The 60,948-nt window shown below is 34.1% G+C and overlaps 5 long non-coding RNA genes and 2 pseudogenes across 5 annotated transcripts; all 7 read right to left on the bottom strand.

The window, feature by feature from the left end:
* Positions 1-1,729: 1,729 nt before the first annotated feature.
* On the bottom strand, positions 1,730-2,878 carry LOC127151440 (uncharacterized). Its single transcript, XR_007824388.1, has 2 exons — positions 2,628-2,878; positions 1,730-1,995 (listed from the first exon to the last, which is right to left on the bottom strand). It is a non-coding gene; the product is annotated as an uncharacterized LOC127151440 (long non-coding RNA).
* Positions 2,879-8,412: 5,534 nt separating this feature from the next.
* Positions 8,413-28,329, bottom strand: LOC127151446 (uncharacterized). The gene is made up of 2 exons (XR_007824395.1): positions 27,623-28,329; positions 8,413-9,289 (listed from the first exon to the last, which is right to left on the bottom strand). It is a non-coding gene; the product is annotated as an uncharacterized LOC127151446 (long non-coding RNA).
* On the bottom strand, positions 10,792-14,094 carry LOC127151437 (NADPH-dependent aldo-keto reductase, chloroplastic-like; annotated as a pseudogene).
* On the bottom strand, positions 20,060-21,201 carry LOC127151444 (uncharacterized). Its single transcript, XR_007824392.1, has 2 exons — positions 20,959-21,201; positions 20,060-20,325 (listed from the first exon to the last, which is right to left on the bottom strand). It is a non-coding gene; the product is annotated as an uncharacterized LOC127151444 (long non-coding RNA).
* A 794-nt stretch (positions 28,330-29,123) lies between the features above and the next one.
* Positions 29,124-32,425, bottom strand: LOC103500796 (NADPH-dependent aldo-keto reductase, chloroplastic-like; annotated as a pseudogene).
* A 5,968-nt stretch (positions 32,426-38,393) lies between these two features.
* On the bottom strand, positions 38,394-39,542 carry LOC127151441 (uncharacterized). The gene is made up of 2 exons (XR_007824389.1): positions 39,292-39,542; positions 38,394-38,659 (listed from the first exon to the last, which is right to left on the bottom strand). It is a non-coding gene; the product is annotated as an uncharacterized LOC127151441 (long non-coding RNA).
* A 13,663-nt stretch (positions 39,543-53,205) lies between these two features.
* LOC127151434 (uncharacterized) lies at positions 53,206-54,382 on the bottom strand. The gene is made up of 2 exons (XR_007824378.1): positions 54,158-54,382; positions 53,206-53,531 (listed from the first exon to the last, which is right to left on the bottom strand). It is a non-coding gene; the product is annotated as an uncharacterized LOC127151434 (long non-coding RNA).
* Between the last annotated feature and the right edge of the window lie 6,566 nt (positions 54,383-60,948).

Here is a 60,948-nt window from a genome sequence, read left to right as displayed (position 1 = left end):
AAAGTTGGGTCGTTACATTAATGGATTTAAATCTCTAAGGTATGGATATTGGGTACAAAAGCGTATCTACATCAAAGAGCCGTTGAATTTGAACTAAGTTGGTGCTCTTGGGGTTAAATATCTAGATTTCAAGTCCAAGGGTTTGTAGATGAAAGGCTTAGTCTAATCCTAAGTGCTATTTGAGGACCTTAGAAACATAAAATGAATTTAGGTGGCCTCATGAAGTGTAAGGTTAGCTGATTCATGTTGATTTAGTGGAACTAAATCTAAAATTAGTCATCGATAGTTGAAATAAATGTGTATTGAAACGAAATACTCAATGAGTTTGACTTTAGTTTGGACATCCATTTTACTAAGGATATAAAATTGAGGTTTAAAGGTTTGGAAGTGGATTTTTGTAAACACGTATAATCCTGGGAGATCGAGATATTGATAGTGAGTGGTTCATTTTTCAAACTTTCTTTGTACATATACATATTATTTGATGATATAGTTGGAAATTACCATGACTACGCTTTCTTTTATGTTTAAATAATGTGTTTACGTATCGTAATTTTGAGAATGTTTACGACTTAGATTTTATGAAAGCGGTTTTCAAGTTCCTGTTTCCATTTATACTTAAATGATGTGTTTATTCATCACGATTTTGAGAATGCATATAGCATGAACTCTTGTATTTCGATACTTTGATTGAACCCAAACTTACCAAGAAATTTTTAGATGACAACTTGTTTCTAAGCACTCATTGATTTATAACTAGACTTGAAGGAGTTCTTAAAGTATGTATTGATGGCAAAGAATCGAAAACGATTTGAAAACGTGTTTCTAACCATGTTTGGTTTTTAAACTTGAAATATGTGATTTTTGTGAATGTTGGCGATTACCTTTAAGGCTACGAGAATGTGTTTCCGTTGCGCCACCTATGGTCGTCGGGGTTTTCGGGACTGAAAGAGGTCGTTCTTTTTGTATGTGTACTAAGTAAAGGACCAAACATTGGTTGAGCTTTCCCGTTATTGATTGTAGATTCTCATTCTTTTTGTATGTGTATACTTAAGTTTTGTATTGCATCATTAGGTCATTAGAAGAAGCTAGAGTCACAATGAGGATTTAAGTTTTGAGAGGTTTCTTATTATACAATATATTTTTTTTTAACTAATTTGTAGTTTGAATATAAACTTTGATTGAGACTCTGGATTATTTTGGATGAATGTGTGGTGAGAACACTTGATGTTATTTGATTGGGACTCGGTTAGAAGTGTTATAAAGATTTAGGATGATTTGAAATCTCTCACGAGCTTTTGGACTAGTAGATCGAAGCTCTTTTAAAATTATTACGCTAGTTCTATCGCTTTGAATATCAATGCTTTTGTATAATTTTATCATTGGGTTTATCTCTAGCCCTACTCTACTTGTTTCCTGTATTATTTTTTCTCCATCTTGATGAAGCGGGAGTGATGAGACGGTGCTATGGGGTGTCCACCTAGTGGAGATGTCTGGGTGCACCAAACTGACTCATCCTAACTTTTTCAACGATAACACTTATTCAAATTAAGATTAATTTCAACAATTGTAAGATGGATCAAGACTAAATCATCAACCTTCAAAAAGATAATCGGTGCCTTAGAAATATTTTCAAATCGACGAAATAAAATTTTGTTTGTGAGATTATTAACCTTTGATCACCAAATCCACCACAAACACACACACAGAATTTATAGTAAGGCAAAAATTCTTGCAAAACACTTAATTCTCGTATAGCATAAAAAGAGAAAAAGTGTTGTTTTTTACATATGCTTAAATATAAAATAATAAGCTTTCAAACCAATGGTTTGAATTTTCACCAATTAATTTTTGTTTATTCATATATATTATATCTTTAAAAGCCAATCCATGTTCCTTTCTCCTTTCGGTATACTTTATCTTCTTTTCTTTAGTATCAGTACTTCATGCACGTTTGATCACACCCGTTCCAACAACTTTGTACTTTGTCTACATCTGCCAAGTTAATAAAGAAAAAATAAACGACTTAAAAAAAAAAAAAAGAAGACAATCATCCATCAAAACTAGAGAAAATTATTAAAGAAAGGGACCAAATTTTAGTATGAATACTACTACTAATCTCTCGTTGATTGTGAGTTCGAGATGAATTTTCTTTTATTTGAATACTACTCTATTTGAATGTTAGTCATGACAAGGTTAACCTCTAATGACATTCTATGCTCAATGCATGTTAGCAAACAATGTCTTCCTTTACGAATTATTTCCATTACAAAAATGTTTGCCAGCACTAGAACTAGTACTAGTGCTTAAAATATAGAAGGAATATCAAAACACCAATTTACCTAGTGCTTAAAATATAAAATATATGAATCAGTATGTGGACCAGAATATCTCAACTGAATGTGACATTCATAGATATATATAATCAAAAGAGCCATGTGAAAGTGACAATATTATAGAAGCCCGTAGAGAAAAAAACCAAACCAAAGATTACTTATATATAATAGCATTTAGATTGAGACGTTAGAAGTCCAAAAGACTTAAACGATTAAAATAGTCATATTAACTTGATCCAACAATGTAAAAGAATAAAATAGGCACTACAAGAGTACTAGAAATTAGCTCACTTAGGTTTTCTGGGGTGGAAATATTGGTGCAGAGAGAAACAGCACAACCAATTGTACAAAATTTACGAACATCAACCGCATGGTTGGAATCCATAGGGGAATCCTTAAATGCAGATGTGGATCCTGCACCAAATAAGCTAAGAATAATAAAAAAAAATACAACCGATTTCATTTTTTCTTAATTTCAATTTTTTTGTGGTTCGAAATTATGTATTGTTAAGCACTTGGTTTTATAGAAAATAAGATTGAAAAAACTCTCTATATATATTGAAGAAAAAAAAAAGGAACTCCTAATTTAAGCCACGACCCTGAAAATCGGAGTGAGGATGAAACGGTATTCATGACGATATTTTTGCAAAACGAACGACTTACAATGACACACTGCCACGCATCCCTTCACCTCACGTTTTGGACAAATGTAATTTCCTCTTGTGGCTGAAAGCACCTTTCACCTTAAAAACCCTAGAAATGTGGAAGACCCATCTGAGTTTACAAAAAATTGCCATTTTGAAAATTTACTTAAACATACCTTTAAATTATGTTTGACATTTTCAACGAATTTTTTTAGTTGTAAATAAAACAAATAGACAACACATATATAGTTCTACATTAATGATAGACCTAGACCACATCAATTAATAGGATCGGAGTATATTTTGTTATATGTGTAATTATTTTTCTTCAAAATACTACTACACACTTAAGTTATCAAACCTAGAAGTGATCTCTAATACAATTATTTATTTAATTATTTTTCAGGATCATAACATAATCCTTCACCTAATTAGTTGAGTTATCATTCGACATAAAGAATTTTATTAGTATAAAACACATAACTCAACTGACATCTGATATGCGTTAACGATCATGAGGTTCTTTTTTTTTTTTTTTTTTCCTTTTCTCTTCGGGTGAAGAAGGCCACCCAACAACCTAATAACTAATTGAAAGATATGTTTTTCTTTCAAGTCTGTGAAGATTTGAATGAATACAAATAATTTAAAAATATATGGTTTTCTTATCAATAGAAAACACGGAAAAAAAAAAACATAAAATAATTGCTCCCTTGATCCCTTTCTCTTTAGCTTTTTCTCATTTACATACAATTATTCATTCACCGTAGTGTCTGTTAAGTCTTCTAGTTGAAACATGTTGCATTCAAGAGATGTTAAATAACTTTTCTTATGTTGAAAGACAAACTATTCGTGTTACCTTGAGACCACAGAAGAAACATAAAATTGTCTTAACGAAATAACCCGTGAATGTTTTTGGATTAAAATGAATTATTTCTATCGTTCCCTTGTTGTCTAATAATTCACATTAATTTCCTTGTTCATCTATAATACTTTCTTTAAAAAATTGAAATTAAAATAGTTTCATTCTTTTTAAGAATAAATGGGGTGGAGGAATTGGAACTCAAATTTTCAAATTGATAATAGAAATAAACACTATGTGATCAATTGGCAAGTCAAACTTTAGAGGTTTCATTTTGATTGATATATAGGCGTGGGAAGTTTTTTAGGGCATTTTTAAAGAAAAATTAGTGAATGAATATATAACAAAAATCCAACATAAAATGCATGCATATGGATATGGATCATATAATAAGATATACCAAACCCTAGTATTTTACATTATTAGGGTAGCAACTTTTGAATTACATGCCATAACTTAATTTTGAACTCAATTTTGGAATTAGGTTATAGCCAAATTTTAATTAATTGGGAATATTGGTATTTATTTATGTTCATATAATATCATAAAGTCGATCCCACAACTCTTCCCGTAAGCTCTTCTTTTTTACTTACTCTAATGTTTCTTAAATGATGTGAATTAAAGTTGTAGCACATTTAACGCCGTTTAGAGATTTAGAGATTTAATTATTTTAATAAGAAAGTTTGGAAAAAATTTAGTTTGGTTCAAGGCTTGGCGATTTTTTTAAGTGTTGAGAAGAAGGAAATTAAAGACAAAAAGTAAGTTTATTTTGAAGTAAAGGGCCAATATAGCCATTTCTATGTTACTGGTATTTTTTTTCTAATTAAATAAAAGAGATAAGAGAGGGAAACCTATAGCCTTCTCCTTTCTCCTCCTTTTCCACGCACACAACTCCTCTTTCACGTTGAAACTTGTCTTTCCGTTCGCCCAGCCACCATCGACCCTTATGTTTTCGTCGTCGAAAGTCTTCGTGCATCACCTCCGCCACGCTCGTCTGCGGGTTTGATTGGCTGCGCCACTGCAGCTGCGTTTTCCCCAATCATCGGAGTTCGTGTTCGTTTTTTGCATCGAAATTAGAGCTTCACCGCAAGTGTGCCGCTCAACTATCCTTTCAGCTCACGCGCACAGTGGATCTCGAAGTCAACATTTGGTGTGAAGTTCAAGGATGTATCCATAGTCGAGGAGTTTTGAGCAGCAGTCACTGAGCATAAAGGTAAAGATTCTTCTACAGTTCTGAAAACACCTGAGAATTCTCCTTAAGAACTCGATGATCTGAAAGTTATACTTGGTGAAGAAAAGGTGTATATTTTTTGATCTGTAGTGGGAGTATCTATCACGAAAGACAGCTCGAGCAAGTAGTTTCTTTTCTTTTTTTTTTTTTTTCGATTCGACATTCCATACGCCATTATGTAGCAAAGTCATAGAATCGTACTCATTTTGTTGTAGCTTTATTTGTCATAATAGACTCCTCTTCTGCTCATATATTTTGGATGGAACATATCTTGAGGCTTGAATATGCTCCCAAACCATCAATTGGCAAAATCTCATAATTGTTCCTTTAACTTTGCGATATGAACCAGCTTTCGTGTCCGGTAAGATTGTATATTTTCTTCACATATCATAAAGGCAAAAAGGAATGAAATGAAAAAACGTTACTTCTGTTTGTTTGGATATTGGATCATGATGATATCACAAACAAGTATACTGCCCTTTGAAAGTTGAGATGCTAAAAACTGCATTCTTGGTTTTCATCTTTAGTATTGAAGTGTTCGTTGAATCTTCAATTTTGTATTTAATAAATTTAAAATTTAAAAAACAGATACATAGTTGATGTATCAAATATATAAATATAAATTTTGAGCATCGTAACTCAACTAATAAAAAAGATACATAATTGATGTATCAAATATATAAATATAAATTTTGAGCATCGTAACTCAACTAATATATTTTTGTTAAATCATAATTTTTTGTACATTGTAACTCTAACTAGTATTTATTTGATAAATCATAATTTTGACCCTTCAATGATTAAATAGACTGAACATTAAATTTAGGGACTAAATTTGTAGTTTAAAGGTTTTTTTTATTATTACTATTGTTAAATCATAATTTTGAGAATTAAATGGAATGACCATTAAATTTAGGGACTAAATTTGTAGTTTAAGTTTTTTTTTTTTTTTTTTTTTTTTTTGTTGAATCATAATTTTGAGAATTAGATAGAATGATCATTAAATTTAGGGCCTAAATTTGTAGTTTAAGGTTTTTTTTTTTTTTTTTTTGGTTGAAGTACCATCTTGTTCATGTAGTATTTGAGTCGGGTTTATTTTCAATCATGTTAATTTCAAATGTTTAAATTTAGTCCCCGTGTTTTCAATAAATTTTAAGATCAGATATTTGAAGTCGATTTTCATAAAAACTACTAGTATAATTTTCATGTAATGGAAACACTAATGACCCATGAAGCACAAATATTAAACTAAACTTAAGTACTATTATTTGGACATCATATTTTATATTCTTATGCGTTACTAATTTTGAACAAAATGGCTTCTTCTAAGGGTTACATTCTCAAATGATAAGCAGCCATGGGTTTTCTATTTCTTAAAAAAAAAATATTTTCTTGTTATTTGTTTATTTATTTTATTTTATGGAAAGTTCTTTGCTGATTTTAGATACCTAAGAATAGGAATGCCAAACTTTATGCCATTACATTAGTTTTAACCCTAAAGTTTTTCTCAATCAATGGCAAACCAAAAACCAAATTTTCCCATGCTTGATGATGATTTTTTCTCTATTTCTTTTTTGGGTGAGGTACTATCATATCATAAAAATAATAAAACTTGAAATATAAACTTTTCTGTAAAGAAGTTTTTTAGTGAAAAAAGTAGAATAAAACTTGGGTTTTAAATTCAAACAATAATTCATCGTTAAAAAGTTTATTATGTAATAATTTATTTTAAAAAAAATTGAAATATAATTTTTGTTTATTAGGTATAAAAAATGGGAGGATTAAGTGCAACCTTAGTTGCCTAATATATATATAATGATTATGATTGTACATATAGACAACACTTATTCAAATTAAGATTAATTTTAGTAAAATTTGTTCCTACCACAAGAATAAAATACATGTTACAAGGTTTAAGTCAACTGTAAATTTTTTTATTATTGTTGAAATTGAATTAAATTAAATAACTATAGATGTTATTCAATTAAATTGTAGAGTAAAAATTGGAAATTTAGTAATTATATGTACGAGGAAAAGGAAAAGATAATTATTTTCTTGAAATATAATTATTTATGGAACAAGGGTTAAAATAAGTGTTACCGATCATGAGTTGAATCACTTTACCCTATTGTATTAAAATAAATATTATCGTATATAACGCAATGTTTTCAACTATAAATTAATATGAGAAAATTTTGAAGAAAAAAATAGTTTGACCTTGATTGGGACAATGAATTTTTAAAATTTTGAACAATGTATATACATGAGAGAGGGGAGATATAGATCTAAAGGTATAGGCATGCACATCTCAACTACTTGACAAACCCAAATAGGTTTTATATAATACTTTAGTAAAAAAATTAACGTTGTCTTAAGAAACGACTATATTTTATGTTTTTGGTCTATGCGATCAAAGATGACTGATTTTTTAGATTTACTAATCTTATATGTCAGATTAATTCTTTTAAGATTTTAACAAAGTATATGAGATTATTAGTTATATATCTCTTAATACCAACACCACCTCAAACACATACTTCAATATGTAATTATTGAATAGACATAGGTAAAATACTTTTAGCAACACACCATTCTCATATAATCATAGAAGAAGCAGCACTGTTTTACTTTTCATATTAAGCATAATTAACTACTTGGCGACACTTGAAACTAAATATATATATATATGCTTAAAACCAATGGTTTTATGAACCATTGATTTCTGCTTATTTATTGAAGTTGATTTTCCAGCTCCTCAGATCCTCAGCTCCTCCTTTCCTTACTGGCTTCTTAAACTTTTACGCATATTTCACCGCACGTGTTCACACAACTTCCTGTCAAGTTCATAGAAAACAATCCAATGTGACTAAAAACATCCATCAAAACTCTAAAAATAATGACATAAAAATTCAATATAAATACTACTAATCTTGTTATCGACTGTTATTCACGACAAGATTAACTCTAAAAATTTAAAGAAAAATGACGTGTTATGTCAAAGAATCAATGGACAGAAAATCTAAATAACAAAATACATATAGATGTATAATAATTAAAATAAGTAATAACGGAAGCATTAGAAAGTTTCTGACCGGGGTCTTCCTTGGTGGTGAGTTTGGTGCAACGAGAGGTGACGCAGCCAACCTTACAAAAGTAACTACTCGAATCCAAAGGGGAAGAAGTGGGAAAGCAGTCAACCATGCATCTTGGAGCACAAGCGCCAACAACGATGGGGATAGGTATGATAGCACATTTTGCCATGCACTTCACATAGCACTTTGCTGTATCTATTACAGCAATGGATCTTCCAGCAATCAAGCAGAAAATGAAAATTAGAATAACCGATTTCATTTTTGCTAAAGTTTGAATGTAGAGTTATCAATATGTATGGTTTTGAGGTTGTGAGTTCTTACAAGCACTTTGGTATCTTATTTTATAAACCCTAAATCAAACACATATAGTAGTTAGTTAAGATTTGTATATTTAGTATTGTTAGTTCATTAGTAGTATTGTTAGGTCATTAGTATTGTTAGGTCCCATTTTTCCTATAAGGGCTTAACAACCCACATTTTCTATAATTTGTCATGTGTGGTGTTGAAACCAATTTACAAGTTGATTTACCAATAATTACAATGATATTAGTTTAAAGAATAATGATCAAGTATAAAGCAACTACTTTTTAGAGAAGATAATTCATTGTTTCAAACATCCAAAATAGATAGACTTAACATTAAATATATTTAAATCTTAAAAAATTAATTTAACTATCATATATTTATTATTTTTATAGTTCAAAATAAACCTTTAATTAAAAAGAAATGATCAAAAAAATTGGATAGTACAAATCAATTAGATATATTAACTTAACCTCTCCTTTTTATGTCGAGAAATTAACTCACATAAATAGTTTTTATACTAAAAACATGCAAGGATAAAACAACAACATAACACATGATTTAATGAAAAATCAAGAAGTTCCTCATGTGGGAGCTATTATTCTTTGTGTACTCCTATTCAATCTTACTCCTTGTATTACCACATTCCTTGCACATATATACTTTTTAATTATAAATTAACTTAGTTTAGATTAGCTAAAGTGCATCTTTATCATTGAGTAAGCTTTACCTTTGCTTAACAATGAGTTTTGACAAAATGTTGCTATGTATATCCTATAATATAGTTTTAATCAAATGAGTATTTAAAAATTTTACTTTACATACTTTTTTTTTTTTCAAACTTATGAAGGATAAAGTCAAAATTATACAATATATTTATTAAAAAATTATAAACTCAACCATGTGACACTTGCCATGTCTAATTTTTAATTTTTAACTATTTATATAGATTCAACCATCATGCCCTTTTTGAAAGCAAATATGTTGTTTTACCATATTTTTAAAAGCTAAACTATAATTTAAAGAGAGAAGAAAATATTTTATTTATTTATTTAATTTTATGAAAAATTCAATTCATTTGTTTGGTAGAAGAAGAAATAGCAACAAATTATTGGGTGTTTATAGAAAATCATTAACTTATATTCTTTTGATATAATATTGTAATGCCAACACAAGGTACCAATTTCAACCCTAGAAATAAATTGAATCTACTTCACCCAACTATTAGTTCATGATATATCTCAATTATTCCCCCCGAAAGTATATCTTTAAAGTCATCTAAACTAATATCAAGAAGTTTAACCACTTCTAACCGGTATATGAAACTATATTTCTTGTTTCAATATATATTGCTTCAATAATTTGCAATTTTTCCTAGTCCTAACCACTACAACAGAGTAATATGCAATATAATTTGCCAATGTTTATCCTTCTTACTTCAACAAAATCAAAGTTAAAAGTAATTGGCAGTGAAAGAATCAGTTTAGAGAAGAAATTTTATGCTTAACACCGAGAAAGCCCAAGTATAGAAGACTTACTTTTTATAAAGCTGAAATCTCTTCAAAGGTTCCAGAGATAATGCACCTGTACCACGTGAGGTTAAACACTAATGAAAATTCATACCAGATAAATATTGTAATGCCCTAAAAACTGGAATTCAATAAATTACATGACTACAGGCTAAATATTTATTATAATAGAAACTTCTGCGACATGCATCGATTAACAAAAAGCCTTCACACTCAACCAAAAGAAAGTGGGTTCAAAACCAATTTTGACCTAATGCTGGTAAATATTCCACAAGTCTTCGACTGCCAAGTACTGAATAGAAACCCACCCGAATGTAATCGTACGACTAAAATACATACAGAATTCTCAAAGCAGTTCCCAATCAACTCAAATTGTTGGTCTAAGAAAGGACAGTATCGTCTTAAAACAGATCTGAAAGGTTTTATAACGAATCTCAATTATGATGCGGTTTTAGAATGAATAGCTTTCGAAATGAAACTGAGTCATCTCTGACACAAATAAAGTTAGGTGTTCGTTCTTAGCCTAAAAGAATAAACACAATTTCACTCTTTGAAGCAAGTAACTACTTCAAATCAATTAAACCCAAAAATATCTTTTCTTTGATAAAAAAAATTCAAATTCTACCTTAGCAAGAGAAGTTCAGAAATTCTACCTGAACTACATATGACATACCACGAAAATTATGCACATTAAAGGATATAAAAACTAAAAATCACAGCAAGGGAATGAATGTCCTCAAAACTAAAGTAACAGCCATGCATCAAACTTGGAACTCAATAACCTTGGATCCACAATCTGAACCAAAATACACTAAGATAAGTTAAAAATTGGTTCACATAGCAAAATTTATTAAAGTGGATGATCTTGGCTTCGAATCTACCTCAACAAATTATTAGTTCATAATATATCTCAATATATCCCCCAAATACATTAACTTTGAAGTCATTTCAACCAATATCATTAAAAACTCATAAGAGTAACATTAAACATAACAATAACTTGTAAGAACACCCTCATAATTGTCGTGTATGTCAATCACTTACTTGGTAGCTTCACCACTATAGTAGATTAGATACATGCAAGACCTAATAAAAACACAAAAGTTACACTTCAAATCAACACTATGAATCCGTTGTAAACTACAATAGAGAGTTTTGAACTAAAATAACATACAACAAATGTCAAAGAAAATCCACAAATTTGCATTGAGAGCTTCAAGAAATTAAAGCACATTCAATCAACACTACCAAAGAGCAATCAAACGAAGGAAATAAAATATTAACCATCATGACAATAAATTTTTGCAACAAAAAGGTGATTTTAAGACGATAATCAAAAAGTAAGATTATCAACACAATATGGTGAATATGGAAACTATGGCCAAGCAAAAATGGGACTATTTGTAACAATGGTGGGAAGTTTACAAGAAAAGGTTTTGAGAACCAAGTTTTACCTTGAGAACACATACCATGCAGATAATTCATGGTTGTATGATAGATCCTTGTAAGTGTGCATTAAATAGCAAATAATTATTAAACCTGTACATCAAACTGCCCAGTCCCTCCAGCAGCAAGAGTGACAAGAACAAACATTCCAGATTCTATTTGTGTTGCTAGTGATGAAAGACTATATAAACTAAAAACAAAGAAGGCAACATACTTCAACAACAAAAACATGGCATTGGCACATAATCTGATATTATTATACATCTACATCTACATGCCTGATGTTGCACTCCAGTCAATTGAATATCAAATTTCAAACAACTATAACGAAATTCATCCTTCACAGAATTGAATCATTGAGAACTGAACCAATCTACCACAAACAATATATTTGAATCCGAGGAAACAAACAAGATCAATAGAACTATGATTACTTACTTGATGGAACTCAGAGAACTTGGCAAACAAATCTTCAGGTATCGACCAATCGAAAATGTCGAAATTTTCTTTGATCCTCGATTCGGAAGTACTTTTCGGAAGCATACTATGACCCTTTTGAAGTCCCCAACAAAGGGCAACTTGTGCAGGAGTCTTGCCAAGTTTATCAGCAATCGCTTTAAGAATTGGATTTTGAAGAACATCACCACCCTTGAAGAGCGAAGCTGTTCCAAATGAACCCAATGGAGAGTATCCCAAAAATTGGGTCAAGTTTCGGCTATACTTGTATATTACGAAGTCATAGAGTCAAAAAAACATCCAGGTTTTTTCAACTCACACTTAGATGAACCTTTTGATTTGCAATATTCACCTAATTTGTCCTGCTGCCATGATGGGTGGCATTCCACCTGATTGACGGAGGGAGGAACGCAAGCTACCTCAAGCAGATCTCCATGTTTCTTGATGGTGAAATTGCTTACACCAATAGCTCAGGCTTTTCCAGAATCAAAGAGTGCTTCCATGGCTCTCCATATGCTCAGTATGTCTGGTGTAACGAGGTTTTCAGGAGTAAAGTCAGTTGATCCATGTTTCGTCCGAACTGGCCAATGGATCTGTTACAAAGAAGTTATTTTTGGTGTTACATTAGAGTGCACCATCAGTAAAGCATCCATTCAAAAACATACAAAATAGTTGTAAAATATCGTTAGACCGACACATTTCTAAATAAACTGCCGACTTCAGCAAGTAGAACCTCTTAATGACAATTCTCGAGTAAAGTCAGGGCAATAATACATACAAGGTAGAGATCAAGATAATCAAGCTGCAAATCTTTCAAGGTTCTGTCCAGTGCTTCAGGAACATCTTCTGGAGCATGATCACTACACCTGCAGGTCAATGAAGTCACTTAGAGTCCTCTTGTTTGTACTTTATCATTGGGAATAATTTTCTTTTACAAAATTTAGGGTCCAAGTAAGGTTAAGGAATTAAAAAGGAAATCCACTTAAGCAGGGAAAGTTAAAATTGTTGCCAGTTCCCTAATGTTTGGAAAAGAATAATATGTCACTAACAGAACTATAAATGCAGAACAAACCAGAGTTTGGAAGTGATAAACAAATCCTCACGCTTAACTACACCTTCTTCAAAAAGCTGTCTGAGAACTGAACCAATCTGCCACAAACAATAATACATTATCAAATGCCTCTCCCGTTTACTTAAATCCTAAAAGCTTAAGCTCAACCAAAACATACTATGGACAGAATCTAATGATAACAGCCTAGATTATCTTATGTATCCTCAAAACAGCAAACAAATTAATAAGAAAGCGCACACACACACAAAAGAAAGCTTCCACTGATCAACATTTAACAATTGATAATTTCAATAACAGATATGTTTCTAAACTAAAGGTATAATACAAAATGTAAACGAAAGACAAGTAAACTACTTCCAGTGAATTAGGAACAGATGTAATTACCTCTTTCTCGTTGCCATAAAATTGAGCACAATCAATATGGCGATAGCCGATCTGCAACAACAATGAACACTCAATTTACATAAACTTACTAAAAAATTCACAATCCAAAACAAAATTAACAAAACGCGTCATCTGTTTTAACAGAGAAAACAAAGTATCGAGTTCGTTTTGTTATGACTTGTAAATTTACTTCTACTTTAATTAATCTCATTACGTCAACACTAACGAAGACGACCTTCTCGAAGTATGATCTAGGTTGCAATAAAGAATCAAGAATCCTAGTAGTAGTAAAACAAATGCAGAAATCGCCATCACCGATGATTAAAAGTAAGAAGGAAAGAAAAAGAAGTTGAAGAATATATAGGAAAGAACCATGACGGCGGCAGAAGTGACGTTAGTGAGGAGACCGTCAGTTGCCTGCCAAGATCCGAGTCCGAGGGAGGGGATGTTAGCTCCAGTATTCAAGGGGAAAAAGGAGATTTGAGAAGCCATTGACGAGCAATAGAGAAGGAAATTTTGTAAAGTGCGCGGTGGAACGTCCGTGGTGCGAGATCGTTCGGTGACCGACCGTCTGGAGGGATCGATCGCGCAGTCGTGGCCGAGAAGGGGAGCGTGGGAATTGGAGAAAATCGGGGAAGAGGAAAAGATAGGGTTTGGGAGAGAAAAGATAAGGGTTTGGGAGAGAAAAGATGGGGTATTCTTTATTTTAGAAATCGGGAACAAAGGGAAATTCGGGAAGAAAAGAGAGAAAATGTTTTTTTATTAGAAATTGGGGAACAAAAGGGAAATTTGGAGTAAAAAAAAAAAAGGAAAAAAAAGGAGGTAAGAGTTTTTTCTTTAGAATACGGAGAAAATGTATATTACTTCACCTTTTAAAAATGTCAAGTATTTAATAATAAAATATAAAAATTTTGATTTTTTTTCCTATTTCTTTTTGTTATTTTTTTTTCGTTTTTTTTATATTACTTAACAATTTTTGTTAAAACTATTGTCGAGTATTTCAAAACTGCAAGCGTGAAGCTTGCTAGTACTGTCAGAGCTAAAACCCAAACAGAATCTAAACTTCAACTTCTAAAATTTTATAACATAGGAGCAAACTAACAAATAGAAATTTAGGTTGTAATACATATTTATTTATCAAATCGTACTACCAGATTTCTTCATCATCAAAAAGGGGTGGCACATATACTAGATATTTAGGTTTAATTTTATAATATAAGCATGCATAAATCCCATAATTTAGATTCTTGATTTTAGACAATATTATAGGATAGGGATTTAATAAGAATATTACAGCATCAGCAGACGTTTCGGCAAAACCCTTGAAATATTTGGTTGAACCATAAATAATTCTCCTGTATCCTTGTTCCAGAACAATTAAATGAGGTTGGTAACCATCAGCTTCACTCACAATTTCTTGGACATTTTTTAAAGAACATGAATGTGTGATGAAGGTCATCCTTGAGAGTGTCTTTGGCAACAGTCTTCTAAACTTTTTCATGTTTTAAAAAAACATGCAAGCACCTTAAAGTGCTATGTAAGAAATCATAGCAAAGTGTAGAACCAAGTATCCAAATAATTTTCCATTCATTCCAAAAGCCATTACTTGAGAAACAATCCTAAATACATCCTAAGACTAAATATTCTTTTCAATAAGAGAGAAGATTTAAATTTCTACACGGCTATAAATACATCCTAAGACTAAATATTCTTTTCAATAAGAGAGAAGATTGAAATTTCTACACTACTAGAAAAAAAACCTTACACTAAACATGTATGACTCCTAACAATTAAACTCTAAAAAAATGCTTAGAGGCCCTATACATCATCGAAGTTTAAAATCTAACAATTAATTTTTCATTCTCTCTTTCTCAGAGCTTCCTACCACAGCCATGAAATCTCCCTTGACGGTGCGTTTAGGTGGTTGGCGCTCAGTTGCAGTAGTCGTGCGACATTGGCGGTGGAGAGACTGAGAGATTCTGGCATGAGGGGAGGACGACAAGAGAGATTTAGAGAAGAGGGGCTGCTAGGGCACTTTCACGAAGAAGAAGACCTTCCCTTTCTTTTTCTTTTTTTCTTTCTTTTCATCTCGAAATAATTATTTAATATTTTATTATTTATATTTAATGACATTTAAAAATTGTTACACTTATAAACTATGGTGAATTCTTTAAATTCGAAAAATTCATTCTCACAAAAACGCGAATTTTGGCATTTATGACTGTTTTTCCTTCTCTCTTTTCAATTTCGGTTGTAGTGAACTTTCATGATATGTCATTTTTCTAGTAGTAAATTTAAATAGAGAAGAGAAAAATATTTTATTTATTTATTTAGTTTTTTGAAAAATTCAATTCATTTGTTTGGTAGAATAAGAAATAGGAACAAATTATTTGGTATTTATAAAAAAATCATTAACATATATTCTCTTGATATAATTTTTTTTTTCTTGTCCACAATATATCTAAATGTTTCAATGCTAATGGAAACGATATATTTGTAAAAAGAAAAACAAAGATATGTACTTAGTCTACACTTTTTCATGAAAGCCCAAACGTGATTTTCAAAAGTTTTTTTTTTCTTTTCAATAATTAACTTTTCCATGGAAATATCTTCAAGATGTATACATATATATATTTTTTGAATGTTTCATTTTTACAAATATGTTGGAGAAAAGGTTATTTTTCTAATAAAGTAAAAAATGTCTAAAGTGCTTGGGTGAGAAAGTAGTAATTATAATATAAGATTTTGAGTTGGTTGCTTAAATACTTTTAAGGGGGTAAAATCAAAGCGATCGATTTTAAGCATTTGGATTAATTTATTTTCTTCTCTATAATCTATGGAAAATATTTCTTATGGTTTTCATGTTTACAACTTTTTAAGGTTATGGTACCTAAAATTCGAGTCGATAATAATTTTGTTTTTTATTAAAGCTTTTAAAAATGAAGATAATATAATGCTTATAAACATTACTTCTTCGACTCATAAGTTCTATATTTTTGGTAAGATTCTAAGTTTTATGGAGTGGGTCTTGAGTTACCCATCTAATTTTTTGTGATAATATTGAATAAAAACCATGGTGTTGGATGATAGATTTTGAAGTTCGATGGTAGTTATGGTATTGAACATTGAAGTTTAGATTACTTTGTTGAGTTCTTGGAAAGTTTGGAGTAATTTCGTTGAGTTTTTCCTAGAGTTCTTGAATGCCCACTAAGTTTAAGTGTTAAAAGGGAATTACCTATGATACTTGGGTCATTGAGTTGAATGTTAAAGTTTGAAAATGGACTTTCCATTAACTTTAAAGTTTGTTTGGGTGTTACTTATATAAGCTTCGAAAACTAACAATGATTTTAGGTACTATATTAGAATTTAGTAAGCCGTTAATGTGCTTTCAAGATGATTTCGACAAGGTTTCAATAAGGTTTTAGATAATTTAGTGGGTTCTTTCATAGTTCTTAAATATCCATTTAGTTTTAGCTTAAAATTGACTTTACCAATATTGTTTTGCATGAGGAATATAAGATTTAGAGAACTTGGAAGCATTGATTAGCATGGTTAAGGTTGTTTTAAATGAGTTTGGGTAAGTTTCTAAGTTATTTTACTCGTTAGTTTGATATTGAGGTTGTGAATTGTAACGCCCCAAATTTTGAGGTAATTTTAAAACTTATCCTAAATTTCGAGGATTTTATTTTAGGTAGGGTGTTATATATTTTGGGTTGGTAAGAGAAAGGAAAAGAAAAGAAAAAGGGGATATAACTTTTGTAATAAGATAAGATAATATCATATAATATAAATATCATTATCATTATCATTATCATTATTATTATTTATTATTTTATAGTCTAGAAAGCATTACGAGTATACACTATTGACTGATCATAGGCGACATGATTGCTAGTTGTAGCTTATGCATACATATGTGAATGAGATGTTCTGTTGATGGAGTTTGGATGCCTAAACTGTTATGTGTAGTTTGTATATATGGATGAGTTGTACTGCCGATAGAGTATGAACGTCTGGATGTTCTGTGTAATGCAGTTATAGTGATGGGTCGTGCTGTTAACGGAAATAGTGACGTCGATGAAGTAGAAAATCCCGTGGTTATTTATAGTTTAACTATATTGTTGAGCTGCATATTGTTGGGTGGTGCTGTTGATGGATTAGTGATGTATGGATGTTCTGGAAAGTCTACGCCAATCGTTGAGTTGTATCGTTGATGAAATAAGGGTTCAGGATCATCGTGTGTAGGTTGTGTAAGTACTGATGGATTGTGTTGTAGACTGAATATAGCCGTTATGCATAATATAGGTTACTTGTAGTTGTGTTATTGTTTGGATTGAGACGAAGTGATTATCAAGTGTAATTACATAGTGATGGTGTGATTTGTTGATTGGATTTAGGTAGCGTGACTGTGTCATGAGGTTTGGATATATGTATAGTGACAGATGAGACTGTTGACTAAAGCTAGACTGACTGACTGACAATGATCACTAGGCTGATGTGTGTATCCTTCGGGATCACTAGACTGATTAATGTGTGCGTTCTTTGGGACCACTAGACTATTACATGTAGGGTATCCCTTAATAGGAAGCTAAGTGTTATTACCCTAGCGGGTCTAGTAGTGGGTCCCTTATTGGCTATATTTTTATACTCACCCTTTACTCTTTAACTCTTGCGTGAGAGGCAGACTGGCGAGGGGCAAGAAGGATGCGTGAAGGCCATTTGGGAATATCTAGTTTTAATGCTTCAGCTCTTTTTTGGAAATATTAAATTGAGTTATGATTTGAACAATTGTTCTTATGCTTTGTTTTGATCAATCATAGGTTATGTTTTGGAACTTTTGAAAGTGATTTAAAATAGGGCCCGAAAACGCTTTTATTACGTATTTAAAGTTTTTAATGAATCTTAAACAGGTCCTTTATGAGTTTATGTGTTTTGCTGTCAAGTCTTAGCAGTTAGTAATGACCTCAGCTTAGTCTGAAAAGTTGGGTCGTTACATTAATGGATTTAAATCTCTAAGGTATGGATATTGGGTACAAAAGCGTATCTACATCAAAGAGCCGTTGAATTTGAACTAAGTTGGTGCTCTTGGGGTTAAATATCTAGATTTCAAGTCCAAGGGTTTGTAGATGAAAGGCTTAGTCTAATCCTAAGTGCTATTTGAGGACCTTAGAAACATAAAATGAATTTAGGTGGCCTCATGAAGTGTAAGGTTAGCTGATTCATGTTGATTTAGTGGAACTAAATCTAAAATTAGTCATCGATAGTTGAAATAAATGTGTATTGAAACGAAATACTCAATGAGTTTGACTTTAGTTTGGACATCCATTTTACTAAGGATATAAAATTGAGGTTTAAAGGTTTGGAAGTGGATTTTTGTAAACACGTATAATCCTGGGAGATCGAGATATTGATAGTGAGTGGTTCATTTTTCAAACTTTCTTTGTACATATACATATTATTTGATGATATAGTTGGAAATTACCATGACTACGCTTTCTTTTATGTTTAAATAATGTGTTTACGTATCGTAATTTTGAGAATGTTTACGACTTAGATTTTATGAAAGCGGTTTTCAAGTTCCTGTTTCCATTTATACTTAAATGATGTGTTTATTCATCACGATTTTGAGAATGCATATAGCATGAACTCTTGTATTTCGATACTTTGATTGAACCCAAACTTACCAAGAAATTTTTAGATGACAACTTGTTTCTAAGCACTCATTGATTTATAACTAGACTTGAAGGAGTTCTTAAAGTATGTATTGATGGCAAAGAATCGAAAACGATTTGAAAACGTGTTTCTAACCATGTTTGGTTTTTAAACTTGAAATATGTGATTTTTGTGAATGTTGGCGATTACCTTTAAGGCTACGAGAATGTGTTTCCGTTGCGCCACCTATGGTCGTCGGGGTTTTCGGGACTGAAAGAGGTCGTTCTTTTTGTATGTGTACTAAGTAAAGGACCAAACATTGGTTGAGCTTTCCCGTTATTGATTGTAGATTCTCATTCTTTTTGTATGTGTATACTTAAGTTTTGTATTGCATCATTAGGTCATTAGAAGAAGCTAGAGTCACAATGAGGATTTAAGTTTTGAGAGGTTTCTTATTATACAATATATTTTTTTTTAACTAATTTGTAGTTTGAATATAAACTTTGATTGAGACTCTGGATTATTTTGGATGAATGTGTGGTGAGAACACTTGATGTTATTTGATTGGGACTCGGTTAGAAGTGTTATAAAGATTTAGGATGATTTGAAATCTCTCACGAGCTTTTGGACTAGTAGATCGAAGCTCTTTTAAAATTATTACGCTAGTTCTATCGCTTTGAATATCAATGCTTTTGTATAATTTTATCATTGGGTTTATCTCTAGCCCTACTCTACTTGTTTCCTGTATTATTTTTTCTCCATCTTGATGAAGCGGGAGTGATGAGACGGTGCTATGGGGTGTCCACCTAGTGGAGATGTCTGGGTGCACCAAACTGACTCATCCTAACTTTTTCAACGATAACACTTATTCAAATTAAGATTAATTTCAACAATTGTAAGATGGATCAAGACTAAATCATCAACCTTCAAAAAGATAATCGGTGCCTTAGAAATATTTTCAAATCGACGAAATAAAATTTTGTTTGTGAGATTATTAACCTTTGATCACCAAATCCACCACAAACACACACACAGAATTTATAGTAAGGCAAAAATTCTTGCAAAACACTTAATTCTCGTATAGCATAAAAAGAGAAAAAGTGTTGTTTTTTACATATGCTTAAATATAAAATAATAAGCTTTCAAACCAATGGTTTGAATTTTCACCAATTAATTTTTGTTTATTCATATATATTATATCTTTAAAAGCCAATCCATGTTCCTTTCTCCTTTCGGTATACTTTATCTTCTTTTCTTTAGTATCAGTACTTCATGCACGTTTGATCACACCCGTTCCAACAACTTTGTACTTTGTCTACATCTGCCAAGTTAATAAAGAAAAAATAAACGACTTAAAAAAAAAAAAAAAGAAGACAATCATCCATCAAAACTAGAGAAAATTATTAAAGAAAGGGACCAAATTTTAGTATGAATACTACTACTAATCTCTCGTTGATTGTGAGTTCGAGATGAATTTTCTTTTATTTGAATACTACTCTATTTGAATGTTAGTCATGACAAGGTTAACCTCTAATGACATTCTATGCTCAATGCATGTTAGCAAACAATGTCTTCCTTTACGAATTATTTCCATTACAAAAATGTTTGCCAGCACTAGAACTAGTACTAGTGCTTAAAATATAGAAGGAATATCAAAACACCAATTTACCTAGTGCTTAAAATATAAAATATATGAATCAGTATGTGGACCAGAATATCTCAACTGAATGTGACATTCATAGATATATATAATCAAAAGAGCCATGTGAAAGTGACAATATTATAGAAGCCCGTAGAGAAAAAAACCAAACCAAAGATTACTTATATATAATAGCATTTAGATTGAGACGTTAGAAGTCCAAAAGACTTAAACGATTAAAATAGTCATATTAACTTGATCCAACAATGTAAAAGAATAAAATAGGCACTACAAGAGTACTAGAAATTAGCTCACTTAGGTTTTCTGGGGTGGAAATATTGGTGCAGAGAGAAACAGCACAACCAATTGTACAAAATTTACGAACATCAACCGCATGGTTGGAATCCATAGGGGAACCCTTAAATGCAGATGTGGATCCTGCACCAAATAAGCTAAGAATAATAAAAAAAAATACAACCGATTTCATTTTTTCTTAATTTCAATTTTTTTGTGGTTCGAAATTATGTATTGTTAAGCACTTGGTTTTATAGAAAATAAGATTGAAAAAACTCTCTATATATATTGAAGAAAAAAAAAAGGAACTCCTAATTTAAGCCACGACCCTGAAAATCGGAGTGAGGATGAAACGGTATTCATGACGATATTTTTGCAAAACGAACGACTTACAATGACACACTGCCACGCATCCCTTCACCTCACGTTTTGGACAAATGTAATTTCCTCTTGTGGCTGAAAGCACCTTTCACCTTAAAAACCCTAGAAATGTGGAAGACCCATCTGAGTTTACAAAAAATTGCCATTTTGAAAATTTACTTAAACATACCTTTAAATTATGTTTGACATTTTCAACGAATTTTTTTAGTTGTAAATAAAACAAATAGACACACATATATAGTTCTACATTAATGATAGACCTAGACCACATCAATTAATAGGATCGGAGTATATTTTGTTATATGTGTAATTATTTTTCTTCAAAATACTACTACACACTTAAGTTATCAAACCTAGAAGTGATCTCTAATACAATTATTTATTTAATTATTTTTCAGGATCATAACATAATCCTTCACCTAATTAGTTGAGTTATCATTCGACATAAAGAATTTTATTAGTATAAAACACATAACTCAACTGACATCTGATATGCGTTAACGATCATGAGGTTCTTTTTTTTTTTTTTTTTTTCCTTTTCTCTTCGGGTGAAGAAGGCCACCCAACAACCTAATAACTAATTGAAAGATATGTTTTTGTTTCAAGTCTGTGAAGATTTGAATGAATACAAATAATTTAAAAATATATGGTTTTCTTATCAATAGAAAACACGGAAAAAAAAAAACATAAAATAATTGCTCCCTTGATCCCTTTCTCTTTAGCTTTTTCTCATTTACATACAATTATTCATTCACCGTAGTGTCTGTTAAGTCTTCTAGTTGAAACATGTTGCATTCAAGAGATGTTAAATAACTTTTCTTATGTTGAAAGACAAACTATTCATGTTACCTTGAGACCACAGAAGAAACATAAAATTGTCTTAACGAAATAACCCGTGAATGTTTTTGGATTAAAATGAATTATTTCTATCGTTCCCTTGTTGTCTAATAATTCACATTAATTTCCTTGTTCATCTATAATACTTTCTTTAAAAAATTGAAATTAAAATAGTTTCATTCTTTTTAAGAATAAATGGGGTGGAGGAATTGGAACTCAAATTTTCAAATTGATAATAGAAATAAACACTATGTGATCAATTGGCAAGTCAAACTTTAGAGGTTTCATTTTGATTGATATATAGGCGTGGGAAGTTTTTTAGGGCATTTTTAAAGAAAAATTAGTGAATGAATATATAACAAAAATCCAACATAAAATGCATGCATATGGATATGGATCATATAATAAGATATACCAAACCCTAGTATTTTACATTATTAGGGTAGCAACTTTTGAATTACATGCCATAACTTAATTTTGAACTCAATTTTGGAATTAGGTTATAGCCAAATTTTAATTAATTGGGAATATTGGTATTTATTTATGTTCATATAATATCATAAAGTCGATCCCACAACTCTTCCCGTAAGCTCTTCTTTTTTACTTACTCTAATGTTTCTTAAATGATGTGAATTAAAGTTGTAGCACATTTAACGCCGTTTAGAGATTTAGAGATTTAATTATTTTAATAAGAAAGTTTGGAAAAAATTTAGTTTGGTTCAAGGCTTGGCGATTTTTTTAAGTGTTGAGAAGAAGGAAATTAAAGACAAAAAGTAAGTTTATTTTGAAGTAAAGGGCCAATATAGCCATTTCTATGTTACTGGTATTTTTTTTCTAATTAAATAAAAGAGATAAGAGAGGGAAACCTATAGCCTTCTCCTTTCTCCTCCTTTTCCACGCACACAACTACTCTTTCACGTTGAAACTTGTCTTTCCGTTCGCCCAGCCACCATCGACCCTTATGTTTTCGTCGTCGAAAGTCTTCGTGCATCACCTCCGCCACGCTCGTCTGCGGGTTTGATTGGCTGCGCCACTGCAGCTGCGTTTTCCCCAATCATCGGAGTTCGTGTTCGTTTTTTGCATCGAAATTAGAGCTTCACCGCAAGTGTGCCGCTCAACTATCCTTTCAGCTCACGCGCACAGTGGATCTCGAAGTCAACATTTGGTGTGAAGTTCAAGGATGTATCCATAGTCGAGGAGTTTTGAGCAGCAGTCACTGAGCATAAAGGTAAAGCTTCTTCTACAGTTCTGAAAACACCTGAGAATTCTCCTTAAGAACTCGATGATCTGAAAGTTATACTTGGTGAAGAAAAGGTGTATATTTTTTGATCTGTAGTGGGAGTATCTATCACGAAAGACAGCTCGAGCAAGTAGTTTCTTTTCTTTTTTTTTTTTTTCGATTCGACATTCCATACGCCATTATGTAGCAAAGTCATAGAATCGTACTCATTTTGTTGTAGCTTTATTTGTCATAATAGACTCCTCTTCTGCTCATATATTTTGGATGGAACATATATCGAGGCTTGAATATGCTCCCAAACCATCAATTGGCAAAATCTCATAATTGTTCCTTTAACTTTGCGATATGAACCAGCTTTCGTGTCCGGTAAGATTGTATATTTTCTTCACATATCATAAAGGCAAAAAGGAATGAAATGAAAAAACGTTACTTCTGTTTGTTTGGATATTGGATCATGATGATATCACAAACAAGTATACTGCCCTTTGAAAGTTGAGATGCTAAAAACTGCATTCTTGGTTTTCATCTTTAGTATTGGAGTGTTCGTTGAATCTTCAATTTTGTATTTAATAAATTTAAAATTTAAAAAACAGATACATAGTTGATGTATCAAATATATAAATATAAATTTTGAGCATCGTAACTCAACTAATAAAAAAGATACATAATTGATGTATCAAATATATAAATATAAATTTTGAGCATCGTAACTCAACTAATATATTTTTGTTAAATCATAATTTTTTGTACATTGTAACTCTAACTAGTATTTATTTGTTAAATCATAATTTTGACCGTTCAATGATTAAATAGACTGAACATTAAATTTAGGGACTAAATTTGTAGTTTAAAGGTTTTTTTTATTATTACTATTGTTAAATCATAATTTTGAGAATTAAATGGAATGGCCATTAAATTTAGGGACTAAATTTGTAGTTTAAGTTTTTTTGTTTTTTTTTTGTTTTTTTTTTGTTGAATCATAATTTTGAGAATTAGATAGAATGATCATTAAATTTAGGGCCTAAATTTGTAGTTTAAGGTTTTTTTTTTTTTTTTGGTTGAAGTACCATCTTGTTCATGTAGTATTTGAGTCGGGTTTATTTTCAATCATGTTAATTTCAAATGTTTAAATTTAGTCCCCGTGTTTTCAATAAATTTTAAGATCAGATATTTGAAGTCGATTTTCATAAAAACTACTAGTATAATTTTCATGTAATGGAAACACTAATGACCCATGAAGCACAAATATTAAACTAAACTTAAGTACTATTATTTGGACATCATATTTTATATTCTTATGCGTTACTAATTTTGAACAAAATGGCTTCTTCTAAGGGTTACATTCTCAAATGATAAGCAGCCATGGGTTTTCTATTTCTTAAAAAAAAAATATTTTCTTGTTATTTGTTTATTTATTTTATTTTATGGAAAGTTCTTTGCTGATTTTAGATACCTAAGAATAGGAATGCCAAACTTTATGCCATTACATTAGTTTTAACCCTAAAGTTTTTCTCAATCAATGGCAAACCAAAAACCAAATTTTCCCATGCTTGATGATGATTTTTTCTCTATTTCTTTTTTGGGTGAGGTACTATCATATCATAAAAATAATAAAACTTGAAATATAAACTTTTCTGTAAAGAAGTTTTTTAGTGAAAAAAGTAGAATAAAACTTGGGTTTTAAATTCAAACAATAATTCATCGTTAAAAAGTTTATTATGTAATAATTTATTTTAAAAAAAATTGAAATATAATTTTTGTTTATTAGGTATAAAAAATGGGAGGATTAAGTGCAACCTTAGTTGCCTAATATATATATAATGATTATGATTGTACATATAGACAACACTTATTCAAATTAAGATTAATTTTAGTAAAATTTGTTCCTACCACAAGAATAAAATACATGTTACAAGGTTTAAGTCAACTGTAAATTTTTTTATTATTGTTGAAATTGAATTAAATTAAATAACTATAGATGTTATTCAATTAAATTGTAGAGTAAAAATTGGAAATTTAGTAATTATATGTACGAGGAAAAGGAAAAGATAATTATTTTCTTGAAATATAATTATTTATGGAACAAGGGTTAAAATAAGTGTTACCGATCATGAGTTGAATCACTTTACCCTATTGTATTAAAATAAATATTATCGTATATAACGCAATGTTTTCAACTATAAATTAATATGAGAAAATTTTGAAGAAAAAAATAGTTCGACCTTGATTGGGACAATGAATTTTTAAAATTTTGAACAATGTATATACATGAGAGAGGGGAGATATAGATCTAAAGGTATAGGCATGCACATCTCAACTACTTGACAAACCCAAATAGGTTTTATATAATACTTTAGTAAAAAAATTAACGTTGTCTTAAGAAACGACTATATTTTATGTTTTTGGTCTATGCGATCAAAGATGACTGATTTTTTAGATTTACTAATCTTATATGTCAGATTAATTCTTTTAAGATTTTAACAAAGTATATGAGATTATTAGTTATATATCTCTTAATACCAACACCACCTCAAACACATACTTCAATATGTAATTATTGAATAGACATAGGTAAAATACTTTTAGCAACACACCATTCTCATATAATCATAGAAGAAGCAGCACTGTTTTACTTTTCATATTAAGCATAATTAACTACTTGGCGACACTTGAAACTAAATATATATATATATATGCTTAAAACCAATGGTTTTATGAACCATTGATTTCTGCTTATTTATTGAAGTTGATTTTCCAGCTCCTCAGATCCTCAGCTCCTCCTTTCCTTACTGGCTTCTTAAACTTTTACGCATATTTCACCGCACGTGTTCACACAACTTCCTGTCAAGTTCATAGAAAACAATCCAATGTGACTAAAAACATCCATCAAAACTCTAAAAATAATGACATAAAAATTCAATATAAATACTACTAATCTTGTTATCGACTGTTATTCACGACAAGATTAACTCTAAAAATTTAAAGAAAAATGACGTGTTATGTCAAAGAATCAATGGACAGAAAATCTAAATAACAAAATACATATAGATGTATAATAATTAAAATAAGTAATAACGGAAGCATTAGAAAGTTTCTGACCGGGGTCTTCCTTGGTGGTGAGTTTGGTGCAACGAGAGGTGACGCAGCCAACCTTACAAAAGTAACTACTCGAATCCAAAGGGGAAGAAGTGGGAAAGCAGTCAACCATGCATCTTGGAGCACAAGCGCCAACAACGATGGGGATAGGTATGATAGCACATTTTGCCATGCACTTCACATAGCACTTTGCTGTATCTATTACAGCAATGGATCTTCCAGCAATCAAGCAGAAAATGAAAATTAGAATAACCGATTTCATTTTTGCTAAAGTTTGAATGTAGAGTTATCAATATGTATGGTTTTGAGGTTGTGAGTTCTTACAAGCACTTTGGTATCTTATTTTATAAACCCTAAATCAAACACATATAGTAGTTAGTTAAGATTTGTATATTTAGTATTGTTAGTTCATTAGTAGTATTGTTAGGTCATTAGTATTGTTAGGTCCCATTTTTCCTATAAGGGCTTAACAACCCACATTTTCTATAATTTGTCATGTGTGGTGTTGAAACCAATTTACAAGTTGATTTACCAATAATTACAATGATATTAGTTTAAAGAATAATGATCAAGTATAAAGCAACTACTTTTTAGAGAAGATAATTCATTGTTTCAAACATCCAAAATAGATAGACTTAACATTAAATATATTTAAATCTTAAAAAATTAATTTAACTATCATATATTTATTATTTTTATAGTTCAAAATAAACCTTTAATTAAAAAGAAATGATCAAAAAAATTGGATAGTACAAATCAATTAGATATATTAACTTAACCTCTCCTTTTTATGTCGAGAAATTAACTCACATAAATAGTTTTTATACTAAAAACATGCAAGGATAAAACAACAACATAACACATGATTTAATGAAAAATCAAGAAGTTCCTCATGTGGGAGCTATTATTCTTTGTGTACTCCTATTCAATCTTACTCCTTGTATTACCACATTCCTTGCACATATATACTTTTTAATTATAAATTAACTTAGTTTAGATTAGCTAAAGTGCATCTTTATCATTGAGTAAGCTTTACCTTTGCTTAACAATGAGTTTTGACAAAATGTTGCTATGTATATCCTATAATATAGTTTTAATCAAATGAGTATTTAAAAATTTTACTTTACATACTTTTTTTTTTTTCAAACTTATGAAGGATAAAGTCAAAATTATACAATATATTTATTAAAAAATTATAAACTCAACCATGTGACACTTGCCATGTCTAATTTTTAATTTTTAACTATTTATATAGATTCAACCATCATGCCCTTTTTGAAAGCAAATATGTTGTTTTACCATATTTTTAAAAGCTAAACTATAATTTAAAGAGAGAAGAAAATATTTTATTTATTTATTTAATTTTATGAAAAATTCAATTCATTTGTTTGGTAGAAGAAGAAATAGCAACAAATTATTGGGTGTTTATAGAAAATCATTAACTTATATTCTTTTGATATAATATTGTAATGCCAACACAAGGTACCAATTTCAACCCTAGAAATAAATTGAATCTACTTCACCCAACTATTAGTTCATGATATATCTCAATTATTCCCCCCGAAAGTATATCTTTAAAGTCATCTAAACTAATATCAAGAAGTTTAACCACTTCTAACCGGTATATGAAACTATATTTCTTGTTTCAATATATATTGCTTCAATAATTTGCAATTTTTCCTAGTCCTAACCACTACAACAGAGTAATATGCAATATAATTTGCCAATGTTTATCCTTCTTACTTCAACAAAATCAAAGTTAAAAGTAATTGGCAGTGAAAGAATCAGTTTAGAGAAGAAATTTTATGCTTAACACCGAGAAAGCCCAAGTATAGAAGACTTACTTTTTATAAAGCTGAAATCTCTTCAAAGGTTCCAGAGATAATGCACCTGTACCACGTGAGGTTAAACACTAATGAAAATTCATACCAGATAAATATTGTAATGCCCTAAAAACTGGAATTCAATAAATTACATGACTACAGGCTAAATATTTATTATAATAGAAACTTCTGCGACATGCATCGATTAACAAAAAGCCTTCACACTCAACCAAAAGAAAGTGGGTTCAAAACCAATTTTGACCTAATGCTGGTAAATATTCCACAAGTCTTCGACTGCCAAGTACTGAATAGAAACCCACCCGAATGTAATCGTACGACTAAAATACATACAGAATTCTCAAAGCAGTTCCCAATCAACTCAAATTGTTGGTCTAAGAAAGGACAGTATCGTCTTAAAACAGATCTGAAAGGTTTTATAACGAATCTCAATTATGATGCGGTTTTAGAATGAATAGCTTTCGAAATGAAACTGAGTCATCTCTGACACAAATAAAGTTAGGTGTTCGTTCTTAGCCTAAAAGAATAAACACAATTTCACTCTTTGAAGCAAGTAACTACTTCAAATCAATTAAACCCAAAAATATCTTTTCTTTGATAAAAAAAATTCAAATTCTACCTTAGCAAGAGAAGTTCAGAAATTCTACCTGAACTACATATGACATACCACGAAAATTATGCACATTAAAGGATATAAAAACTAAAAATCACAGCAAGGGAATGAATGTCCTCAAAACTAAAGTAACAGCCATGCATCAAACTTGGAACTCAATAACCTTGGATCCACAATCTGAACCAAAATACACTAAGATAAGTTAAAAATTGGTTCACATAGCAAAATTTATTAAAGTGGATGATCTTGGCTTCGAATCTACCTCAACAAATTATTAGTTCATAATATATCTCAATATATCCCCCAAATACATTAACTTTGAAGTCATTTCAACCAATATCATTAAAAACTCATAAGAGTAACATTAAACATAACAATAACTTGTAAGAACACCCTCATAATTGTCGTGTATGTCAATCACTTACTTGGTAGCTTCACCACTATAGTAGATTAGATACATGCAAGACCTAATAAAAACACAAAAGTTACACTTCAAATCAACACTATGAATCCGTTGTAAACTACAATAGAGAGTTTTGAACTAAAATAACATACAACAAATGTCAAAGAAAATCCACAAATTTGCATTGAGAGCTTCAAGAAATTAAAGCACATTCAATCAACACTACCAAAGAGCAATCAAACGAAGGAAATAAAATATTAACCATCATGACAATAAATTTTTGCAACAAAAAGGTGATTTTAAGACGATAATCAAAAAGTAAGATTATCAACACAATATGGTGAATATGGAAACTATGGCCAAGCAAAAATGGGACTATTTGTAACAATGGTGGGAAGTTTACAAGAAAAGGTTTTGAGAACCAAGTTTTACCTTGAGAACACATACCATGCAGATAATTCATGGTTGTATGATAGATCCTTGTAAGTGTGCATTAAATAGCAAATAATTATTAAACCTGTACATCAAACTGCCCAGTCCCTCCAGCAGCAAGAGTGACAAGAACAAACATTCCAGATTCTATTTGTGTTGCTAGTGATGAAAGACTATATAAACTAAAAACAAAGAAGGCAACATACTTCAACAACAAAAACATGGCATTGGCACATAATCTGATATTATTATACATCTACATCTACATGCCTGATGTTGCACTCCAGTCAATTGAATATCAAATTTCAAACAACTATAACGAAATTCATCCTTCACAGAATTGAATCATTGAGAACTGAACCAATCTACCACAAACAATATATTTGAATCCGAGGAAACAAACAAGATCAATAGAACTATGATTACTTACTTGATGGAACTCAGAGAACTTGGCAAACAAATCTTCAGGTATCGACCAATCGAAAATGTCGAAATTTTCTTTGATCCTCGATTCGGAAGTACTTTTCGGAAGCATACTATGACCCTTTTGAAGTCCCCAACAAAGGGCAACTTGTGCAGGAGTCTTGCCAAGTTTATCAGCAATCGCTTTAAGAATTGGATTTTGAAGAACATCACCACCCTTGAAGAGCGAAGCTGTTCCAAATGAACCCAATGGAGAGTATCCCAAAAATTGGGTCAAGTTTCGGCTATACTTGTATATTACGAAGTCATAGAGTCAAAAAAACATCCAGGTTTTTTCAACTCACACTTAGATGAACCTTTTGATTTGCAATATTCACCTAATTTGTCCTGCTGCCATGATGGGTGGCATTCCACCTGATTGACGGAGGGAGGAACGCAAGCTACCTCAAGCAGATCTCCATGTTTCTTGATGGTGAAATTGCTTACACCAATAGCTCAGGCTTTTCCAGAATCAAAGAGTGCTTCCATGGCTCTCCATATGCTCAGTATGTCTGGTGTAACGAGGTTTTCAGGAGTAAAGTCAGTTGATCCATGTTTCGTCCGAACTGGCCAATGGATCTGTTACAAAGAAGTTATTTTTGGTGTTACATTAGAGTGCACCATCAGTAAAGCATCCATTCAAAAACATACAAAATAGTTGTAAAATATCGTTAGACCGACACATTTCTAAATAAACTGCCGACTTCAGCAAGTAGAACCTCTTAATGACAATTCTCGAGTAAAGTCAGGGCAATAATACATACAAGGTAGAGATCAAGATAATCAAGCTGCAAATCTTTCAAGGTTCTGTCCAGTGCTTCAGGAACATCTTCTGGAGCATGATCACTACACCTGCAGGTCAATGAAGTCACTTAGAGTCCTCTTGTTTGTACTTTATCATTGGGAATAATTTTCTTTTACAAAATTTAGGGTCCAAGTAAGGTTAAGGAATTAAAAAGGAAATCCACTTAAGCAGGGAAAGTTAAAATTGTTGCCAGTTCCCTAATGTTTGGAAAAGAATAATATGTCACTAACAGAACTATAAATGCAGAACAAACCAGAGTTTGGAAGTGATAAACAAATCCTCACGCTTAACTACACCTTCTTCAAAAAGCTGTCTGAGAACTGAACCAATCTGCCACAAACAATAATACATTATCAAATGCCTCTCCCGTTTACTTAAATCCTAAAAGCTTAAGCTCAACCAAAACATACTATGGACAGAATCTAATGATAACAGCCTAGATTATCTTATGTATCCTCAAAACAGCAAACAAATTAATAAGAAAGCGCACACACACACAAAAGAAAGCTTCCACTGATCAACATTTAAAATTGATAATTTCAATAACAGATATGTTTCTAAACTAAAGGTATAATACAAAATGTAAACGAAAGACAAGTAAACTACTTCCAGTGAATTAGGAACAGATGTAATTACCTCTTTCTCGTTGCCATAAAATTGAGCACAATCAATATGGCGATAGCCGATCTGCAACAACAATGAACACTCAATTTACATAAACTTACTAAAAAATTCACAATCCAAAACAAAATTAACAAAACGCGTCATCTGTTTTAACAGAGAAAACAAAGTATCGAGTTCGTTTTGTTATGACTTGTAAATTTACTTCTACTTTAATTAATCTCATTACGTCAACACTAACGAAGACGACCTTCTCGAAGTATGATCTAGGTTGCAATAAAGAATCAAGAATCCTAGTAGTAGTAAAACAAATGCAGAAATCGCCATCACCGATGATTAAAAGTAAGAAGGAAAGAAAAAGAAGTTGAAGAATATATAGGAAAGAACCATGACGGCGGCAGAAGTGACGTTAGTGAGGAGACCGTCAGTTGCCTGCCAAGATCCGAGTCCGAGGGAGGGGATGTTAGCTCCAGTATTCAAGGGGAAAAAGGAGATTTGAGAAGCCATTGACGAGCAATAGAGAAGGAAATTTTGTAAAGTGCGCGGTGGAACGTCCGTGGTGCGAGATCGTTCGGTGACCGACCGTCTGGAGGGATCGATCGCGCAGTCGTGGCCGAGAAGGGGAGCGTGGGAATTGGAGAAAATCGGGGAAGAGGAAAAGATAGGGTTTGGGAGAGAAAAGATAAGGGTTTGGGAGAGAAAAGATGGGGTATTCTTTATTTTAGAAATCGGGAACAAAGGGAAATTCGGGAAGAAAAGAGAGAAAATGTTTTTTTATTAGAAATTGGGGAACAAAAGGGAAATTTGGAGTAAAAAAAAAAAAGGAAAAAAAAGGAGGTAAGAGTTTTTTCTTTAGAATACGGAGAAAATGTATATTACTTCACCTTTTAAAAATGTCAAGTATTTAATAATAAAATATAAAAATTTTGATTTTTTTTCCTATTTCTTTTTGTTATTTTTTTTTCGTTTTTTTTATATTACTTAACAATTTTTGTTAAAACTATTGTCGAGTATTTCAAAACTGCAAGCGTGAAGCTTGCTAGTACTGTCAGAGCTAAAACCCAAACAGAATCTAAACTTCAACTTCTAAAATTTTATAACATAGGAGCAAACTAACAAATAGAAATTTAGGTTGTAATACATATTTATTTATCAAATCGTACTACCAGATTTCTTCATCATCAAAAAGGGGTGGCACATATACTAGATATTTAGGTTTAATTTTATAATATAAGCATGCATAAATCCCATAATTTAGATTCTTGATTTTAGACAATATTATAGGATAGGGATTTAATAAGAATATTACAGCATCAGCAGACGTTTCGGCAAAACCCTTGAAATATTTGGTTGAACCATAAATAATTCTCCTGTATCCTTGTTCCAGAACAATTAAATGAGGTTGGTAACCATCAGCTTCACTCACAATTTCTTGGACATTTTTTAAAGAACATGAATGTGTGATGAAGGTCATCCTTGAGAGTGTCTTTGGCAACAGTCTTCTAAACTTTTTCATGTTTTAAAAAAACATGCAAGCACCTTAAAGTGCTATGTAAGAAATCATAGCAAAGTGTAGAACCAAGTATCCAAATAATTTTCCATTCATTCCAAAAGCCATTACTTGAGAAACAATCCTAAATACATCCTAAGACTAAATATTCTTTTCAATAAGAGAGAAGATTTAAATTTCTACACGGCTATAAATACATCCTAAGACTAAATATTCTTTTCAATAAGAGAGAAGATTGAAATTTCTACACTACTAGAAAAAAAACCTTACACTAAACATGTATGACTCCTAACAATTAAACTCTAAAAAAATGCTTAGAGGCCCTATACATCATCGAAGTTTAAAATCTAACAATTAATTTTTCATTCTCTCTTTCTCAGAGCTTCCTACCACAGCCATGAAATCTCCCTTGACGGTGCGTTTAGGTGGTTGGCGCTCAGTTGCAGTAGTCGTGCGACATTGGCGGTGGAGAGACTGAGAGATTCTGGCATGAGGGGAGGACGACAAGAGAGATTTAGAGAAGAGGGGCTGCTAGGGCACTTTCACGAAGAAGAAGACCTTCCCTTTCTTTTTCTTTTTTTCTTTCTTTTCATCTCGAAATAATTATTTAATATTTTATTATTTATATTTAATGACATTTAAAAATTGTTACACTTATAAACTATGGTGAATTCTTTAAATTCGAAAAATTCATTCTCACAAAAACGCGAATTTTGGCATTTATGACTGTTTTTCCTTCTCTCTTTTCAATTTCGGTTGTAGTGAACTTTCATGATATGTCATTTTTCTAGTAGTAAATTTAAATAGAGAAGAGAAAAATATTTTATTTATTTATTTAGTTTTTTGAAAAATTCAATTCATTTGTTTGGTAGAATAAGAAATAGGAACAAATTATTTGGTATTTATAAAAAAATCATTAACATATATTCTCTTGATATAATTTTTTTTTTCTTGTCCACAATATATCTAAATGTTTCAATGCTAATGGAAACGATATATTTGTAAAAAGAAAAACAAAGATATGTACTTAGTCTACACTTTTTCATGAAAGCCCAAACGTGATTTTCAAAAGTTTTTTTTTTCTTTTCAATAATTAACTTTTCCATGGAAATATCTTCAAGATGTATACATATATATATTTTTTGAATGTTTCATTTTTACAAATATGTTGGAGAAAAGGTTATTTTTCTAATAAAGTAAAAAATGTCTAAAGTGCTTGGGTGAGAAAGTAGTAATTATAATATAAGATTTTGAGTTGGTTGCTTAAATACTTTTAAGGGGGTAAAATCAAAGCGATCGATTTTAAGCATTTGGATTAATTTATTTTCTTCTCTATAATCTATGGAAAATATTTCTTATGGTTTTCATGTTTACAACTTTTTAAGGTTATGGTACCTAAAATTCGAGTCGATAATAATTTTGTTTTTTATTAAAGCTTTTAAAAATGAAGATAATATAATGCTTATAAACATTACTTCTTCGACTCATAAGTTCTATATTTTTGGTAAGATTCTAAGTTTTATGGAGTGGGTCTTGAGTTACCCATCTAATTTTTTGTGATAATATTGAATAAAAACCATGGTGTTGGATGATAGATTTTGAAGTTCGATGGTAGTTATGGTATTGAACATTGAAGTTTAGATTACTTTGTTGAGTTCTTGGAAAGTTTGGAGTAATTTCGTTGAGTTTTTCCTAGAGTTCTTGAATGCCCACTAAGTTTAAGTGTTAAAAGGGAATTACCTATGATACTTGGGTCATTGAGTTGAATGTTAAAGTTTGAAAATGGACTTTCCATTAACTTTAAAGTTTGTTTGGGTGTTACTTATATAAGCTTCGAAAACTAACAATGATTTTAGGTACTATATTAGAATTTAGTAAGCCGTTAATGTGCTTTCAAGATGATTTCGACAAGGTTTCAATAAGGTTTTAGATAATTTAGTGGGTTCTTTCATAGTTCTTAAATATCCATTTAGTTTTAGCTTAAAATTGACTTTACCAATATTGTTTTGCATGAGGAATATAAGATTTAGAGAACTTGGAAGCATTGATTAGCATGGTTAAGGTTGTTTTAAATGAGTTTGGGTAAGTTTCTAAGTTATTTTACTCGTTAGTTTGATATTGAGGTTGTGAATTGTAACGCCCCAAATTTTGAGGTAATTTTAAAACTTATCCTAAATTTCGAGGATTTTATTTTAGGTAGGGTGTTATATATTTTGGGTTGGTAAGAGAAAGGAAAAGAAAAGAAAAAGGGGATATAACTTTTGTAATAAGATAAGATAATATCATATAATATAAATATCATTATCATTATCATTATCATTATTATTATTTATTATTTTATAGTCTAGAAAGCATTACGAGTATACACTATTGACTGATCATAGGCGACATGATTGCTAGTTGTAGCTTATGCATACATATGTGAATGAGATGTTCTGTTGATGGAGTTTGGATGCCTAAACTGTTATGTGTAGTTTGTATATATGGATGAGTTGTACTGCCGATAGAGTATGAACGTCTGGATGTTCTGTGTAATGCAGTTATAGTGATGGGTCGTGCTGTTAACGGAAATAGTGACGTCGATGAAGTAGAAAATCCCGTGGTTATTTATAGTTTAACTATATTGTTGAGCTGCATATTGTTGGGTGGTGCTGTTGATGGATTAGTGATGTATGGATGTTCTGGAAAGTCTACGCCAATCGTTGAGTTGTATCGTTGATGAAATAAGGGTTCAGGATCATCGTGTGTAGGTTGTGTAAGTACTGATGGATTGTGTTGTAGACTGAATATAGCCGTTATGCATAATATAGGTTACTTGTAGTTGTGTTATTGTTTGGATTGAGACGAAGTGATTATCAAGTGTAATTACATAGTGATGGTGTGATTTGTTGATTGGATTTAGGTAGCGTGACTGTGTCATGAGGTTTGGATATATGTATAGTGACAGATGAGACTGTTGACTAAAGCTAGACTGACTGACTGACAATGATCACTAGGCTGATGTGTGTATCCTTCGGGATCACTAGACTGATTAATGTGTGCGTTCTTTGGGACCACTAGACTATTACATGTAGGGTATCCCTTAATAGGAAGCTAAGTGTTATTACCCTAGCGGGTCTAGTAGTGGGTCCCTTATTGGCTATATTTTTATACTCACCCTTTACTCTTTAACTCTTGCGTGAGAGGCAGACTGGCGAGGGGCAAGAAGGATGCGTGAAGGCCATTTGGGAATATCTAGTTTTAATGCTTCAGCTCTTTTTTGGAAATATTAAATTGAGTTATGATTTGAACAATTGTTCTTATGCTTTGTTTTGATCAATCATAGGTTATGTTTTGGAACTTTTGAAAGTGATTTAAAATAGGGCCCGAAAACGCTTTTATTACGTATTTAAAGTTTTTAATGAATCTTAAACAGGTCCTTTATGAGTTTATGTGTTTTGCTGTCAAGTCTTAGCAGTTAGTAATGACCTCAGCTTAGTCTGAAAAGTTGGGTCGTTACATTAATGGATTTAAATCTCTAAGGTATGGATATTGGGTACAAAAGCGTATCTACATCAAAGAGCCGTTGAATTTGAACTAAGTTGGTGCTCTTGGGGTTAAATATCTAGATTTCAAGTCCAAGGGTTTGTAGATGAAAGGCTTAGTCTAATCCTAAGTGCTATTTGAGGACCTTAGAAACATAAAATGAATTTAGGTGGCCTCATGAAGTGTAAGGTTAGCTGATTCATGTTGATTTAGTGGAACTAAATCTAAAATTAGTCATCGATAGTTGAAATAAATGTGTATTGAAACGAAATACTCAATGAGTTTGACTTTAGTTTGGACATCCATTTTACTAAGGATATAAAATTGAGGTTTAAAGGTTTGGAAGTGGATTTTTGTAAACACGTATAATCCTGGGAGATCGAGATATTGATAGTGAGTGGTTCATTTTTCAAACTTTCTTTGTACATATACATATTATTTGATGATATAGTTGGAAATTACCATGACTACGCTTTCTTTTATGTTTAAATAATGTGTTTACGTATCGTAATTTTGAGAATGTTTACGACTTAGATTTTATGAAAGCGGTTTTCAAGTTCCTGTTTCCATTTATACTTAAATGATGTGTTTATTCATCACGATTTTGAGAATGCATATAGCATGAACTCTTGTATTTCGATACTTTGATTGAACCCAAACTTACCAAGAAATTTTTAGATGACAACTTGTTTCTAAGCACTCATTGATTTATAACTAGACTTGAAGGAGTTCTTAAAGTATGTATTGATGGCAAAGAATCGAAAACGATTTGAAAACGTGTTTCTAACCATGTTTGGTTTTTAAACTTGAAATATGTGATTTTTGTGAATGTTGGCGATTACCTTTAAGGCTACGAGAATGTGTTTCCGTTGCGCCACCTATGGTCGTCGGGGGTTTCGGGACTGAAAGAGGTCGTTCTTTTTGTATGTGTACTAAGTAAAGGACCAAACATTGGTTGAGCTTTCCCGTTATTGATTGTAGATTCTCATTCTTTTTGTATGTGTATACTTAAGTTTTGTATTGCATCATTAGGTCATTAGAAGAAGCTAGAGTCACAATGAGGATTTAAGTTTTGAGAGGTTTCTTATTATACAATATATATTTTTTTTTTAACTAATTTGTAGTTTGAATATAAACTTTGATTGAGACTCTGGATTATTTTGGATGAATGTGTGGTGAGAACACTTGATGTTATTTGATTGGGACTCGGTTAGAAGTGTTATAAAGATTTAGGATGATTTGAAATCTCTCACGAGCTTTTGGACTAGTAGATCGAAGCTCTTTTAAAATTATTACGCTAGTTCTATCGCTTTGAATATCAATGCTTTTGTATAATTTTATCATTGGGTTTATCTCTAGCCCTACTCTACTTGTTTCCTGTATTATTTTTTCTCCATCTTGATGAAGCGGGAGTGATGAGACGGTGCTATGGGGTGTCCACCTAGTGGAGATGTCTGGGTGCACCAAACTGACTCATCCTAACTTTTTCAACGATAACACTTATTCAAATTAAGATTAATTTCAACAATTGTAAGATGGATCAAGACTAAATCATCAACCTTCAAAAAGATAATCGGTGCCTTAGAAATATTTTCAAATTGACGAAATAAAATTTTGTTTGTGAGATTATTAACCTTTGATCACCAAATCCACCACAAACACACACACAGAATTTATAGTAAGGCAAAAATTCTTGCAAAACACTTAATTCTCGTATAGCATAAAAAGAGAAAAAGTGTTGTTTTTTACATATGCTTAAATATAAAATAATAAGCTTTCAAACCAATGGTTTGAATTTTCACCAATTAATTTTTGTTTATTCATATATATTATATCTTTAAAAGCCAATCCATGTTCCTTTCTCCTTTCGGTATACTTTATCTTCTTTTCTTTAGTATCAGTACTTCATGCACGTTTGATCACACCCGTTCCAACAACTTTGTACTTTGTCTACATCTGCCAAGTTAATAAAGAAAAAATAAACGACTTAAAAAAAAAAAAAAGAAGACAATCATCCATCAAAACTAGAGAAAATTATTAAAGAAAGGGACCAAATTTTAGTATGAATACTACTACTAATCTCTCGTTGATTGTGAGTTCGAGATGAATTTTCTTTTATTTGAATACTACTCTATTTGAATGTTAGTCATGACAAGGTTAACCTCTAATGACATTCTATGCTCAATGCATGTTAGCAAACAATGTCTTCCTTTACGAATTATTTCCATTACAAAAATGTTTGCCAGCACTAGAACTAGTACTAGTGCTTAAAATATAGAAGGAATATCAAAACACCAATTTACCTAGTGCTTAAAATATAAAATATATGAATCAGTATGTGGACCAGAATATCTCAACTGAATGTGACATTCATAGATATATATAATCAAAAGAGCCATGTGAAAGTGACAATATTATAGAAGCCCGTAGAGAAAAAAACCAAACCAAAGATTACTTATATATAATAGCATTTAGATTGAGACGTTAGAAGTCCAAAAGACTTAAACGATTAAAATAGTCATATTAACTTGATCCAACAATGTAAAAGAATAAAATAGGCACTACAAGAGTACTAGAAATTAGCTCACTTAGGTTTTCTGGGGTGGAAATATTGGTGCAGAGAGAAACAGCACAACCAATTGTACAAAATTTACGAACATCAACCGCATGGTTGGAATCCATAGGGGAATCCTTAAATGCAGATGTGGATCCTGCACCAAATAAGCTAAGAATAATAAAAAAAAATACAACCGATTTCATTTTTTCTTAATTTCAATTTTTTTGTGGTTCGAAATTATGTATTGTTAAGCACTTGGTTTTATAGAAAATAAGATTGAAAAAACTCTCTATATATATTGAAGAAAAAAAAAAGGAACTCCTAATTTAAGCCACGACCCTGAAAATCGGAGTGAGGATGAAACGGTATTCATGACGATATTTTTGCAAAACGAACGACTTACAATGACACACTGCCACGCATCCCTTCACCTCACGTTTTGGACAAATGTAATTTCCTCTTGTGGCTGAAAGCACCTTTCACCTTAAAAACCCTAGAAATGTGGAAGACCCATCTGAGTTTACAAAAAATTGCCATTTTGAAAATTTACTTAAACATACCTTTAAATTATGTTTGACATTTTCAACGAATTTTTTTAGTTGTAAATAAAACAAATAGACACACATATATAGTTCTACATTAATGATAGACCTAGACCACATCAATTAATAGGATCGGAGTATATTTTGTTATATGTGTAATTATTTTTCTTCAAAATACTACTACACACTTAAGTTATCAAACCTAGAAGTGATCTCTAATACAATTATTTATTTAATTATTTTTCAGGATCATAACATAATCCTTCACCTAATTAGTTGAGTTATCATTCGACATAAAGAATTTTATTAGTATAAAACACATAACTCAACTGACAACTGACACCTAATTAGTTGAGTTATCGCTCGGCTCGGCTCACGCGGCTCTCTCGGCTCGGACTGGAAGCGGTTTCGGGTCGGGTCAGCATTGGAACCGGGTCGGGTCGGCTTCACCTCACGGCTCGTGTATCCCTTTTCCCTTCCGGCGACGACGGCGCTTCCCTTTGTGCTCTGTCGGCGTCGGAAACACGAGCTGATGACGGAGAGGAAGACGGTGGTGGTAGAAACGGAGAGAGAGAGAGAGAAGCGTCGGCTGTAGGTGGTTGGAGGCGAAACGGAAATGGATGGATGCCGCGGCGAACGTCCGGCGAGGCTACGCACACCGACGGAAATGGAGAAAGGGCAGAGGACGGAGACGGAGAGGATGGTGATTATGGCGGAGATGAAGGAGGATGGTGGCGGAGAGGCGCGGCGTGAGGAAGGAGAAAGCGAAAGAGAAGAAAGAAAATCGGGGGGGGGGGGGAGAGAGGCGGCGTGCGGTTAGGGTTATTCTTTTAAAAATTTTTTTTTTATTATATATATATATATATATATATATATAACTTTTAATAATAATAAAATAAAATAAAATAAAAATAAAATAATAATAATAATAATAATAATAATAATAAAGTAATAATAATAATATATTAATAATATTAATATTAAATAAATAATAAATTAATATTATGTAATAATAATGTTATTGTTATTAATTAATAATATTACTATAATATTAAATAATAATAATAATTATAATATTAATATTATAACACATAAAATAATTAATAATAATAATAATATAATAATATTATATTATTATTATATCAACTTACACCAACATTTTAGAATTCCGAATAATTTGCATAAAACGAGAAAATTTTACCTTAAATTTTCGGAGCGTTACATTCTTCCCTCCTTAGGGAACTTTCGTCCTCGAAAGTTTTATTCCTCGAACAGTTCGGGATAACGGGACCTCATGTCATCTTCACGCTCCCATGTAGCCTCTTCTACCCGGTGATTCCGCCATAAGACTTTAACCAGGGGAATTTCTTTATTCCTCAACGTCTTCACCTCTCTAGCAAGCACCTCAATGGGTTGTTCAACATAGCTCAAGTTTTCATCAATCTCTAGTGGCTCATAATCCACCACATGGGATGGATCTGGCACGTACTTCCTCAACATAGAAACATGAAACACATCATGAACTGTCGAGAGTGATGGTGGCAACGCTAAGCGATAAGCTACAGGGCCAATCCGCTCCAGGATCTCAAACGGCCCAACAAAACGGGGACTCAACTTTCCTCTCCTTTCAAAACGCAAGACACCTTTCATAGGTGCTACCTTTAAGAACACCTTATCCCCTATCTCAAACTCTGAGCATCAATGATCCTTTGCCTCAAAGTCGGCTGTACCGTCAACTGGGCTAACTGCATAGTGACTGCCCCCACTGACACTGCAATCTCAGCCCGCTCGAGATCCCGATGCAATGGGGTCTGTCGGGTAATAAGTGCTGCTGAATGTGATACCTTCCTATTAAGAGCATCGGCTACCACATTCGCCTTGCCTGGATGATACAGTATCTCACAATCGTAATCCTTCACTAACTCAAGCCACCTTCGCTGTCTCATATTCAATTCTTTCTGAGTAAAGAAGTATTTCAAGCTCTTATGATCCGTGAATATCTGTATCTTTTCACCATATAAATAATGCCTCCATATCTTCAAGGCAAAAACCACTGCTGCCAACTCTAGATCATGTGTAGGGTAGTTCTGCTCATGACTCTTCAACTGACGGGACGCATAAGCGACCACCTTACCCTGCTGCATCAAAACACAACCCAGACCCTTCTTGGAAGCATCACTATAAATCACGAACCTGCCAGAACCATCAGGTACAGTAAGAACCGGTGCGGTAACTAGCTTCTGTTTAAGGTTCTGGAAACTGTCCTCACATGCCTTGCTCCAAACAAAAGGAACTCCCTTTCTGGTCAACTGAGTAAGAGGAGTAGCTATACGAGAAAAGTTCTCCACAAACCGTCGATAATAGCCTGCTAAACCCAGAAAGCTACGAACCTCACTGACTGTGGAAGGTCGGGTCCAACCGGTGACTGCCTCTATCTTAGCTGGATCCACAGAGACTCCAGCCTTAGAAACCACGTGGCCCAGAAAGGACACCTGCTTCAGCCAAAACTCGCATTTCGAGAACTTTGCATACAACTTATTATCCCGAAGTGTTTGCAAAACCATACGTAAATACTCCTCGTGTTCGGCCTCCGTCTTGGAGTATATCAAGATATCGTCGATAAACACAATCACAAAAGTATCCAGGAACTCCCTAAACACTCTGTTCATCAAGTCCATAAACACTGCCGGAGCATTCGTCAAACCAAAAGACATTACAATAAACTCGTAGTGTCCGTACCTGGAACGAAATGCTGTCTTCGATACATCCTCATCCTTAATCCTCAGCTGATGGTATCCCGACCGAAGATCAATCTTAGAGAACACTGTGGCTCCCTGTAACTGGTCAAATAGATCGTCAATCCTGGGCAAGGGATATCTGTTCTTTACGGTTACTTTGTTCAACTCCCTATAGTCAATGCACAGACGCATCGATCCGTCCTTCTTCTTAACGAATAAGACTGGCGCACCCCAAGGTGACACGCTCGGTCGAATGAATCCCTTATCAAGCAATTCCTGTAACTGTACCTTCAGTTCTTTCAGTTCTACGGGGGCCATTCTGTAAGGGGCTTTGGATATAGGAACCGTGCCCGGCTCCAACTCTATGGCAAACTCAACCTCCCTGTGCGGAGGTAACCCTGGGAGTTCCTCAGGAAAAACGTCCGGATAGTCCCTCACCACCGGTTCTGACAACAGGGATACATCGACCTCTCTAGTATCCACCACGCTTGCTAAGATACCCCAAGTACCCTGACTGAGCAGTTTACTGGCCCTGATGGCTGAGATTACCTGAGGCAACGACTTTGACCCTCCTCCCTTAAATTTAAAACTGGCCATCGAGGGAGGGTTAAACGTTACCTCCTTACGTGAACAATCTATGCTGGCGTGGTTAGCGGCCAACCAATCCATACCCAGGATTACATCAAAGTCCAGCATATCCAGAACTATCAGTGTTACTTCAATCACATGGCCTGCTATCTCAATCTGGCATGCTTTCACCTTTTCCTTCGACAACATACATTCCCCGGAAGGAGTAGATACTGACAGAACATGGTGTAAGGGCTCTACCTCTAAGCGGGCATGCAACACAAATGCGGAAGAGATAAAAGAATGTGACGAACCCGAATCAAACAAAACTAAGGCGTAATGCCCCAACACTGGGAGCGTACCTGTCACTACTGTGCCTGCCTTCTCAGCCTCAATCTTGTTGGTTGCAAAGACTCTACCCTGGTGTGGAGCACCTGCTCCCTGATTCTGCGCGATCCCCGTGAGTCTCAACGGGCATCTATCAGCTGTATGACCCTCTTGCCTGCACTTAAAGCAGGTCCTGGTCCCGAATAAGCAACGGCCCAGATGGTGCTTCCCACAAGTGGTACACAACGGCTTTCCTCTGGCAGCCTCCCCTGCCTCAAAAGGTTTCTGCTGGAAGCTGCGAAACTCACCACCTGATCTGAAATTCCGCTGTGGTACTGGAACAGGCTGCTGCTCAGCCTTCCTCTTCTGTCCCGACGTCGAACCTCTACCAGCGGTCTTAGACGAGTTGGCCCTCTCCTGTAAACTGAGATCCACTGCCAGGCGCAGTGCATCGGCATGAGTAGCGGGTCTGAAAGCTCGGACCAAACCCTGAATGTCCAGTCTGAGGCCTCTAACAAACTTATCAGCTCTGGCCGCCTCGGTCGCTATCATCTCGGGAGCGAAGCGGGATAACATGTCAAACTCCGCATCATACTGCTCCACTGTCATGTCACCCTGCTCTAAGTTCAGGAACTCCTGCCGCTTGGCGTCTCTCAAACTGGCAGAGAAGAATTTCGCATAGAAGCTCTCCTTGAACTGCTGCCACGTGATCTGACTCACATCACCACTTAGCATTCTCTCTGTAGTCTCCCACCATGCAGTACCTCTGTCAGTCAACATAAAAACAGCACACTGAACCTTCTGATCCTAAGGGCATTTCATGTAACGGAATATGGTTTCCAAGGACGATAACCACATCTGAGCCCTGGTGGGGTCTTCCAAAGACCCATCAAACGTCGTGGGATTATACTTCCTGAAATCCCTCAGGTGCTTAGCCTCTGCTGACAACTGATCCGGCACAAACTGGGGCGCAACTGGTACTGGAGCCGGAGCTGGAGCAGGAACTGGTGCTGGGGCTGGCGCTGGAGCTGGCGCCGGAGTTGGCGAGGCAGGCTTCTGCTGCTCCCGCATCTGCATAATCATATCTCTAAACCTCTGCTCCATGGCGGCTAGGTCCGCATGGGTAACTGGCGCAGCCGGGTCAGGGGCTTGGGCTACAGGCTGCACCTCAGGCTGAACGCGTCCTGCTCCCCTTCCTCGGCCTCCTCGGCCACCCCTACGTGCACCTCTCCTTGGTGGCATTTCCCTAACAACCACCAAACGATTCCTTTAGTCATAAATGGTAATTGAATTTGCAGTTTAACTTAGGTAAGGTAATGCATGTAGAGTTATACATATACTTTCATGAGAGCGTACCTGACGAGCGGCAAGGATCGTTTCAGCCATAAGGACACAAAACACAGACTCACATTATAAGTCAGTCTACAGAACCTAAAACTTAGGCTCTGATACCAACTGTAACGACCCAGCTTTCCGGATTAAGCTTAGGTCACTACCAAATACCAAAACTCGACCATTCAACATGAATTTGAAACGGACCAGTTACGATTCATTAAAAACATTAGAAACCTTACAAAAGACAGTTTCGGGCCCTATTTTAAATAAACCAAAAAATTTACAAAATAAAAATATCAAGTCACCAGTTCAAAATCACAAGCCAAAATATTCTGACAAAATACATAGCGGAAGCGATAAGAAAACCAGACGCGTCCATATGGCCTTCACGCATCCTTCTTGCCTCTCGTCGGTCTGCCCCTACCTGAAAAGTTAAAGAAGAGAAAGGGGTGAGTATAAACATACCCAGTAAGGGACCCACTACTGGGCCCGTTAGGGAACAACAGTTAACTTCCTATTCGGGGGTACCCTACATAACAGTCTAGTGGTTCCGTAGAACGCACATATCAGTCTAGTGCTCCCGAAGGATGCACATATCAGTCTAGTGCTCCCGAAGGATGCACATATCAGTCTAGTGCTCCCGAAGGGTGCACATATCAGTCTAGTGCTCCCGAAGGATGCACATATCAGTCTAGTGCTCCCGAAGGATGCACATATCAGTCTAGTGCTCCCGAAGGATGCACATATCAGTCTAGTGCTCCCGAAGGACGCACATATCCGTAAGGCACACTACCCCATAGATGAAGCTAACCGTTACCCCTCAGTCCAAACTAAACTGTCTACATCAGTCACATCCCAGCGGCATTCATATCACAGTCCCGCCATAGGCTTTGTCAGTCAGATAGTATAGGTTTAAACATCTACACCCCCAGTTGATATATGCATTACCGACTCGCACACCATTAGGGAAAAACCCTAGATCCAATTGACTAACCAACCAAAAACCGGACTCACTGTCCTTCCCCGTCCAAACTCCATGAACCACATCCAGACCGGTGTTTTACTACATACTGAACCGTAACTTTAAGGTCCATCAACATAAAATCTCAATCCACAAATAGCAGTCACAGTATATTTATATCAGACAAAATATAATATCAGTACTTAACAGTCAACACGCATACAGTTATTCAGTACAGTCACTAACGTGTAATCCCCTGTGGATTACTACGGTTTCAGCCTGGACTCGGGGTCCAGTAGTAGGAAAACCCTTACCTGATACTCGGTTATGCCCCTCGATCGAAATCCACGCTCGACAGATCCACCTAACGAAACACGAAAGTTTTAGTTGATGACTTTAGTAGAAGTCGTTTAAAAAGGTCGGAAGCGACATCCGTTGACTTACCCAAGGAAAGGAAGCTATCTCCAACCAGGCCTGCCGCGGAACCCGAGAACTTAAGCGTCAACCCTGTACTACCTTCAAGGGAGAAAAGTAGGGCCATATCTTAATCCAACATCTAAACTCGAATCGGACGAGGTAACATTAGGGAATTCATCAAAACAATCCTTACCGAAGACTCACCGTGAACCGAAGTGGAGGAAGGAAGGCTTAGGTGGCTCGGCTCGGCTCGGCTTGGACTCGGCTCGGCTCGGCTTAACTCGGCTTGGTTCTCGGCTCGACTCGGCTCGGCTCGGCTCGGCTCGGCTTGGTTCGGCTCGTGGCTCGGCTCACTCGGCTCGCTCGGCTCGGCTCGCTCGGCTCGGCTCACGCGGTTCGCTCGGCTCGGCTCACGCGGCTCGCTCGGCTCGGACTGGAAGCGGTTTCGGGTCGGGTCAGCATTGGAACCAGGTCGGGTCGGCTTCACCTCACGGCTCGTGTATCCCTTTTCCCTTCCGGCGACGACGGCGCTTCCCTCTGTGCTCTGTCGGCGTCGGAAACACGAGCTGATGACGGAAAGGAAGACGGTGGTGGCAGAAACGGAGAGGGAGAGAGAGAAGCGTCGGCTGTAGGTGGTTGGAGGCGAAACGGAAATGGATGGATGCCGCGGCGAACGTCCGGCGAGGCTACGCACACCGACGGAGATGGAGAAAGGGCAGAGGACGGAGACGGAGAGGATGGTGATGATGGCGGAGACGAAGGAGGATGGTGGCGGAGAGGCGCGGCGTGAGGAAGGAGAAAGCGAAAGAGAAGAAAGAAAATCGGGGGGGGGGGGGGGGGAGAGAGGCGGCGCGCGGTTAGGGTTATTCTTTTAAAAAAAAAAATTTTATTATATATATATATATATAACTTTTAATAATAATAATAATAAAATAAAATAAAAATAAAATAATAAAAAAAAAATAATAATAAAGTAATAATAATAATATATTAATAATATTAATATTAAATAAATAATAAATTAATATTATGTAATAATAATGTTATTGTTATTAATTAATAATATTACTATAATATTAAATAATAATAATAATTATAATATTAATATTATAACACATAAAATAATTAATAATAATAATAATATAATAATATTATATTATTATTATATCAACTTACACCAACATTTTAGAATTCCGAATAATTTGCATAAAACGAGAAAATTTTACCTTAAATTTTCGGAGCGTTACAGCCGGGTCAGTGGCTTGGGCTACAGGCTGCACCTCAGGCTGAACGCGTCCTGCTCCCCTTCCTCGGCCTCCTCGGCCACCCCTACGTGCACCTCTCCTTGGCAGCATTTCCCTAACAACCACCAATGATCCCTTTAGTCATAAATGGTAATTAACTTTGCAATTTAATTTAGGTAAGGTAATGCATATAGAGTTATACATATACTTTCATGAGAGCGTACCTGACGAGTGGCAAGGATCGTTTTAGCCATAAGGACACAAAACACAGACTCACATTATAAGTCAGTCTACAGAACCTAAAACTTAGGCTCTGATACCAACCGTAACGACCCAACTTTCCGGACTAAGCTGAGGTCACTACTCAGTACTAAGACTCGACCACACAAAACAAAATTCATAACGGACCGGTTACGATTTCTTAAAACGTTAGAAATATTACAAAAAAAAACAGTATCGGGCCCTATTTTAAATCACAGTCACAAAAGTTTCAAATAAAAACTCAGGTCATCAACTCAAAATCACAAAACCAAATATTCTAACAAAATACATCGGCGGAAGCAATAAGAAAACCAGACGCGTCCATATGGCCTTCACGCGTCCTTCCTGCCTCTCGTCGGTCTGCCCCTCGCTGTGCCCTTACCTGAAAAGTTTAAGAAGAGAAAAGGGTGAGTATAAACATACCCAGTAAGGGACCCACTACTGGGCCCGTTAGGGAACACCAGTTAACTTCCTATTCAGGGGTACCCTACATAACAGTCTAGTGGTTCCGTAGAACGCATATATCAGTCTAGTGCTCCCGAAGGATTCACACATCAGTCTAGTGCTCCCGAAGGATGCACATATCAGTCTAGTGCTCCCGAAGGATGCACATATCAGTCTAGTGCTCTCGAAGGATGCACATATCCGTAAGGCACACTACCCCATAGATGAAGCTAACCGTTACCCCTTAGTCCATACTAAACGGTCTACAACAGTCATACCCCAACGACATTCATATTACAGTTCCGCCATAGGCTTTGCCAGTCAGATAGTATAGGTTTAAACAACTACATCCGCAATTGCTATACGCATTTCCAATTCGCACACCATTAATAATCCCTAGGCCCAGTCAACTAATCAATCAAAATCGGACTCACCGTCCTTCCCCGACCAAACTCCGTGATAAATGTCAAGACCAATGACTACCACGTACCTAATCGTAACTTCAGGGTCCATCGACATAAAATCCCAATCTACAACGTAGCCCATTAACATAACCACCCTATACCGAACATCCAGCATCGGGGTCTATCCGCAAGCAACTCCTTACACCCGATAGCACACAAGCTACAACTAGCGGTCGCGTTACCCTTACATCAGACAAGAGTATAGCAACAATACTTAAAAGTCAAACACACATACTTTTGTTCGGTACAGTTACTAACGTGTAATCCCCTGTGGATTACTACGTTTCCAGCCTCGATCCGAGGTCCAGTAGTAGGAAAACCCTTACCTGAAACTTGGTTATGCCCCTCGATCGAGTCCACGCTCAACGAATCCACCTGAACGAAAACACAAGGGTTTTTAAACGATGATCCTAGTAGAAGTCATTTTACTTGGCCCTAAGCAACAACCGTTGACTTACCCAAGGAAAAGAAAGTTATCTCCAAACAAGCCTGCCGCAGAACCCGAGAACGTAAACGTCAACTTCTTAATACCTTCAAGGGATGAAAGATAGGACCAAAGCTTATTCCAATATTCAACTCGAATCGGATATAGCAACATTATGGAAAATCATCAAAACAATCCTTACCGAAGACTCACCGTGACCCGGAGTGGAGGAAGGAAGGCTAAGGTGGCTCGGTGAACAGGGAGCTCGGCTTGGCTTAGAGGTGTCCAGCTCGGCTCGGCTCGGCTCGTGGCTTGGGTTGGCCAGCTCGCGGCTCGGCTCGGCTTGGATCAGTTTACGGCTCGGCTCGGCTCGGCTCGATCCTCGGCTCGGGTAGGCTCGACTCGGCTCGGCTCGGCTCGACTCGGCTCGGTCCTCGGCTCGACTCGGCTCGGTCCTCGGCTTGGCTCGGCTCAGCTCGGTCCTCGGCTCGGCTTGGCTCGGTCCTCGGCTCGGCTTGGCTCGGCTTGGGTATGGGTGGTGGCTCGGCTAGCTCGGGTCGGGTCGGGTTTGCAGCGTGAAACGGGGCAACCACGAGCGACGGATCTCCGACATTCGACGACTGTGAAGAATCACAGCTTGGAGGCGTTCGACGACCGGCCTTGCTCCAACGCGGCGGACGACCGAAGGAGGGGCGCACGCCGGTGGCTGGCGTCGCGAGCCCGAGAGGAGATCAGAAACGGACGGGGCCGCGACGGTGGGACATTGAAGCTGGAGAGTTTCGACGATGTAGACGGAGACGGACGACCACCACAGAGACGGAGATGGAGATGTGCGTGAACGGAAGGAAAAAAGAAAAGAAAAGCGGGCGGCGGCGAACGATGTAGGAAGAAGAAGAAGAAGAAGGAGGAGGAGGAGGAGCGGCTGGGGGGGGTGTCGCGCGACTAGGGTTATTTTTTTTTTAAAAAATTCTTATTATATATATATATATATATATATATATATATGTTAAATAAAAATAAATAAATAAATAAATATAATGATAATAATATAAATAATAAAAGAAAAAATATATAAAAAAACAATAATAAAATTATTTGGTTATAATATTAATATCACCTAATGAATATAATATTCAGTAAAAAAATATAAAGGTTTTAATATTAAATTAAAATGGTAATAATAAAAATGATAATAAGATAAATCATATTATATTATTATTTCATCATCTACAAAATCTTAAAATCCCGAAAAAATTCACATAAATGCTAAAATTTTAAATTTTACCTCGAAATTCGGGGCGTTACAACTGTTATGTAGGGTACCCCTGAATAGGAAGTTAACTGTTGTTCCCTAACGGGCCCAGTAGTGGGTCCCTTACTGGGTATGTTTATACTCACCCTTTTCTCTTCTTAAACTTTCAGGTAAGGGCACAGCGAGGGGCAGACCGACGAGGGGCAGAAAGGATGCGTGAAAGCCATATGGACGCGTCTGATTTTCTTATTGCTTCCGCTGATGTATTTTGTTAGAATATTTACCTTTGTGATTTTGAGTTGATGACCTGAGTTTTTATTTGAAACTTTTGTGACTGTGATTTAAAATAGGCCCCGATACTGTTTTTTTTTTTGTAATATTTTTAACGTTTTTAAGAAATCGTAACCGGTCCGTTATAAATTTTGTTTTGTGTGGTCGAGTTTTAGTACTGAGTAGTGACCTCAGCTTAGTTCGGAAAGTTGGGTCGTTACATCAAAAGTCCAAAAACTTAAACGATTAAAATATATATTAGCTTCATCCAAAAATGTACAAGAATAAAATAGGTAATAAAAGAGTACTAGAAATTAGCTCACTCAGGTTTTCTGGGGTGGAAACATTGCTGCAAAGAGAAAAGACACAACCAAGTTTACAAAATTTATGAAGATCAACCGCATGGTTGGTATCCGTAGGGGAATCCATAAATGTAGATGTGGATTCTGCACCAAGTATGCTAAGAATAATAAAAAAAATTACAACTGATTTCATTTTTTTCTTAATTTCAATTTTCTTGTGGTTCAAAATTATGTATCGTTGAGCACTTGGTTCTATAGAAAATAGACACACACATATATATAGTGCTACATCAATGATAGACCTAGACCATATCAATTAATAAGATCATAGTATCATTTGTTACATTTATAATTATTTTTCTTCAAAATATTACAACACGCTTAAGTTATTAAACCTAGAAGTGATCTCTATTCCAATTGTTTATTTATTTATTTTTCAGGATCATAACATATTTCTTCACCTAATTAGCTGAGTTATCAATCGACATAAAAAATTTTATTAGTATAAAACATATAGGTCAACTGACATGTGTTTATTAGTATAAAACATATAGGTCAACTGACATGTGATATGTGTTAGCGATCATGAGGCTTACGATTTGAATCACTATATTCGCATCATATTTCTCTCCAATTATTAATTTAATATTAAATCAATTAGTATAAAAATAGAAAGTTGATGTCACAATTAGTATAAAAAGATATTATATTCGGACAAGGACTCGAACTCAAATAGACTACATAGTTTGGAGTAAGTTGAGAATCACCCACATTGAAAAGATAAAGAAAGATGTCACAACTTTTGTTGAAGAAATCGACGACGAACTATAGAATTACCAAAAACGTATGGAGAAATCGACACATTTGATATACGTAGTTTACGAACGAAGTGTTAGCTACATTTACGAGATAGAGAGAAAATCTATTATTAGAGAGAATGTTTTCTTAATACAAACGGTGCAAATGTTCTTTGTTGTTTGTAGCACCACATGACAAATTAAATTCAAGGCATTTCAACCATTTTTATTAGTTACAATTACCTTTCTTTCATTATTCAATTGATGTACGAAATGAAAAGTCAGTTCTTGTACTTATGATCTAATATTATGATTAAGTTAGAAATCAAGTACTTAAGCCTTTCAACGTTTGATTTTTGTAATACATTTTTCATTTTACTATAATTAATAATTTTCACTCTTTTATATGAAATATGTTGGGTCATAAACAATAAAACAAATATTTTAGTACTTTAATAATTTATTGTTTTTGCACTTCATTTTTCCATCCATTTTAATATGTCATTTTAGAAAGAGTATCTCATAGCTTTTTTAAAGAAAACAATTTAAAAATTCAGAGTTAAAATAATTGGAACAAGGAATAAAGTTATTTAAAAAAAAAAAAAACTAAGAATCAAAAGCCATGCATAATCCTTCGTGAGTATTATTACTATTATTATTATTATTATTATTTCCTTTTCTCTTTGGGTGAAGGACACCCTAAAACCTATAATTACTTGAAGGATATGTTTTTCTTTGAAATATGTGAAGATTTGAATGGATACAGATGATTTAAAAATATATGGTTTTTCCAATAAAAAAACATAAAAAATTATAGCTCCCTTAATTCTTTCCTCTTCATTTTTTTCTCATTTATATACAATTACTCACACGCTACGGTATTCTATTAAGTAATCTTGTTGAAACACGTTGCATTCAAGAGATGCTAAATAACTTTTTTTGTTTAGGAAGACAAATCGTTCATGACCCATCGAGACCAAAGAAGAAACATAAAGTTATCTTATCGAAATAACCTGTGAATTTTTTTTGATTAAAATGAATTATTTCTATCGTTCCCTTATTCTCTAATCATTCAAATTAATTATTTTCACACTTTCCCGGTTCATCTATAATATCTTCTAAAAAAAATGAAATTAAAATAGTTCATTTTTTTTAACAATAAATGGAGGGGGAAGTGAAACTCAACTTTTTAAATTGAAAATAGAAATAAAACAAACTTTAGAGGTATCATTTTGATTGTTATATAGCTGTGTAGGTTTCGAGAACTTTTTAGGATTATTTTTTAAGAGAAATTAGTGAGCTAGGAGTAATGAGAGGGTGTTATGGGGTGTCCACCTAGTGAAAATGCTCGATGCATCCAACTGACCCATCCTATCTTTTAAAACCAAAACACTTATTTCAAATTAAGATTAATTTTTAGTTTAACAATTATAAGGTGGACCGAGATTAGATCGTCAACCTTCAAACAGATAATTGGTGCCTTAGAAATATTTTCAAATCAAGGAAATAAAATTTGTTTGTGAGATTATTAACCTTTATTCACCAATTCAACCACAAACGCACACACACACACACACAATCTATAGTAAAGCAAAAATTCTGGCAAAACACACTTAATTCTCGTATAGCATTAAAAGAGAGAAAGGGCTCTTTTTTACCCATTGCTCATAATTAACGACATGCAAAAACTTGAAACTTTATTTATATCAAAACAAAACATATGCTTAAATATGAAATAATAATCTTTTTAAACCAATGGTTTTAATTTTCACCACTTGATTTTTGTTTATTCATATATAGTATATCTTGGAAAGCCAATCCCTGTTCCCTTCTCCTCTCAGTATACTTCATCTTCTTTTCTTTAGCATCAGTTCTTCTTACACGTTTGATCACACCCATTCACACAACTTTCTACTTTGTCCACATCTGTCAGGTTTAGAAAGAAAAAGAAACAATTAAAGAAAACATAATAGTCCAACGAAACTAGAGAAAGTTAATAAAGAAACGGACCAAATTTTAGTATGAATACTACTACTAATCTCTCGTTGATTGTGAGTTCGAGATACAAATTTTGTATATGAATACTACTCTAATTGAATGTTAGTCATGACAAGGATTATCTCTAATGACATTTCATGCTCAATAGCAAACATTGTCTTCCTCTATGAATTATTTTCATTACAACATGTTTGCCAGCAGTACTACTGCTTAAAATTTAAAAGAAATATCAAAAAACACATTAACCTAAAACTCTTTTTTTTTTTTTTTGGAAGAAAAGAGAAGATGATGTGAATTAGCTGTAGGTGGACCAGAATATCACAACTAGAATGTGACATTCATAGATATGTATAATCAAAAGAGCCATGTGAAAGGAACAATATTATAGAAGCCGGAAGAAGAAAAGAACCAAACAAGAGGTTACTTATATGTAATAGCATTTAGATTGAGACGTCAAAAGTCCAAAAACTTAAACGATTAAAATATATATTAGCTTCATCCAAAAATGTACAAGAATAAAATAGGTAATACAAGAGTACTAGAAATTAGCTCACTCAGGTTTTCTGGGGTGGAAACATTGCTGCAAAGAGAAAAGACACAACCAAGTTTACAAAATTTATGAAGATCAACCGCATGGTTGGTATCCGTAAGGGAATCCTTAAATGTAGATGTGGATTCTGCACCAAGTATGCTAAGAATAATCAAAAAAATTACAACTGATTTCATTTTTTCTTAATTTAAATTTTGTTGTGGTTCAAAATTATGTATCGTTGAGCACTTGGTTCTATAGAAAATAAGATTGAAAAACCCTCTATATATATATATAGAAAAAAAACTCTTGGTTTAAACCACGACCCTACAAATCAGATTGAGGAAGAAACGGTATTCATGACGATACTATCCGAAAACGAACGTATTACGATGACACGCTGCCACGCTTCCCTTCACCTCAAGTTTTTGGACAAATGTAATTTCCGCTTGTGGCTAAATGCACCTTACACGTTAAAACCCTACAAATGTGGAAGATCCATTTGTAGTTTACCAATTTGCTATTTTGAAAATTTACTTCAACATGACCTTAAATTATGTTTGACACTCCCAACGGATTTTTTAGTTCTAAATATAACAAATAGACACACACATATATATAGTGCTACATCAATGATAGACCTAGACCATATCAATTAATAAGATCATAGTATCATTTGTTACATTTATAATTATTTTTCTTCAAAATATTACAACACGCTTAAGTTATTAAACCTAGAAGTGATCTCTATTCCAATTGTTTATTTATTTATTTTTCAGGATCATAACATATTTCTTCACCTAATTAGCTGAGTTATCAATCGACATAAAGAATTTTATTAGTATAAAACATATAGGTCAACTGACATGTGATATGTGTTAGCGATCATGAGGCTTACGATTTGAATCACTATATCCGCATCATATTTCTCTCCAATTACTAATTTAATATTAAATCAATTAGTATAAAAATAGAAAGTTGATGTCACAATTAGTATAAAAAAATATTATATTCGGACAAGGACTCGTGAACTCAAATAGACTACATAGTTTGAAGTAAGTTGAGAATCACCCACATTGAAAAGATAAAGAGAGATGTCACAACTTTTGTTGAAGAAATGACGACGAACTATAGAATTACCAAAAACGTATGGAGAAATCGACACATTTGATATACGTAGTTTACGAACGAAGTGTTAGCTACATTTACGAGATAGAGAGAAAATCTATTATTAGAGAGAATGTTTTCTTAATACAAACGGTGCAAATGTTCTTTGTTGTTTGTAGCACCACATAACAAATTAAATTCAAGGCATTTCAACCATTTTTATTAGTTACAATTACCTTTCTTTCATTATTCAATTGATGTACGAAATGAAAAGTCAGTTCTGTACTTAAGATCTAATATTATGATTAAGTTAGAAATCAAGTACTTAACCCTTTCAACGTTTGATTTTTGTAATACATTTTTCATTTTACTATAATTAATAATATTCACTCTTTTATATGAAATATGTTGGGTCATAAACAATAAAACAAATATTTTAGTTCTTTAATAATTTATTGCTTTTCACGTCATTTTTCCATCCATTTTAATATGTCATTTTAGAAAGAATATCTGATAGCTTTTTTAAAGAAAACAATTTAAAAATTCAGAGTTAAAATAATTGGAACAAGGAATAAAGTTATTTAAAAAAAAAAAAACTAGGAATCAAAAGCCATGCATAATCCTTCGTGAGTATTATTATTATTATTATTATTATTATTAATTTCCTTTTCTCTTTGGGTGAAGGATACCCTAAAACCTATAATTACTTGAAGGATATGTTTTTCTTTGAAATATGTGAAGATTTGAATGGATACAGATTGTAACGACCCAACTCCTTATACTTAATCGAAGTCATTACTAAATATAGAACAAGTGGTTTAAGTCATAAAATTTATTAAAAACGCATAAGGTTTGAGGAATTTTATCTATGAAAATTCAAACAAGGTAATTATGCAAAAAGATGTAATGCGTTCTTAAGTCCTACTCGGGCCCTATCTACATAATAAGATGATAAGTACTGAAGAATACTCAAACTCAGGTACGAAAGTCTAAAATAAAGATAAGCGGAAGCAGTAGTCCCTATGGCCCGCCACGGTCACTTCGGGTCGCTCGCCAGCTTGCCTTTGCCCTTGCCTCGTCCTCTACCTGAAAACATGAAATGAAGAGAGTGAGTATAAAATACACAGTAAGGGACCCACTACTAGTCCCACTAGGTGCCTGTTAACTTCCTGTCAGAGTCCTGTAACTGGTACCCAATCTCTGGCACGTTCCCGAACACGTGCAACATGCGCTCCCGTAGGAACGTAACTCTGGTCTTCGGTGCCCCGGGGGACACCTAGGACAATCGGGATGCGAGGACCCCGTCGAGTCACTCGAGTCATATCTATATCCATGCTAGACTGGTGTCCCGTCAGACCACACAGTCCTCAATAGGTGGTGATCCCGAAGGACACCCATGCAGGTACGACTCTAACAGGTCAAGCTAACAGGTACCCTAATCGCAGTATACATACACATGGCATCAACATATAACATAACAGATAAATCATCATTACACTCTCCATCTCGACATCCGTCTTACAGACATAACAGCTCTCGTCATCACACAACATGCTATAATATAACCATATCGTCATTTGCATCATACTATCATTGTTTTCATGCATCGTACGGTCTAGCCCCCAACACGCACAATTGAAGTATACAAAATCTCATAATTCTATACATGGAGCTAGTAGTAGAATCTCTTATCTGGAGATTTACTTGATGAGTCCTAACCGCGAGGCAGTATGCTTTCCAAGCGACGAGGTCCTAACTGTTTAATATACCAAAATTCGTAATTAGGTCACCAACGACTAACGGTTCAAGACTCATTTGAAATGACTTACCCTAGAAAGAGGTTGCAGTGCTCGAGCCCCTACCGAAGAAATCCCGCGCTGCAGCAATTACTTGGTCCAAGACGTCCCTTAAGGAAAATAATTTAATTTAGTCCCAAATTAAATTAATTAGCGTTCGAAACATTGAGTCTTACCGGGTAATGCCACAATAATTAATTTAATTACCAAAATTTAGGTGGATGGAGCCAAATTAGTCTTCGCGGCTCGGCTGGAAAAGGACAGGGACCGGCTCGGCTTGGCGCAGGCGCGTCTCGACTCGGCTCGGTACAGGAACTTTACACGTGCGGCTCGGCTTGCGACAGAAGGGAGACGCGGCCCAGGTTGTGGTGCAGGCGGCGCGGCTTGCACGCGGGCGCGACTCGGCTACGCAGAAGCGCGCGGCGCGGCTCACACGCGGACGCGGCTCACACGCGGCTCACACGCGGACGCACGCGGGCGCGGGTCTGGTTCTGGAAGATGGCGCGCGTCGGTTCGGGTCGCGGGGCGGGTTTTCGGTCGGATCCTTACGTGCGAGGTGCTGGCTTCCGGATTTCGGGTGGCGCGACGGCTGCTGGTGGTCGGCTACCCACGGCTTCGCTCGGCGACGGCTGTAAAGGAGCGTTTCGGCTGCGCTGCGTCGGATCGAAGCGGCGCGACTCGGCTGGCTGACGGGTTGGCTGCGGACGCGCGAAGGTGACTTCGACTCGGCTTCGGGCGTGCGAGAGACGGCTGCAGACACGGCGCGGCGTAGCTCCTCCTAGGCGTACGACGGCTTGACTCGTCCGGCGCGGCTGGGAGGGTGGTTCGGCTTCTACTGCGGCTGGCTCCCGAGCGCTTGCGCTTGAACGCTGGCGGCGAAGGCGGCGGCTAGGGTTTCGGCGGCTAGGGTTTCAAGGAGAACTTAATTGCTTCTCTCTCTTTTTTTGTTTTTTCTTATGCACGGGTCCCAACGCAGCTTTATAAGAAAATAACTCTTTTCTTTTCCTTTAAAAAAAAACCCAAAACAACCACCTCCTCTCTCTCCCCAAATCTCACCAAAACAACCAACTTTAGTTTAATAAAGACTTCCCCAATTATTTCCAATAAATAAAAAAAATACTTATTATCTTAAACAAAATAAGGATTCCCAACCTTAATTACTCGAGAAATCAAAATGGTAAGGTTCTTCCAATAAATTTAAAATTCCCATGACCACATTTAAATATTAATGACAATGAACAAAAAAAATCGAATTTGTTGGGCGTTACACAGATGATTTAAAAATATATGGTTTTTCCTTATCAATAAAAAAACATAAAAATTATAGCTCCCTTAATTCTTTCCTCTTCATTTTTTTCTCATCTATATACAATTACTCACACGCTACAGTATTCTGTTATGTAATCTTGTTGAAACACAATGCATTCAAGAGATGTTAAATAACTTTTTTTGTTTTGGAAGACAAATCGTTCATGACACCTCGAGACCAAAGAAGAAACATAAAGTTATCTTATCGAAATAACCTGTGAATTTTTTTGGATTAAAATGAATTATTTCTATCGTTACCTTATTCTCTAATCATTCAAATTAATTATTTTCACACTTTCCCTGTTCATCTATAATATTTTCTTCAAAAAAAAAATGAAATTAAAATAGTTCATTTTTTTTTAACAATAAATGGAGGGGGAACTGAAACTCAACTTTTTAAATTGAAAATAGAAATAAAACAAACTTTAGAGGTATCATTTTGATTGTTATATAGCTGTGTAGGTTTCGAGAACTTTTTAGGATTATTTTTTAAGAGAAATTAGTGAGCTAGGAGTAATGAAAGGGTGTTATGGGGTGTCCAACCTAGTGAAAATGCTCGATGCATCCAACTGACCCATCTTATCTTTTAAAACCAAAACACTTATTTCAAATTAAGATTAATTTTTAGTTTAACAATTATAAGGTGGACCGAGATTAGATCGTCCACCTTCAAACAGATAATTGGTGCCTTAGAAATATTTTCAAATCAACGAAATAAAATTTGTTTGTGAGATTATTAACCTTTATTCACCAATTCAACCACAAACACACACACACATAATCTATAGTAAAGCAAAAATTTTTGCAAAACACACTTAATTCTCGTATAGCATTAAAAGAGAGAAAGGGCTCTTTTTTAACGACATGCAATGTAACGACCCAACTCTTTATACTAAGCTGAGGTCATTACTAAAAAGAAACAATGACAAGAGACACCTTTTTGAAACGAGGGAAGAATAAATTTTCATTAAAAACGGAATATTAAAACACTGAAACATAAACGCGGAAGCAAAACTGAGTCCTCATATGGCATGTCACGGATCCTTCTCTGTCGCTCGCCAGCTTTCCTCTACCTTTACCTTCGCCTGAAATGTTAAACATAGAAAGAGTGAGTATAAACATATACTCAGTAAGGGACCTACTACTAGTCCCGCTAGGTGTCTATTAACTTCCCATTAGAGTCCTGAAAATGGTACCCAATCTCTGGCACGTTCCCGTACACGTGCAACATGCGCTCCCGTAGGAACGAAAATCTGGTCTTCGGTGTCTCGAGGGAGCACCTAGGACATACTGGTCTGTAGTGAACCCGGGGGTAACACTAAGACAATCGGGATGCGAGGACCCCGTCGAATCACTCGAATCATATCTATATCCATGCTAGACTGGCGTCCCGTCGAACCACACAGTTCTAAATAGGTGGTGATCCCGAAGGACACCCATGCAGGTACGACTCTAATAGACAAAGTTAACAGAACACCCTATCCATAGCATGTAGCATAACATAACATCATAACATGGCATGAGTATTAATCTTAACGTCCTTAATCATGTGATTAATATATCATGCATTAACAATCATCAACAGTCATCAACAACATACTACCGGTCATTAACATAACATCAGTCATCATCATCAATCATCAACATAATAATCTCAGTCATCATCATCAATCATCCATAAAATGACAGTCATTATCAGTAGCATCAAGTTATGCATTTTAGCTACCATCAATGCATAATCATAATTACATGCGGTCTCTTAAATTCAGTTCGAAGGTCTAGTAGGAGAATCTCTTACCTTGAGATTTTAGCCAAACAAGATACTCCCTAGTTGACAGTAAAAATTCTCCAATTAACTTGATCTTAATCATAAAAGGAAAACTTAGTATTTTAATCAATGAAATTAGCAATTGGCTAACACCAAAAAATTCTCCCAAATTAATTAACTTTCTAAAAATTGGGTTGAAACCAATTCAACCTTGATTGGAAAAAATCTAAGATTTAGATCTTAAAAAAGTTTAGCCAATTGAACCTTTACAGAAACCCCAAATAGATCCAAAATTAAATTAATAAAATATTAATTTAATTTCTTTGGCTTACCAAGGTTACTCAAATGAAGGTTGAAAAATCCTCTTATCCTTGATGAAAAATTCATCACTTTAAATCCTCAAGCTTCCAAAGAGACCATTCTTAACTTCAACTGAGGCGGCGACAGCAGAGGGTTATCTTAGAGAAGAAGATAAAGAACCTTTTTCTTTTTCCTTTATTTCCATCTTAAACATTTTAATGCTATTTATAGACCCAAATAATAACAATAATATTTATTATTATTATTTCCTTTTCCTTTTCCTTTTAGGATATATATATATATATATATATATATAATACCAAAAAATATAATATATCTTTATTCCCATTATCTTTCCTAAATAAATGCCTTAATCTTAGGCATTTATAACCATTAATAATAATAATAATACTTCTTTATTATTATTATTTTTCTCTCACCAAAATCTACAATAAATATATATTTATTTAAACCATTATTCTCTCTTATAAATATATATCTTTTTCGTCCAATCAAATCAACCATCTCTCTCCTCAT

Source organism: Cucumis melo, chromosome 1 (assembly GCF_025177605.1).
Source record: "Cucumis melo cultivar AY chromosome 1, USDA_Cmelo_AY_1.0, whole genome shotgun sequence".
NCBI classification, from domain to species: Eukaryota; Viridiplantae; Streptophyta; class Magnoliopsida; order Cucurbitales; family Cucurbitaceae; genus Cucumis; species Cucumis melo.
Note: the sequence above shows the minus strand (reverse complement) of the source record. Positions and strands in the feature narration are given on the sequence as shown.